This window comes from Mustela nigripes, chromosome 1, assembly GCF_022355385.1.
Source record: "Mustela nigripes isolate SB6536 chromosome 1, MUSNIG.SB6536, whole genome shotgun sequence".
Taxonomy (NCBI): Eukaryota; Metazoa; Chordata; class Mammalia; order Carnivora; family Mustelidae; genus Mustela; species Mustela nigripes.
The window spans coordinates 250,263,171-250,335,259 of record NC_081557.1 but is presented as its reverse complement, the minus strand read 5'-3'; positions in this window follow the sequence as shown (position 1 = coordinate 250,335,259).

The window sequence follows — 72,089 nt, the reverse complement described above, 5'->3', positions numbered from 1 at the left end:
AAACGTGTGGGACACCTGGGTGGCTCAGTGGGCTAAGCGTCTGCCTTTGGCTCAGGTCATGATATCAGGGTCCTAGAATCGAGCCCCGCATTGGGCTCTCTGATTAGTGGGGACCCTACTCCCCCCTGCCTCACCCATCTACCTCTCTGCCTACTTGTGATCTCTGTCTGTCAAATAAACAAATAAAATCTTAGAAACAAACAAACAGGGGTTCCTGGGTGGCTCAGTGGGTTCAGGCCTCTGCCTTTGGCTCAGGTCATGATCCCAGGGTCCTGGGATCGAGCCCCACATGGGGCTCTCTGCTCAGCGGGGAGCCTGCTTCCTCCTCTCTCCCTGCCTGCCTCTCTGCCTACTTGTGATCTCTGTCTATCAAATAAATAAAATATTTAAAACAAACAAAAAACAACAACTTTTGGACAAAATACATCGAGACAAGAAGAGTCTCATGGACATTGGGGAGGGTATGTGATTTGGTGAGTGCTGTGAAGTGTGTAAACCTGGTGATTCACAGACCTGTACCCCTGGGGATAAAAATATATGTTTATAAAATAAAAAATTAAAATAAAAAAAAATGACACTAAAAAAAAAAAAAAAAAAAAAAAAAAAAAAGAATCTCATGTATTCAATTGAATGTTTGGAAATTAGAAGATCTTGAACTTCTTGTTCAAATAGTCCTCTAGATAACAGCATCCATCAGAAAATAATACTTTGACCATTTCATATTTAATCTTCCTCTCCGGTTCATTTCTGCTCTATTCTTCCATGGATCCTTAGCACCCAGCACAGTGCCTTACAATGGATAAACATGCCATATTCCTTTTATCCATGAATTAAAAAAAAAAAAAAAAAAAAACAGCAAAAAAAAACACATAACTGCCTTCCTAACCTCTTCTTCCTCTTTTCTCAATAGGTCACTGATTCCTTAGCTAAGAGTTAGGACTCTGATGCTGCATATATGCTCTGAACATGTTTTGATAGTAGAATCCTGAATTGGGAAAAGAACTAGAATATAACAGAAAATACGGTGTGCTTCCAGGGAGATCAGATTAACTATTTTTCTCTCTTTATGTAGAAATGTCCATCTGATGGCCATGAAAATACAGATTTTCTCTGGGAGCAGAGAGATGGTTGGGTAGACTATGTATCATAAACACTTAAACTCTTAAATATTAAAATAGAGGGCTTGTCCTCAAGGACACATTGGAATACTTAATCATTCTGCCTAAATGGGTGAATAAGCGCTGTGCACACTTTACAGTAATAACCAGAGAATAGTGTAATTCACACATTGATTCAAACAATAAATCCTATGGTAATAGAATGTGTATTATTTAAATTGCCTGAGTCTACACTGCTGATCTTAGACTGTGTAGACTACCACAGCTTGTTTTTTTTTTTAACGGAATGATATAGTTTCTATAAAATGTTAGAGGATAGAAGTCATATCTGATACATCTTAAGTGTATTCTTGTCACTTAACACTATAACTGAAGCATTCATGATTAAAGTATATGTTGTTCACAGATGAGTGAAGGAATGAATGAGCCATTTCCATAAACAGGTTAGAAATAGCAGGTTAGAAATTGTGACATAATGAAGTTTAAATATACCTAAATAATGGGTGTTGCTTTTAGGATACATAGTCTGAGAGGAAAAATGTTTGTTTTTGTTCAGGGTCTGGCTGAACAAATTGTTAGATATATTTCTAAACAAAACACGCTAGTTAGTTCACTCATTAAGTGTCTTAATTAGAAATACATTAAAATTAAATCCTGGAACAAGTACAAATTCACCATATTTTACTAATTTTCTCCTATTGTGCAATTATGAACTTTAAATATTACATTCATATATTTTGCTAGACTGTAGAAATACTGCTAGAATAACATGAGAACTAATCAAATATTTTTTATTATTTTTCTCTGTACTCAAATACAGAGAAAATAGAGTACATAGCACTTCCAATGAACTGGAAATCTACCCACAATAATTATTTTTGGTGGAATTTTACTCAATTAAATTTTTTTATGGAAGCCTGTATTGGCATAGCAAGAAAAATTTAGCTGTGTATTTCTTTACCTAGACATTTTGATTGTACTATTTTAGTTTAGAAAATAATCTAAGTGGGTGCCTGGGTAGCTCAGTGGGTTAAAGCCTCTGCCTTCGGCTCAGGTCATGATCTCAGGGTCCTCTGCTCGACAGGGAGCCTGCTTCCTCCTCTCTCTCTCTCTTCCTACCTCTCTGCCTGCCTCTCTGCCTACTTATGATCTGTCTGTCAAATAAATAAATAAAAATCTTTAAAAAAATAAAAAAAAATAATATTCTAAGTGAAGAACTATATAGTTCCACTAATAAGATTTGCTACATTTTTAATGCTCCCAAATTTAATGGTTCATCAAGGGAGAATTACATAAAGAAATTTAAAAATGTGCCCATTTAATAGAATGCTTCACATTTATTTTAAAAAATTGATCTCCATATGCTGCCATAGAAGGATGTCCAAGGTATAATTGTTAAATGACATGAAAATGTATTAGAGTTATATAGCATTTTATTTTTGTAAGGTAATTAAAAATCATCTATAATTTTCCATTTGAAAAAGTAAACAATAGTTTTATATTTTACTTTATATATAAAAAGGAATGTTTTCCTTTCAGAAAATATATATATATTCTAACAGCAACATCAAACCTAAAGGCATAGGTATGTAGAAGCTTTGTTATATCAACCATTTCAAGATGACTTTTGATAAATACTCTAAATATCTTTTTTTTCCTAAATTTGGTTGTATTGTTCAGGAAGAGTTATTAACTGTAAAGATTCAATTTATTAATAGAAGTGCATGTGTTGTTTGTTCTAGGGACCATGAATAAAATTTAAAAACAAATGTAATCCATAGACATGAATTTGTTCCTACATGTAATAGGCAGTATTCATTAGGACTCCTGTATCAGAATTTTTTTTTTTTTTGAGAGAGGGAGGGGTGTGGTGAAGTGGGAAGTGGGGGTGGGAGTAGGGGCAGAGGGAGGTAGAGAAACCTAAGAAGACCCCTTGCCCAGCACAGAGCCCAATGCTGGACTCCATCTCCATCTTCAGATCACAACCTGACCTGAAATCAAGAGCCAGGCACTTGACTGACTGAGCCAACCAGGTGCATGTGTGTAACTTTCTAACTTCTGGGGTCTCCTTCCCTGTTTCCCAGGGGAGGGGATTCTAAAGCACAACATTACTAGCTCCTCCTTCCTCCTCCCCTTTGTAGCCTCCCTTAACTCATTCCCTTTCAAAAGATGAGTGACTTATTTGGCCACTGAGTTTGAGAGCAGAAACTTACACGAATAGATGGCTTGTTATTTCTTCTCTTTTCTCATAGGTAGAGGTAATATACCTATGATTGGGGAGTGGTATATTAAATGCTGGGGTTTGTTATCAAGAAAGCAACTGACCTGTAGATAATTGGCTTTATCAGCAACAAAGTTTGGTTTCACATCTTCTTTGCTCTTTCAGTCATAGTTCTCATTTAGTTCAAACTTGAGATGGGAGAGATGGATATTATGTATGGTTTCCCTATGCCATGACAGTCGTCTGATGGAATTCCAGATATTGAAAATATAGCTCAAAATCCCCCCCCCCCAAATCATGTTATGTTCTGTTTTTGCCAGTTTTGTCTGATTATAAAACAAAAAAATATAAGGGGTGCCTGGGTGGCTCAGTGAGTTAAAATAAAAAAACACATCAATTGAAATTTGAATAATTAAAATTTTTATAAATTAAATAGAAGACATATAATAAAATTAAAAGATTATAAGAATTATATAGCTTATTTTAACACTTACAAGCAAATATAGCTAACATTCTGTCATAGTATATTGGGTTCTTAATGACTCTTTAAAACATTTATGATTATCTAAAAATATGTTATATATTTTTGTTGTCAATTAACAACTATGGTATTAACATTTTCCTTGTTCATAAGGTGCTTATAACAAGCTTAATTTTAATCATTCCATTATCAGTGGTGTAGATGCATCACATTGTTTTCTTTTAAATACCCCTTGTATTGAGGATTTATTTTTAATTTCTCACCATTGTATGTAGTGTTGTTAAAAATATCCTCATGCCAAAATCACTGTTTCCATTTCTTTCCTATAGACCTCATACAAGGAAATTTCCAAATGCAAATTTACATAAAAAACTCAATTTTCAAAAAACAAAAAATAAGGAATTTAAATTTTCACTGAAGTGAAAAATTTACAGGTTTTTTTAAGAAGCTTTTTTTTTTATAAAAAAAGTAATAAATGGTCATTGTAGAAAAATTGGAAAAATATAAAACCACTGAGACTGTCCAGCAAATCTATATTAAGATATAAAAGTTTTGTGTTCCTTTTAGTTTTAATATCAATGTGAGCTTCCTGCCTAACTTTCCTATAGACAAATAGAGATAAAGTGCAACCCTTTAAATGAGGTAACTGCAATTTCCTGATTGCTGTTTCTTCAAGATCAGTTAGTGGGACATGCATACATATTTCACATTGAATCCTTTAGAGTGTTCATCTTAGAAACTAACAGAAGTATGTCTGAAGTTGTGCTACTTCAAAGGGAAAATCTGGGTCCAAAATAACAGTTGCAAAAACAGTTTCTGTGGTTTTATAATCTTTTGCTCCCTAATTCAGATATCTCAGAGAATTCATGGAGTTTCCAGACCACTGTTGAGCATCCCTCTGAGTCAGACACCTAGGGTATGTCCAGGAGCACGTATGGCATGTATGGTTCTCCTCAGTCTGGCATGTTGGGTGATATCCCTCAGCATTGCTGTCACACAAAGCATTAGCTATTTGCTAATATATTCAACCATCACCATGTTTCATATTTATTAAGTACTTTCAAATTAAACATTTCAAAGATCTCTTGATTCTTCCTCCCTCTATGAATGTATTTCTTAAATAACACTTTCCACCCCAGGGAGAGATACTACTATCCATCCAGTTGCAAATGTCAAATCCAAGAGATCATTCTTAATTTCTGTGGTTTTCTCACTCTTGACATTCCAAACCACATCATATCTTGTTTTTCCCCAAAACATATTCTACATATTTCCACTTCTCTCCAGTTTCTCTGCTATGTCCCTGGTCTAAGTCTCAACCATATCTCCCTTAGACTTCTGGAATAGCGCCTATCTGGCCTTTCATTTCTACTTCTCCAGAAAACTCTTCTGCACTGAAGCTCTAGGGATCTTTTGAAATTATAGATCATGTCAAGTAACTGTGCCCTCCTCAAAATCCTTCCATGTCTCCCCATTGCAAGGATATTAAACTTTCTATATCTAAACTGCAAGGCCCTGTATGAGTGAAACCTTGCCTGAATTTCTGATTGCATTTCATAATGCTGGTGAATTAAGCCTTCCCATTCTGCTTTGCTCAGATCCTTGAATAGCTGACTCCTTGACAATTTAAATTAAAAAAGCATCCTTTTAACATATCTGTACAAGGATTTCCTTCCTACTTGATGATGCTTTATAACATAGTAATTTCATAATTATCTTAAGTAGAATAGCAAATAATATTTTTTGAAAATTTTATGAAGAGCAAATTTTCTGAGTATTTTTTTGTGAATAACTCACTTGCATTAAAAAATGAAAAATAAATTGCCCATATTAAAAGTTTCGGGAGAAAAGCTTTCCTCACAAGTATTATAGATATAAATTCCATATGTCCGGGCACTTAGTCTTTTAGAGAAACATGAATTTTTTTCTTTTATTGAAAAAACCCTGTATTTTTCATTTTTGATTGAAGATTTCTAAGGTAGTTCCTAATTATTAAGTTTCTAAAATGGCATGTTCTGATAATTCATAATACCAGAAAGTCTTCTTAGTATATTTTGCTGACTTTGTTTTTATCTATTCCTGAGAAGTAGCTAAAAGAAATAGGACATTGAGTTCCCTCCAGTTCTGCTGCTTCAGATCTATCAACTTCTTCCTCATCAGTTTACTTTTTTTATTGCTTTTTTTTCTCTGTGTTTCAAAGGTTTGATTGGGAATCATCAGATATTGGTTTTCTGTTATGGTTTTTTGTTTGTTTGTTTGTTTGTTTTTGTTATTCCTAATGCAATCTACTTCAACTTTCCATATCTTTGTTTTCACACACACACATGCACACACACTATATCAAACTATACATATGCATGTGTATGCATTTCTCCTTAACTTCATCCTTTTTGAAAAAATTTTTGCTACTTGCTGTTTTTATTTAAATTCAATTAACATATAATGTATTATTAGTTTCAGAGGTAGAGGACAGTTATTCATCAGTCTTCTATAACACCCAGTGCTCATTACATCATGTGCCCTCCTTAATGTCCATCATGCAGTTAACCACATATTCCCACTCCCCTCTACTCCGGCAACCCTCAGTTTCTTTCTTAGTCACTTATGGTTTATTTCCCTTCTGATTTTTCCCTCTCTTATCCTATGGTCCTCTGTTTTGTTTCTTAAATTCCACATGAGTGAGATCATAGGATAATTGTCTTTCTCTGATTGACTTATTTCAGTTAGCACAATACCCTCCAGTTCCGTCCATGTCATTGCAAATGGCAAGATTTCATTTTTTTTGATGGCTTAGCAATATTCCAATGTGTGTGTGTGTGTGTGTGTGTGTGTGGTGTCTATACCATCTCTTCTTTATCCATTCATCTGTCAATGGACATCGGTTCTTTTCATAGTTTGTCTATTATGCAATATTGATTCTATGAACATTGGGGTGCAGGTACCTCTTAGGACCACTATATTTGTATCTTTGGGGTAAATCCCTAGTAGTGCAATTGCTGGGTCATAGGGTAGCTCTATTTCCAACTTTTTGAGGAACTTCCATATTGTTTTCCAGAGTGGCTGCAGCAGCTTGCATTCCCATGAAGAGTGTAGGAGGGTATCCCTTTCTCTACATCCTCACCAACATCTGTCATTTCCTGAGTTGTTCATTTTAGCCATTCTGACTGGTGTGAGGTGGTATCTCACAGTGGTTTTGATTAGCATTTCCCTGATGCTGAGTGATGTTGAGCATCTTTTCATGTGTCTGTTGGCCATTTGTTTGTCTTCTTTGGAGAAATGTCTGTTCATGTCTTCTGCCCATTTCTTAATTGGATTACTTCTTCATTGGGTGTTGAGTTTGATAAGTTCTTCCCCTTTTTTAAAGATTTTATTTATTTATTTGAGAGAAAGAGGTGGTGAGAGAGAGTACAAGTAGGCAGGAGAAGGAGAAGCAAGCTCCCCATTAAGCAGGGAGCCTGATGTGGAACTCAATCCCAGGTCCCTGGGATTATGACCTGAGCAGAAGGCAGATACTTAACTGATTGAGCCATCCAGGTGCCTGGAGTTTGATTAGTTCTTTATAGATTTTGGATACTAGCCCTTTATCTGATATGTCATTTGCAAATACCTTCTCCCATTTTGTCACTTGTTTTTTGGTTTTATTGACTGTTTTCTTTGCTATGCAAAAGATTTTTATTTTGATGAAGTCCCAATAGCACATTTTTGCCTTTGTTTCCCTTGCCTGTGGAGACGTATCTAGCAAGAAGTTGCTGTAGCCCAGGTGGAAGAGGTTACCGCTGTGTTCTCCTCTAGGATTTTGGTGGACTCCTGTCTCACATTTAAGTCTTTCATCCATTTTGAGTCCATTTTTGTGTATAGTATAAGAAAATGGTCCAGTTTCATTCTTCTTCATGTGGCTATCCAATTTTCCCAACACCATTTGTTGAAGAGACTTTTTTCCATTGGATAGTCTTTCCTGCTTTGTCAAAGATTAATTGACCATTGAGTTGAAAATCTATTTCTGGGTTCTCTATTCTGTTCCATTGATCTATGTGTTTGTTTTTGTGCCACTACCATACTGTGATGATGATTACAGCTTTGTAATCTAACTTGAAGTCTGGAATTGTGGTACCACCAGCTTTGGTTTTCTTTTTCAGCATCTCTTTGGATATTTGGGGTCTTTTCTGGTTCCATACAAATTTTAGGACTATTTGTTCCACCTCTGTGGAAAAAAAAAATAGTTGATGGTGGTTTGATAAGGGTTGCATTGAATGTGTAGATTGCTCTAGGTAGCATAGACATTTTAACAATATTTATTCTTCTAATCCAAGAGCATGGAATATTTTTCCATCTCTTTGTGTCTTTTTCAGTTTCTTCCATAAGAATTCTGTAGTTTTAGAATACAGCTCCTTTACCTCTTTGGTTAGGTTTATTCCTTGGTATCCTATAGTTTTTGGCATAATTGTAAATGGGATCAACTCCTTAATTTCTCTTTCTTCTGTCTCACTGTTAGTGTATAGAAATGCAACTGATTTATGTGCATTGATTTTATATCCTGCCACTTTGTTGAAATCTTGTATGAGTTCTAGCAATTTGCGGGGAGAGTCCATTGGCTTTTCCATATAGAGTTACATGTCATCTGTGGAGAGTGAGAGTTTGAATTCTTTGCTGATTCGGATGCCTTTTATTTCTTTGTGTTTTCTGATTGCTGGGGATAGAACTTCTGGTAATATTTTGAGTGAAAGTGGTGATAGTGGACATCCCTGCTGTGTTCCTAACCTTAAAGTAAAAGCTCTCAGATTTTCCTCATTTAGAATGATATTCACTGTGGGCTTTTCATAGACGGTTTTTATGATATTGAAATATGTACCCTCTATCCTACATTGTGAAGAGTTTTTTTTTTTTCAAGATTGTATTTATTTATTTGATAGACAGAGATCACAAGTAGGCAGAGAGGCAGGCAGAGAGAGAGGAGGAAGCAGTCTCCCTGCTGAGCAGAGAGCCCGATCCCAGGACCCTGGGATCACAACCCGAGTCGAAAGCAGAGGCTTTAACCCACTGAGTCACCCAGGTGCCCCATACTGTGAAGAGTTTTAATCAAGAATGAGTGCTATACTTTATCAAATGCTTTTTCTGTGTCTATTATGAGGATCGTATGGTTCTCATCCTTTCTTTTATTAATGTTGTATATCACATTGATTTGTGGAGGTTGAACCACCTCTGCAGCCCACTTGGTCACAGTGAGTAATCCTTTTAATGTACTGTTGGATCCTATTGACTATTATCTTGGTGAGAATTTTTGCATCCATGTTCATCATGGATAATGGTCTATAATTCTCCTTTTTGGTGGGGTCTTTGTCTTGTTTGGGGATCAAACCAGGTAATGTTGGCTCGTAGAAAGAGTTTGGAAGTTTTCTTTCCATTTCTATTTTTTGAAACAGGTTCAGAAGGATAGGTATTAATTCTTTAAATGTTCAATAGAATTCCTTCGTGGAAGGCATCCAGCCCTAGACTCTTGTTTGTTGTGAGATTTTTGATTATTGCTTCAATTTCCTTGCTGGTTATGTATCTGTTCAGGTTTTTTATTTCTTCTTACTTCAGTTTTGGTAATGTGTAGGTCTCAAGGAATGAATCAGTCTGTTTCTTCCAGATAGCCTAATTTGTTGACACATAGTTGCTCATAATATGTTCTTATAACTATTTGTATTTCTTCACTATTTATTGTGATTTCTCCTCTTTCATTCATGATTTTATTTATCTGGGTCCTTTCTCTTTTCTTTTTGATAAGCCTGGCCAGGGTTTATCAATCTTATTAGTTCTTTCAAAGAATCAGTTCCTAGTTTCCTTGATTTGTTCTACTTTTCCATTGGTTTCTATTTCATTGATTTCTCCTCTAAATCTTCATTAATTCTCTTTTCCTGCTGGGTTTAGGCTTAATTTTCTGTTCTCTCTCCAGCTCCCCTTTTTTATTTTATTTTATTTTATTTTATTTTATTTTATTTATTTATTTGGGAGAGGATGAGAGTAAGAGAGCACAAGCATTGGGAAGAGCAGCAGAGGAAGAGGAAGAAACAGACTCCTTACTGAGGAGAGACCCTGATGTAGGGCTCAATCCCAGGACTCAGAGATCATGACCTGAGCCAAAGGCAGACACTTAACCAACTGAGCCACCTGGTTGCCCCTCTCTAGCTTCTTTAGGTATAAGTTTAGGTTGTATATTGGAGACCTTTCTTGTTTCTTGAGAAAGGCTTGTATTGTTATATACTTCCCTGTTAGGACCACCTTTGCTGCCTCCCAAAAGTTTTAAACAGCATATTTTCATTTTCATTTGTTTCCATGATTTTTTAAAAATTTTCTTTAATTTCCTTGTTCACCCATTTATTCTTTAGTAGGATGCTCTTTAACCTCCATGCATTTGAATTGTTTCCAAATTTCTTCCTGTGATTGAGTTCTAGTTTCAAAACATTGCAGCCTGAAAAAGTGAAGGGAGTGATCCAAATCTTTTGGTACCAGTTGAAACCTTACTTGTGACCCAGTATGTGATCTATTCTGGAGAATGTTCCATGTGCACTTGAGAAAAATGTTATTCTATTGCTTTAAGATGGAATGCTCTGAATAGTTCTGTGAAGTCCATCTGGTCCAGTGTGTCATTCAAAGCCCTTGTTTCCTTATTGATTTCCGCTTCAATGATTTGTCCATTGCAGTGAATGGGGTGTTAAAGCCCCCTACTATTTTCTATTATATCTATTTCTACTATGCATTTCTTTAATTTTATTATTAATCGGTTTATAAAACTGGGTGCTCCCATGTTAGGGGCATAAATATTTACAATTGTTAGATCTTCTTGTAGCATAGACCCTATAATTATGATATAGTGTCCTGCCTCATCTTTTAGTACAGTCTTTGGTTTAAAATCTAATTTGTATGATAGATTTGATTGCTATTACAGCTTTCTTTTGATGTCCATTTGCATGATAAATGGTGTTTCACGCCCTCACTTTCAATCTGGAGGTGTCTTTGGGTCTAAAATGAGTCTGTTGCAGACAGCATATTGATGGGCCTTGCTTTTTTATCCAGTCTGATAACCTCTGTCCTTTGTTTGGGACATTTAGCCCATTTACATTCTGAGTAACTATTGAAAGAGATGAACTTATTGCCAGTGTATTATCTATAAAGTCCCTATTTCTGCATATTGTCTGTGTTCCTTTCTGGTCTGTTACTTTTGGGCCCTCGCTTCACTTAAAGGATCCCTTCCAATATTTCTTGCAGGGCTTGTTTGATGATCACAGATTCTTTTAGTTTCTTTTTGTCCTGGAAGCTTTTTTTTTTTTTTTTTTTTTTTAAGATTTTTATTTATTTGAGGGAACACAAGTGAGAGGGAAAGAGAGGGAGAAAGCAAGAGAGGAAGAGAGAAAGCACAAGCTGGGGAGAGAGGCTGATGGAGAGGGAGAAGCAGACTCCACACTTAGCAAGGAACTCAATGTGGGGCTTGATCCCTGGACCCTGGGATCATGACCTGAGCTGAAGACAGACCCTTAATCAATTGAGCCACCTAGGTGCCTCTGTTTTGTAAGCTTTTCTTCTCTCCTTCTATTTTGAATATTCATTCTTGAAGGATAAAATGTTCTTCACTGCATATTTTTCTCATCTAGTACCCTGAATATATCATGACAATCCTTTCTGACCTGCCAGGTCTCTATGGATAGGTTAGCTTCCCTCATAGGTTATAGACCTCTTTTTTTTTTTTTTTTTAAGATTTTATTTATTTATTTGGCAGCCAGATCACAAGTAGGCAGAGAGGCAGACAGGGGAGGGAGGGAAAGCAGGCTCCCTGCTGAGAAGAGACTCTGATGTGGGGTTCAATACCAGGACACTGAGACCATGACCTGAGCTGAAGGCAAAGGCTTTAACCCTCTGAGCCAACCAGGTGCCCCAGGTTATGGACCTCTTCCTGAGCTGCTTCTCTTTGTCTCTGAGAACTTCAAGTTTCACTATTATGTCTCAGTGTTGACCTATTTTTATTGATTTGGAGGGAGGTTCTCTGTGCCTCCTGGACTTGAATGCCTGTTTTCTTCCCCAGATTAGGGAAATTATTTGCTATAGTTTGCTCCAGTATAGCTTCTGTACCCCTACTCCCTCTCTCTATTTCCTCTTCTTATGGGATACCAATTGTTCTAATACTGGTTTGCTTTATGATTATCAAATTCTCCCTTCATGATCCAGTAGTTGTTTAACTCTCTTTTCCTCAGCTTCTTCATTCTCCATCATTTTGTCTTCTATATCACTAATTCTGTCTTCTGCCTCATTTATGCTAGCAGTTTGAGCCTCCATTTTTGGTTGCATCTCATTAATAGCTTTCTTAAAATGTTGACTTGATTAGATTTTAATTACTTTATTTATTTGTTTTCAGAAAGAGATTTTCCAGTGTCTTGTATGCTTTTTACAAGCCGGCTAGTATCTTTCTATCTAATCATTATTCTGAACTGTAGTTCCAACATCTTATATTCATGCTGATTAGGCCCCTGGCAGTCAATACTGCCTCTTATTCTCTTTTTCAAGAAGACTTTTTTCCCATAATTTCATTCTGTCCAGAGAACAATAGATAAATAAGAGAATAAAACACTAAAATGGCAACAAGGACCCCAGAGAAATATACACTAAATGAATTAGAAGAGATCTGAATCTGAAAAAATAAGTAATTAAACTAATTAATTAATTAATTAAAGAGAGAGAATATAATCACACAGGTGGACAGAACAGAGCAACACACTGGATTCTGTTTGTATTTGGTCTGTGTTTTAGAAAACTAGATCCCAAAATTTTATTGAAGAAAACGTATATATGTACTAAAAATAAAATAAAATACAATAAAAAGATAGAATTAATCCATAAAAACTAAAATTAAAAATATTTTTTAAAAAAGAGTGCATAATGTAAGAAATTGGTTGAAAAAGGAAAGAAAAAAAATAAAATTCAAAGACTAAATTATCATGGGGTGAAAAACATGAATTCTGTATATATTTTCCCTTAGCCACTACTTCTGTATGATTGGTAAATTTTATCTAGGCTGAATGTTCTTTCTGATCTTCAGGGGAGGGGCCTGTTGCTTTGGCTCTCAAGTGTCTTTGCCCCTGACATGATTGCACCACCCTCGCCAGAGGGCCAGGCTAACTGTATTTCTCCAGGCTAACTGGAGAAATACACTCCAGATCACTCTCTGTAGCTTTTGTTCCCTAAAGGCTTTCCTTGCTGCTTTAGAGGATGATATTGAAAATGACAGCCTTCCAGGCACCTGAGTGGCTCAGTCCACTAAGCATCATGATCCCAGGGATCTGGAATCGAGTCCGATATTGGGCTCTCTGCTTGGCTAGGAGTCTGCTTCTCCCTTTACCCCTCCCTCACTCCTTGTGCTCTCTTTCTCTCGTGTTCTCTCTTGTGTTCTCTCTCATGCTCTCTCTATGTTGTGCTCTCTTTCAACTAAATAAATAAAATCTTTAAAAAAAAAAAAAAAAGAAAGAAAGAAAAAAGAAAATGATGGCCTCGATCTGCAGCCCTAGTACCCAGGGCTGGGTACTAGTACCCGGGGGCCCCTTACACCTCTGTACACTCTCAGGGAAAAGCGATCAATCACTCTTATCTCCCTAGTCTCTGGCCATAATCTGTGCTCACCCAGCCTGGGATCAACGGTTTCTATCTCAGGCATATATCCCCATTTTAAGTCTCTAAACCCTGCAGATCCCTGTGGTTTGCACCAGAGTCAATCCTCCCTGGGGAGAAAAGTGGTGGGTCTTGCAGGGGGTTCTATCACAAGCTGGACCCCTGCTCAGAGAGCAGTTGCCCATCGAAGCCATGGTTCACAGTCTATTGCAATCCCCAGATGGGAGCACACTTCTGGGATCATTGATTGCAGTCAGCCTCCCTGCTCCAATGCCTGGGAGCTCTGTTACACTCAGGCACCCTCAGTCTTCCTGTGACCTTAGAGATCCTGAGACCAAACTATCCCACCTAGGATTCCACCCTTCCCGCCACCTGAGGTGGTTTAGGCAGGGATGTCTGTCACAGGAGAGATCAAAATTCTAAAAGTTCTGATTTTGTGCTCCTCTGCTCTATCACTTGGCGGTAGCTGGCTGGCAGAGGCTACCTTCCCCCACAGTCTATCTTCCCATATATCAGCTTGAATTCACTTCTCTGCACCTCCTACCTTGCAGAAAGCGGTTCCTTTCCTATTTATAGAGTTGCAACAATTCTTTCCTTAAATCTCGGTTGAGTTGACACGTGTTCAGAATGATTCAATAACTATCCAGATGAATTCCTGGGACCAGACGAAACTAAGGTTTCCTACTCCTCTACCATCTTGGACTCCCCTTTTTCTAACATTTTTTGTTTTTGTTTTTGTTTGTTTGTGTTTGGTGGAGGGAGCTGATAAATTGAATTTAAGTGGTTGTTTTAAAAGGCAGCTGCTATGCTGCTTGTTACTAAAACTCTATTACACTAAATACTAAGGTCCCATTAGTTTCTAATAATTGTGTTATAAGAATATTCTTATGGTCAAATCTTAAAATACTTCCTATTATATACCTTTTTAAGGAATTTTATATATAAAAGGCTCCTTAAAGATTCATAGTAAAGAAACACATTAATTTTGTTTAGTCTTTTATTTTTCAAACTCATACATATTCACCTTCAATTTTGATAGTGATGTCCGCTAGAAAGTCTTTCACAGATATATCATACAGCAGCTTGCCTTACTTAACACTAACTCAAATCTGTTGTCAATGTATATGAGAAATAAAAATATTACTTTTTAAACTCCATTGATATTAGAGTTTTGGATATCATTTAGGTTTTACAAATTAGATGGAGAAGTCTTTAGCCACATGGAGTAAGAAAGGTTCCCAATTGAGATTTTTACTTCCAGGTAGAGTTACTTATGGCAAGAGAGGCAGGAAACAGATATATTTACTAATGAGAATCCTTACAAAGGGGCCACGGTCCTGGAAATCGCAGCTTTGGTAGCAATTTCCTGTCATTCCCAACCTATGGAGTAGCGGAGGTGGCAGGCACATTGGTCTCTGGGTCTATGGTTTGTTTCAGAAAATAACTCTTAGAAATTCAGATTGAAAAGTGTCAATTTATTCCTTTAAAAGACCCTTTGAACTCATTATCTCTTAATAAACCTAATTCTATTTAAAGCCTCTGGAAATAATCCTGTTATTTGTAAGTTACTACTTTTTTATGTTTAGTAATTGTTACCACAAAGGCAATGAAGGCAACAACACAGTTTCTAAAGAAATTGGGAATCCAGAATGGTTAACTGACTGAATTGGGGTTTAAGAGAGCAAAGAAACTATCACCATTAGAGAATGAAAAACTGGTAAAACAAGTACAGATAAGAACACACTTATTTCATGACAGCATACCATTGCTGGGGTATGGTACCCTTGCTATAAACCACCAGGGAAGGAATGGTTTAAAACAGCACTATCAAGTCTCTTTTATGGAAATTAATTGATAGGTATACATAGAGACTCTAATGTGATCGAGACATTTTGGTGTATTCAAATTAATCTGTATATCCCCAAACTTCTAAATTCCATGAGATTCTTCTGACAGCAGAGGCTGCCTCTTCACAAATGCAGTGAAGTAATTCATGCCCTGAAAAACTTGTAATGACATCATTTGCACTATTTACATTGACAATCTCTTCATGCCCCATTCTCTCATCTTTCCCTAATTACCTCTAGATTTATAACTATATTAAATTGTAGCTTGCATGGAAAATTGTATGCAATTTGAACTCAAAAGGAGAAGACTTACATACCAAAATAATTACTAGATCTAAATTAATTTATGTCAGTGTAAATCTTGAGCCTGTGTGTGGAAGTAGATTCAGAATGCTCTATGAGAGAAGAGTTTTATATTTAACTGAAATTGGCTTCATCAGTAAGGGCATACCAATTCTTTATCAAAGGTGCCAACTCCCAGTTGTTTGACCAACATCTGGACTCAATGTTGGTCAATGTTAAATTCAGTTGAGTTGGTGGAAATTGTCTGGTATAATGTTGGGAAATTGTTTGTTATAATGTCCTGAAGGTCACACATGGATTTTTGGTTCATATAATCTGATTGGTAAAAGGTGAGAAGCAGAGCAGATCCTCTTGTAATAGTGCCAATACCCTGGCAGGCACACTAATGGAATTTACTGGCTGAAGAGTCCTTATCTTGAGATACTTTTAGCAGGATGTAGCTGATGTATTTAGGATCACTTAAGTTAGCACCTGGAATCTATTAATCTTGGAAATCTTTCAGGAATGGCTCCATGAAAAACATCACTTATACTCTGTACCTGTTGGGAGTACAAATTGAAGTCATTTCATAACCAAAATAGCTTCTTTTAGAGTAACACACATCACTAAGGGACATCCCATGTTAAATCAGGGCCAAGGAGCATCCTAACATGAAAAGCAAGATCTAAAGAGGGGTTTTGGTAATCCAGATTTCTACAGCTTTCCTCTGGGTTTCACCATTACCTGCAACCTTAAAGGAATTACCACCATTTGATACAGGATAAGACCGTTGATTTTCATTTGGTACTCTGGTACTTCGTATTACCTCCACACCATTGACCCATACTGGGATCTGTGAGTAACAGCCATTTGGAAGGGAGTCTGGAAGATGTAGTTTGAATTCTGAATGGCCTGATAGTTCACTAAAACATAGAGGATTCACTAATAAGGAAGAAGAGAAGCCTATATATTGAGGGAGTTCACTGTCTCCAACACAGAAGATAGAGAGAGGGAAATCAAAGATATTTTTAGGGGCTTCTGAAGAAGGATAATCTTGGTAGATCAGAGTGACTTGTTAGACTGATGGCTTTTGGATGGTAGATGGACTCTGAGCCTAAATTTGAGTGTCTTGGCTGTGATCTCCCTTCTTCCTTTGTTCTCTTCTTCCTTGGTTTTCTTCAGTCACCATCAGGGCATTGCTTCCATATAACTAAGACTTTGTTCATTGGCCACAATTGATATACCTCTGTGTGTAGCACTTTAGCCATTTGTTTTCAGTCATATTTCTGAAAACTGAAAGGTAGTTTTGAATAAAAATTTACCTCTGTGGAATCCAAAATAACAAAACAAATGAATAAATAAAATAATACAAAACAAACTCTTAGAGAGAAAATGCTATTGGTTACCAGACGGGAAAGGCACTGGGGGGCGGTGGGCAAAAATGGATAAAAGGAGGCCCACAATATAGTGATGGATAATAACTGGGCTTGAGGCGATGACTTTGTAGTATTATACAGATACAGAATTTTAAAGCTGTCCACCTAAAACTTCTATTAAAAAAAGAAATTCTCGGGGCGCCTGGGTGGCTCAGTGGGTTAAGCCTCTGCCTTTGGCTCAGGTCATGATCCCAGGGGCCTGGGATCGAGTCCCGCATCGAGCTCTCTGCTCAGCAGGGAGCCTGCTTCTCCTCATCTCTCTCTCTGTCTGTCTCTCTGCCTATTTGTGATCTCTCTGTCAAATAAATAAATAAAATCTTAAAAAAAAAAAAAAAAAAGAAAGAAAGAAATTCTCATTATGCCCTGAATGGCTTTTGGTTTTGCTAATACAGATTTTCAAAAATTTCGACTCCTATTATATAATGTCTACTTTTAATACAAGTTAGGTTTCAGAAAAAGTTTATTCAAATCCTTTATTTTCACCATAGCTTTTAGTGTACCTTAAGGTAGTTTGGTTAGATTTTAAGCTCCATTTATAAATTTGATTCAATGAAAGAAAAAATAATGCATGACAAAGCTCTCTAAAGTGTTGATATAAATCTCTGTGTAAGAACATTTGGTAAGCATGCTTATAATACTAATTTATCCATTTATTAAAACTTATCTTTTAAGGGCTTTTATATTTTCTATCAAGCCAAGATGAAGAACCTTTTATAATTGTCAAATTTTCCTTGTCACATTACATTTGTCATAAAACTTCTGTGTCAAATCCCAAACCACACCAATCTTAAATTCTTAAACATCTAGAGAATGAATGAGGTGACTTACCAGGGTTTGTACAGGTGTGATAACAAAGCCTGGAGGAAATACATTTACCTAACAATACAAGAAAGAAACTAGACCCCAAGAAAAATGTCTTCAGGAACCAAACAATGAACTGTATTAAGATATAAGATAATAAAATAAGTTTATAGTCAATTAAAAACAATCACTATGTGGTGTACATGAAACTAAAGTAACATTGTGTCAATTATACTTCAACTAAAAGAAAGAAAATAGAAGCCAACCTAAAGACATTAAAAACATATGAATAAACAATAGATACTGTCCACAAGCTACTAGTCTATAATCTTTAATCTCACCATCAAGATTTGGGTAAAGGAACGTGAGCCATTGTGTTCACTTTAAGTAAAACATGGAATCACAGAGCAAATGGGGGAAGACGCTGTTTGACTAAGGTCTGCACTGGAACAGCGAGAAGGCCACAGCATCAGCAGACACTGCAGGCAGGCAGACCATGCTCAGACCCCACATCAATGCTTACAACATCAGGATCTGGCATCTTTCCTGGCAGAGATCCCTTTGGGTATTGTTAGAACACTGCGTGCTGGCAGTAAATTTGGTGGCACCTGTGGCCAAACAATTTCCTTTGTTGTTCATAGTATCAGAACTGATCATTGATGATGGTAATAGAAAAGATGAACATGCCTTTCTTTGTGTACACACTTTCCAAGACTTACATGTATTGACACTAAATTCTGTGACCTTAACGCTCTCACTCCAAATCACATATGGTACGTGTTGAGTTAAGATTCAAACTCAAAATCTGTGTTTCTAAACACTAAGCTATGCTGATGGACAGTGTATAATTAAGGAAACATGATAGAGATTTATAGAGAATTCCAGAAGGATTTGGAAATGTTAAGGTTTATCAGGAGTGAGGATTAGCATAGAGAGGAGGTGGCATCACCAGAAAAACCATGTGGGGCATTTGATGGGACCTTATTTTCACTCCTATTGTAGTTCTTGGGAAACCTAGAATTTATCTATTTTTTTATCTATTTATTTATCTACTTTGTTAATATTTTATCTAATCCATTTTGTCAAATGGATTTGCTTAAGTAACTCAGAGATGAAATGTATGCCTCTGAATGGGATCTTGGCCAAATTTCAATTATGAATTTCAGATATTTCCCTTTGTTTTTTGCAACATATCCATAGGAAAGACGTAAAAGGAGCGAGGTTAACATAGATATACTTTTCAACAGTTTGCAGTTTAAAATTCTCAAAAGTAAATACACTTTCTGAAAACTGAAACAATATTTATGTAAATAATATTGCATCTGGACACAAGTACAATTTTTTTTTTCACAGTGCTAGCAGATGACAATCAAGTCCATCAGATATTAGCTGCATGGGAATTATGTTATAATTGTAAAGAATCCCAGATTCCAGATTCTGTAATTAATCTGTTGTTTTAAAAATACTCAAATTTATAGACCACATGTTAGACTTATGCTGAAGTTTTAATTGCCCAATCACAAATATTAAACTGAGTTTCCATCCTCATTAAAAACTTTCAAAGTCTCAGCTCCTAGAGAAGTGGTATTTAAACTTAAAAATCACATATCTCTTACTAATTATTAACCACTACTCCCAGTATAAATGTTAAAGCAAATTGTAATTATAAGCAATTATCCTTACATGCTATACATTTTGTAAGCATAGTTAGAATCCTCAAAATATAGATCTTTAAAAAATAGAGAGGAGATAATTTTTTTATCTTGCTAATCACAAGAACTTCAGAGCACTCTTAAATCAGAAAATGAACTACAGACAGTAGTTTTTAATGAATAAAGAGTTTTTAATGAATAAAAATATTCATTCTTAAATATAATGGATATAAATCCCTATTTTTGATAATCTGATTTTTTAATATTTTTTTATAAACATAAAATATATTCTTATCTTACAGGTTTGTGAATCACCAGGTTTACACACTTCACAGCACTCACCTTAGCACATATACCCTCCCCAATGTCCATAACCCCACCCCCCTCTCCCAAACCCCCTCCCCCCAGCAACCCTCAGTTTGTTTTGTGAGATAAAGATACAAACATAGTGATCCAAAGGGGCACGTGCACCCGAATGTTTATACCAGCAATGTCTACAATAGCCAAACTATGGAAAGAACCTAGATAATTTGATTTTTTTTGTCCCGAATGTTGTCAACCTCTTACCAAATATGATAAAAGCATCATGCTTTGTCTCATGGTACAGCAGATAAAGAGCTTTAATTATGTGTTAATTATCATATTTGTTTTGTAGTTGTTGTTGTTATTTATGATTTTGAATCATTGGTCCTTTTTTTTAAAGATTTATTTATTTATTTGTTTGTTTGTTTGTTTGTTTATTTGACAGAGATCACAAGTAAGCAGAGAGGCAGGCAGAGAGAGAGGAGGAGGAAGCAGGCTCCCTGCTGAGCAGAGAACCCCTTGCCAGGGCTCCATCCCAGAATCCTGGGATTATGACCTGAGCCAAAGGCAGACGCTTCAACCCACTGAGCCACCCAGGTACCCCTGGTGCTATTTTTAATAGGCTGTTTCTTTACATGAATGTTTTAAGGTCATTATCCAGTTTTGAGATTTACTCAGTTCAAATGAGCTAATAGAATCCATAAATCATGTTATCCTGTTATATGTACACTGCACTTATTCAGAATACATTGAAAAAGAAGAAACTACTGAGTGCTATTTTCACCTACTGCCTCTGGAACTTCACTCTTTCTCAGGGGTAACATCCTATTAGGTACCTTACATATGACCTTCTGATGTACAACATCGAGAAGGTGTCAGTCTTGACACCTTTCGTTTAATATATTATATATATAATAATGTAATAATATTATTATATATATAATATAAGTATATTACATATAATATAATATATTATATTACATATTGAAACAGCTAAGTTTTAATATTAAACTTAATAAAGCATAGATCTGTTTATATTTTTAAATTAAAATGTATTAAAGTATGCATTTCTCATTTTAGATAACTGCTATTTAGATCATTAGAGTGCAATAATTTTTAGTTATCAGTAATGCACACCAGAAAGACAATAAAAAGTAAACATTTTATATTTTAAATATCACTTTGAATTATGTTGAAACGGTATTTTCAGTAAGCTATGTGGTCCAATCACTCTGAGCAGTTTTTTCAGGTCTTCTGCCTAAATAAAAAACAAATAATTAACAACATATATTGTGCTTTTAAAAATTTTTGGAAGTCAGACATTAAGTATCAACAGAGTGTAAAAAAGATTTATGAAAGCGGTGTCCTTTCTAATCATATTTTTATTATAAATTTTATTTACTTTGAAACAAATAGGTTTTACATGTTACTTTTATAGCATTCAATTCCCACTCTCCGTGTTTAATGTAAGATATATAATGGAGGGTTTCGTTTGTTGTTTTGTAAACCAAGAGTCAAGTAGCTAACATATTCATTAAATATTGTCCGCTTGCCTACTATGAAAAACACAACTTGTTTTGAGAGGTAATGTAAATCAGTAAATCAGTAAAACTGATGTAAATCAGTCAAACTATCCATGGCAGTTTTTTTTTTTCCTTTTTATCTTTTGACTCTCTTCAGCCATTTTTCGCACCTCATAACCCCTGCCTCTGGTACCCACCACGCATGGTGTTGTTGTCATTTTATTTGTTGTTTTAGGTACTATTAGAGAGATTATATGATATTGGTCTTTTTCTGTCTAACTTATTTCACTTAGCATAATGTCCTCGAGGTCCATCCATATTCTTGCAAATGACAAATTTCATTGTTTATATAGCTAACAATATTTCACTGCATGTGTGTGTATCTGCAATTTCCTTACCCATTCATCCATCGATGGGCACTTAGGTTGTGTCCATTTCTTGGCTATTACAAATAACGCTGCAATGAACATAAGAGTGCAGATAAATTTTTAACATGTGTTTTTGTTTTCTTTGGATAAATACCCACAAGTGGAATTGCTGGATCACATGGTAGTTCTATTGTTATTTATTTATTTATTTTTAAAGATTTTATTTATTTATTTGACAGACAGAGATCACAAGTAGGCAGAGAGGCAGGCAGAGAGAGAGAGGAGAAGCAGGCTCCCTGCTGAGCAGAGAGCCTGATGTGGGGTTCGATCCCAGGACTGTGGGATTATAACCTGAGCCAAAGGCAGAGGCTTTAACCCATTGAGCCACCCAGGCGCCCCTTATTTTTTTTTTTTAAAGGAAATTTCATACTTGTTTCCTCAGCGGCTGCCCCAACTTACATTCCCACCAACAGTAAAAAAGGTTATCTTTTCTCCACATCCTCACCAACACTTGTTTCTTCTTGCTTATTCATTCTTATTTTTGTATTACTTATACTACGTATGAGGTAATAGCTCACTGTGGTTTTCGCTTGCATTTCCCAAATATTTAGTAATGTTGAGGGTCTTTTCAATGTACCTGTTGGTCTTCTGTATTGCATCTTTGGAAAAATGTCTATTCTGACTTTCTACTCATTTTGTAATTGGATTGTGTTTTGCTGTTGAGTCATATGACTTGCTTATATATTTTGGCTACTAGTCCATTATCAGATACATGATTTGTAAATATTTTCTAACATTCTATACACTGCTCTGTTGTTGATGATTTCATTCACGATGTAGAGCTTTTTTAGTATGATGTAGTCTCACTTATTCTTGCTTTTGTTGATTTTGCTTTCGGTGCCAAAAAAATAACCACAAACATGTATGTCAGTGAAAGACCAAAAGAACCCCCCTGGCTAGAAGTGCATTTTTATCCTGTTAACCAGCTAGTTTCACTTCTGTACAAACGTTTGCTTTTTCAGGCGCGCTAACTGGCCGGTTCTGCTTCTGTAAGACTGCTTTGCTTGTTTCGCGGGTGGGCCCCCTGAACCAATCTGCTGGCGCCAGGTGTGCCTGAGCAAACTGTCAGCCAATTGTGGGGCTGAGCTGATTGGTTGACAGTTTGAACAGACATACTTGGCCAGCCCCACCCTACCGGAAACTTGTTTGTATCAGTCTATAAAAACCCTGTACCAACCCAGCTCTAGACCTCTTGGCGTTATAGGCAACCAGCGGTGCAGAGGTCCAGGTTTGAACCTGCAATAAACGACCCTTGCTGCTTGGCTTTGACTCACGTCTCTGGTGGTCTTTTAAGGTGGGAGTAATACTCTGGTGGCATTTCATCAGGGAGTTTACCACCTATGTTTTCTCCTAGAAATTTTATGGTTTCAGGTTTTATGATCAAGTCTTTAATCCAGTCTGAGTTAATTATTGTGTTTGGAATAAGATAGTGGTTGGATTTCATTCTTTTGCTATGGCTGTCCAATTTTACCAACACCATTTATTAAAGAGACTGTCCTTTACCCATTGTATATTTTTGACTCCTTGGTTATAAATTAATTGACCACATATGCATGGATTTGTTTCTGGGCTCTCCATTTAGTGCCAATGACCTACACGTCTATTTTTATACAAATACCATACTGTGTTGTTTTATTTTATTTTTAAGATTTATTTATGTTAGAGAGAATGCACAAGTGGGGAGAGGAGCAGAGGGAGAGAATCTTTTGAGCAGATTCCCTGCTAAGCATGGAGCTTAATGCAGGGCTCAATCCCAGGACCCATGAGATCATGACCTGAGCCAAAGCCAAGAGTCAGATGCTTAACCATCTAAGTCACCCAGGCACCCCTACCTGCTTTGATTAGTATGACTTTATAATATAGTTTGAAATCAGAGAATGTGATGCCTCCAGTTTTGTTCTTCTTTTTCAAGATTGTTTTTGCTCTTTAGGGTGTTTTTGTGATTCTGTACAAATCTTAGGGTTTTTCTATTTCTTTTAAAAAATGTCATTGTAATTTTGAAAGAAATTGTATTGAATCCATACAGTTTTGGGTAGTCTAAACACTTTAACAATGTTGATGGTAACAAATCATGACCATAAGATGTTTCCACTTATTTGTGTCTTCTTCAGTCTCTTTCATTAAAGTCTGTAGTCTTCAATATACAGATTTTTCACCTCCTTTGTATAATTTATTTCTAGATATTTTATTTTTGATGCTATTGTAACAGGTAACTTCTTTATTTCTCTTTCTGATAGTTTGTTATTGGTGTATAGAAATTGATGGCGTGTCTGGGTGGCTCAGTTGGTTGAGTGTCCAACTTCTGATTTCAGGGCTGTGAGATAGAGCCCCAAGTTGTGCTCTGCACTCAGCAGGGAGTGTGCTGAAGATCGTCTCTCTCCCTCTCCCTGTCTCCATCTCCCCACTTGCATACTCTCTTTCTCTAAAAAATAAATAAATAAATCTTTAAAAATGCAGTCATTTTTGTGTATTGATTTTATATTCTGCAACTTTACTGAATTCGTTTATTAATTTTAACAGCTTTTTATATAATCTTTAGGGTATCTATATAGAATATCATGTCTTCTGCAAATAGTAACAGTTTTATTTCTTCCTTTCCAATTTGAATGCCCTTAATTTATTTTACTAGCCTAATTGCTCTAGCTAGAACTTTCAATACTATGGTGAATAAAGATGTCAAAACCGGGCAACTTTGTCTTGTTCCTGATCTTCGAGGAAAACTTCCTGATTTTCACCAGTGAGTATAATGTTGGTTGTGAGTTTGTTACATATGGCCTTAATTATGTTCCCTCTATACTCAGTTTGTTAAGAGTTTTTATCATAAGTGAGTGTTGAATTTTTTAAGTGTTTATAATGTATCTACTGAGATGAGATGATTATTATTTTTATTCTTCATTTTGTTGCTCTGGGTGTATCACATTGACTGATTTGAAGATTCTGAAATATCCTTGCATCCCCAAAATAAAATGCACTTTATTATGTTTTACATTCCTTTTAATGTATGGTTGAATTTAGTTTGATAATATTTTGTTATGGATTTTTGCATCCATGTTCATCAGGGATATTGGTAAGTATTTTTTTTTTTCCCCCTTGTGGTATCTTTATCTGGTTTTGGTATCAAGATAATGCTGGCTTAGTAAAATAAGTTTAGAAGAATTCCTCACTCTTTTATTTTTTGTACCAGTTGGAAAGGAACAGTTTAAATATTTGGTAGAGTTCATCAGTTAAAACATCTGGTACTGGACTTTTGTTTATTGTGAGGTTTTTAAGTACTGATTCAATCCCTTTATTAATAATTAATCTCGGGGTGCCTGGGTGGCTCAGTGGGTTAAAACCTCTGCGTTCAGCTCAGGTCATGATCTCAGGGTCCTGGGATCGAGTCCCGCATCGGGCTCTCTGCTCAGTGGGGAGCCTGCTTCCCCCTCTCTCTGTGCCTGCCTCCTACGTGTGATCTCTGTTTATCAAATAAATAAATAAAATCTTTAAAAAAATTAATCTGCTCAGATTTTCTACATCATCATGATTTAGTCTTGGTAGGTTTTTATGTTTCTAGGAATTTATCCATTTTGGTGGGTTGTCCAATTTGTTGCATGTGATTGTTCATAGCAATTTTTTATGATCCTTTGTATTTCTATATTTCTGGCATTAGTTTTATTTCCACTTTCATTCCAATTTTGAGTCCTCTTCCTTTTTATCTTGGTGATTCTACCTAATGACTTGCCAAAACAAACAAGCAAACAAAAAAATAGCTCTTAGCTTTATTAATCTTCTTTATTCTCATGCTTCTTTACTCTCATTGCTCTAATCTTTGTTACTTCTTTCCTTGTACGAACTTGAGACTTCATTTGTTCTTTTTCTATTTCTTGAGGTGTAAAGTTGCATTGTTTTCTTGAGACTTTTGTGGTTTCTTGAAGTATGCATTTATTGTTATGTTTTAAAGTCTGTTTGGTTTGATATGAGTATAAGTACCCCAGCTTTCTTTTGGTTTCCATTTGCATAGAATGTATCTTTCCATCTCTTCACTTTCCGTTTGTCTGTGAGTCTCCTGTAGGTAGTATGGAGATGTGGTGTGTGTGTGTGTGTGTGTGTTTTAAATCCATTCATCCACTGTATGTATTTTGGTTAGAGCATTTAGTCCTTTCACATTTAAAGTAATTATTAATAGTTATGTACTTACTGACATTTGATTAATTGGTTATTGGCTGTTTTTGTAGTTCCTCATTTCTGTCTTTTCTACTTTTGTGATTTGATGACTTTCTTTAGTGATATATTTCTTTCTCTTTCTTTTGTGTATTTAGTGTTTTTTTTCTTTCTATCTTTTTTCTTTTTTTTTTTTTGTGGTTACCATGGGGCTAACAAATCATTTATATCTATATCAGTCTATTTAAAATTGATAATAACTGTTGGGTCGGGGGTTCCGGGAATGCAGGAGGAACAAGAGAAATGGCCGCCATCTTCCAGTCCCCCCCACACCCCCTTCCTTAACCCTAGACTCTCCCGCCAAAAGGGTGTACGCCCAGGTCACATCTCCATAGGTAACCCAATACCTATGGGTGGGGTGGGAAACAGGAGTATAAGGAGCCCTCACCCCATACCTCCGATCACCAAATATGGATGTGAGTCCATGCCCTGCCTTGGCCCGATTAAAGATCCCTGCCAACTCCCTCCCAGTGTGACTTCCCCCATTCCCCTTTTTGGAGTGGAGGAACTTCGTGGGATTAAAGATCCCTGCCCACCTCTTCCCAGCGCAACTTTCCTGGCTCCCCTTCTCCCGAGCCCTGAAACTTCCCTGGAGAGTGCCTTTAATAAATCTTGCCTTGCGCCTACCTTGCCTGGTGTTGTGCTTACCTCGCCTGCAAAACCTTACAGTAACTAAATTTGTTAGCATTCTAAAGCTCAACATTTTTACTTTCACCCCTCACATGCACACATTTTATGTTTTTGATAACTTGTTTTACATCTTTTTATCTTGTATATCCCTTAACTAATTATTATAATAGTGTTTTTTTTAAACTACTTTTGTCTTTTAACTTTATATTAACCTTATAAATGATTAATATACTACCTTTACTATATATTTACCTCACCAGGGAGGTTATTTTTTTCCTGTCTTCTTATTATCATTTAGCACCCTTTCTTTTCTTTTTCTAATAAAGTCCCTTTCACATTTCTTGTAAGACCAGTATAGTGTTGATGAACTCCTTTAGCTTTTGCTTGTCTGGAAAAGTTTAGCCAACATCAATTCTAAATAATAACTTTGAAGATAGAGTATTTGTGGTTGGATATTTTTTCTTTGAACACTTTGAATATACTGTATCACTCCTTTGGTCTGCCAAGTATGAGTAGAAAAGTCTACTGATATTCTAATGAAGGTTCCATTGTATGTAATTAGTTGTTTTTCTTTTGTTGCTTTCAATATTCTTTCCTTGTCTTCAACTTGACATTGTGATTATAATGTGTGTTGGTAGGTTCTGTTTGGGTTTCTTATTATGAACTCTTGAGCTTTCTGAATCTGCATGTCGTTTCCTTTCCCTAGTTAGGAAAACTTTCAGCCATTATGTCTTCAAGCAAGATTTTCTCCCTTTCTTTTTGTCTTCTTCTTCTGGGACCCGCATAATGAACGTTAGTCCATTTGATTTTGTCCCACAAATCCCTTATGCTATGTTCACTTTTTTTTTTTCCTTTTTGCTGTTTTCATTGGATGAATTCTGCCTTTTCTTCTAGTTGACTAATCTGATTCTTCTAGTCGGCTGTTGAATCTTTCTAGTTTGTTTTTTAGTTTAGTTATTGTATTCTTTAGCTCTGTGACTTCTATTTGGTACTTTCTTATTTTTTTAATCTCTTTGTTGAAGTTCTCACTATGTTCATTTACTCTCTTCCCAGGTCAGTGGGCATCTTAAGGGCTATAACTCTGAACCCTTTATCAGGTAAACTAAATATCTCTGTTTCATCAAGTTTTTTTTCCCCCCCCTGAAGTTTTGTCTTGTCCTTTCAATTTTATAGTGAAAGAGTACCTAAAAGTATGGAAGTCATCTATAATGGTGATGAACTAATCTAAATTTTTTAAACACAAAATGAATTCTACTTGAATGGACTTCTGTTATTGAATATATTTACAGTATCCACATCTGATTTATATTTCCTGAATTCATCTGCATCTTCAAAGGTGGCACATTGTGAGCTATTTAACAATAAGGTTTTTGTTTCTTTGAAGGTATCACATTTTCAATTTTAAAAGCATCATGTTTAAAGTAGTTTTTATTTCAGTTTTATGGAGTAATGAAGGCACAGGGATTTTAAGGTGTCATTGATAAACTACTGAGACTCTTAACTAAATCACATTTTCCACTGGAACTTAAATGTAAATTCAAATAACAATTATTCTATGCAGTTTTCTGGGTCTACTAGTTCATAATAGTCATTGTATGGTAGTTAAAGATATCATAGTCATAGTACATTCCCACACATTCACTTGCCAATGCATTCATTTTCAAGCACTCTGTGCACAGTGATAAGAGGTGTTTCCTATCTCATATGCTAAGTGAGCTGCCCCTTTAGCAAAAGACTATGTTAGGGGAATTTGTTACAGGAGCTGAGTGCATCAAGATGTGAGTGGAGTGAAAATGGAGATGTGGTTTCTATCAATGCCTAATGTCCAATTAAAATAGAGTTCCTTCAGAAGAAAGGAGTTGTTATGCATCATTGACATTAAGATAGTTGACCTATTTTTGGAGAGAAATAATAGGTTTTAAAAATGCTATAGGCCTTAAGACATTGGTTTAACTGTTGTTTTATCTGATCCACTGCTCATGTCTCTTCTAAGTTTATTTATAGAGGTAGGGGCTTACCTTGTACTCTTTCTCAAAGAAATGAACTTCTGTTTAGAAAAGCAAGGGAAGGACATTTCTCAGTGGTAATACAAGGTTACAGTCTTAGACAGTTTGAGTGAAAAGATCAGGGCATCTATATAACTAAAATATAATAGGCAGTATCCTGGAAAATCTGTATTTAAGGCCTCCAATTCCAAAGGTTTTGAGCATGAGATTCTTTTTTTTTTTTTTTTTAAAGATTTTATTCATTTACTTGACAGACAGTTATCACAAGTAGGCAGAGAGGCCAGCAGAGAGAGAGGAGGAAGCAGGCTCCCTGCGGAGCAGAGAGCCCGATGTGGGGCTCGATCCCAGAACCCTGAGATCATGACCTGAGGTGAAGGCAGAGGCTTTAATCCACTGAGTGACCCAGGTGCCCCCAATTCCAAAGGTTTTGAAAGGCAGGTAGGAGAGGACTTAACATGAGGAAATGTTTCTACCAAGATATTTTTCTTAACAGGTGAAAATCTATTACTCATGGTCATCAGACTTCTGAATCACTTAGGATCTATTTATTTTCAAGAAATAGATACCTACTTAAAGTAGGCTAAATAAAAGAAGTTTACATTTTCACATATTAAATAGTCCACATATGGAAAGTTCTAGAGCCTATACAGCAGCTGAGCAAATTAGGCCTCTAGGTTCATTTTACTGATGCATTCATGGATTACTCCTTTGGGTTATCAAAAGTCTGCAGTAGCCTCTGAAGATTATTTCTTTATTATAATAACCTAAAAAGAAAGAGGGCAAGGATATTTATCCTTATGTATCTGTTTTATTTGGAAGAAAATGTTTCCTGGAAGCTCCCTATGGTGCTTCCTTTTATAATTGATGACAGAAGTTGAGTCATATATTCTTAAGCTAATTATTTGTGCGTTGGGATGGGGTTCCATAACATACTTATATTAAATATGATTCATTCTCTGGGACAGGCATATGATCAAAGAGACAAGGACCAAGTGAGCATTTGTTAATGGGTAGCTAATCAACATGGTCTAGTCGATCATTTTATTTATTTATTTATTATTTTAATCCCTGACTCTCATCCTGTATGCATTGGAAGTAACAAAAATTATTTCACAGGTTTCATTCATTGTTTCATTAAGCACAAATTGAGTTTGTGTGTGGGGTGCTACAAATACAAAAATTGTTTTGAAACCAAGCTAGAAAGCTCATCTTACTCAGCCTAAGATGGCAAGGCAAGATTTGAAAAACAATAACAACAAAATGTTTCCTTTATGAGGAGTCTAAATAGATATTGTCCATTTGAGAGTCAAGTGAGGAAGAAAAGCAAAATTAAAAAGGACACAACAACAAACAGCCAGTATTGCCTGTAGGAACTGTAAGTAGGTTCATGCTTCTGAAGAGTGTAGCTCAAGGCTAGTGGTTGCTGGATATAAGGTAGTATATTGCCTTTCTTAAAACTGACATTATAGAGTTATAAATTAATGAATTGTTATGAACTGAATATTTTTGTCCCATCTAAAATTCCTGTGTTACAACCCTAACCCTCAATGTGATGTATTTAAAGATAGAATCTTTGGAGATAATTATATTGAGATGAGGTCTTGAGGGTAGAGTTCTCAAGATGAGATTATGCCCTAAAAGAAAAGATCAGAGATGTCGCCCACCCTCACCCATCTTTTCCTACTCTCTCCTTACCATATGAGGACACATTAAGACTGCCACCTGTGAGCCAGAAACAGAGCTCGAATCAAGAATCAATGAGCCAAATGATCTTGGACTTCCCCACTACAGAACTGTGAGAAAGATATTTCTATGGTTTCTCACAGAACTGTGAGAAAGATATTTCTATTGTTTAAGCCACCCAGCGTATGGTATTTTGATATAACATCTGGAGCTCAAATGTGAATATATAAAAACCTTGGAATACTTGAATAACCTACATAAACTTTAAAGGAATCAGAAGCACAGCAGAGAAGTCAATTAGCATCAATCTCAGAACAAAGTCATAGACAAGAAGCAGAGCACAGAAGTCAATTAACCTCAACAAATGCCTTAAGGACAGAAGAATGAAGGGAATCTAATTGCTTATTATGAAAAGGAAAATAAGCCGCTTATGTAAATATTTAAGAACCCATCATGGCAAAGAACTCTGAGATCACTGCACTTCAGCAGTATTCCAGAGAAAGAGACAGACGCCATATCAGCCTCTAGGAAATTGCAGAGATGAAAAATAAGGAGACCACTTATACTTCTTCTGGTAGATATTATAGTGTGTTGGTTGTGCAGGGGGTGGAGTCACTGCTAAGAGATCTGCAAGGTGGTTACTTGTCTCAGGGGCAAGCTGAGTTTTGGTTAGAGCAATCAGCTTAGTGGCAGGTTCCAAGAAGCAGTGAAGGTTTGGGAAAATTTGCTAGGGAGCCAGATTAGGAACCAGTCTAGGGACAATATGGCTTTCTTTTTGAGAATTTTCTTTGGTGGCTATGCTGTAGGTCAGGCTAATCTGAGTGGAAGCTCTTAGATTTTACAACCCCTCTCAATTCCAGGTAACTGTGGAATCTTACATACTTGCAAGAAAGACACGTAGAACAAGTAAAGTTTACATGTAGAACAAGTAAAGCTCTGGTAGCCTCTCTTTATTCAAATATTGGGTATTTCTAATTTACTAAAAGGGAATAAAATATATTTATGCTTACTAAAATGTATTTAAACAAGATTATCTTTTTTGAATACTTTCTAAGAAAGATGGGGAATAAACCAAATCCTTGTCTATTACAGAACCCCAGGATGAATTTGAAGCACTTACTACAGATGGATGTGGCAGCATTTGGACAACATGTGTACTGTATTTGGACAACGTGCGTACTTCCTTAAATCCAGATTGAGTGGTATATGACCTGTGCAAACTGAGGCACATAAAATTTTTTCAAGAGGTTATTTGAATATGTATTGATTCAAAGTTAGGAGCACTCCAGAGTAAAGAGCTAAGGAAGCATTTTTTAAGAGAAGGAAGTAAACCATGAAACTATTTGACTCATTATAGTTTAAGCACTTGCTTTATTTTGGGAACCCTACTTGGATATTTGTAATTGGTTGCTCTTCAATTTCACATTCTTTTTTTTTTTTTTTTAAAGATTTTATTTATTTGACAGACAGGGATCACAAGTATGCAGAGAGGCTGGCAGAGAGAGAGGAGGAAGCAGGCTCTCTGCTCAGCAGAGAGCCCAATGCGATGCTATATAGGCCTGGAACCCAGGACCCTGAGATCATGACCAGAGCCTGGCAGAGGCTTTAACCCACTGAGCCACCCAGGCGCCCCCAATTTCACATTCTTGAATTCAAATGCATTGACTCTGGCTTAGATTTTGGTTTGCTTATATAAATTACCAAAACATTAGAAACACCTTACGGCAATGGCCCCTTTATTTAAATTACTTTAACAGTACAATGCTATCAATAACAAAACCAGAAATTTTGCAATTTACTTGCAAATATTCACAATTGTAATGTGAGGATTCCATTATTCAATTCATTTTATACAGAGGATATATTGCAAAACTTTCAAGAACTTTATAATCCATATATTAGTTTACTTACAGTGTGTTCCAAATATTTCATTTATAAATCACAAATTAATACCAACACCAAAGCAGTTTCATTCAAATGTAGACTATAGGTTGACACAAATGGTTTATTTTTATTGATTGTTATACATTTTATTCAGATACACTTGATATTTACTTTGTACTCTACTTTTTGTTAACTTTACCCATTTTTAAAAATGTGTTGTTTTATTTAACCCTTGATTTGAAGTTATATTTTAAAAATAATGGCATTAAATGCATTATGTGATGTAGGAAAGACCTTAGGGGCTGGAAGTCCATGGCCAAGAAAGAATTCTTGAAACGTCTTTGATGCAAAAGGTGGTTTTATAAAAGCATGTTGACAAGACCCATGCGCAGAAAGAGCTGCCCTGAGGCTGTAAGGAGTGGCCCATTATATGCTTTCAAGTTGAGAGAGCTTTAGGGATAGCCTAAGTCTCTAAGGAATTTGGAAGCAAAGTTTCCAGGACCTTGAGGGGACTAGCCATTGTTGGGAAAAGGTCATTTACTACTGTCTAATAAAACCCCAGTCATGAGCCCCTTCAGATATATATCAGAGGGTCACATGATTGGAGGATGATTGTAACATGTATCTTGTAGGGCAGAGACAAAGGAAGTTTCCAAAAGAATGTTTATATGTTAAAGTAGACTTACAGGATGGGGAGGGCAAGGGGCAGTTAGGCTAGAATTAATTGTCTTTTGCCCTTAGCAGAGTGTCAACATCAAGGCAATGGTGTCCCTAAATGAATGTCACTCTGCCTGTTTCAAGGACTTGTCAATGTAGGTAGTAAGGAAATTTAATAATTTCTCTTCTGCCTTTGTTTCCCACATCATTATGTAGTGAAGATAGATTATTGTAAACAATCACTTTGTAAAGTGCCTCTTAATATTTTTTAAAAAATTGTATTTTTCTAGCAGTTTTGTGTTCATAGCAAAATTGAGAAGAAGGTATTGATATTTCTTTAGCATTTCCTGTTTGCATTCTTGCATAGCTTCCCCCATTGTCAGTGACCCCCATCAGAACAGTACCATTGTCACAACTGATGAACACACATTGACACATCATTACCATGCCAAGTCCATAATTTACATTATGGTTCATTCCTGGTGTTGTTATTTGGGTTTGAACAAATGTATAAGCACATGTATTCACTAATAGAATATGAGACTGAATGATTTCACTGCCCTAAAAACCTCTTAATGAACTCTTGTTTTACAAAAGAAGATATGTTCATGCCTTTTGTTCTTACTAGTGTAATTCCAATTTACTGTGTTTTTGCTCTCTGAATATAAAGCAATTTAGAAAACTACTATGCCCTTCCAGAGTTTAAAGACAAATTTGGAAGACTTGTTGTCTAGCTCACTATTTCTGAAAGTATTTCTTCTCCAACATAAGCAGGTAAGTCCTGAAGAGGGAACAGATGGTGGTAGGGGCATAAACAGGGTATAACTGATTTGCATGGGACTATCTGAGCACATCACACCTTTGACCCTGTCTTGGAGAACAGGAGAAAGGAGTTCCAGAAAGCATTTTCTGTTTCCTGTCACAGCATTATTAATCATCTTTCAAGTCCTATAAATTAACTTCAGCTGGTTTCAAAAAGATAGTCTTTATCTTGTAACGTAGGCCATGTAAATGTCTCTAGATCAAAATCAGGCTCATAATCACTCTGTAAAACTGTAAAGTCTGGGTCTTTCCTCTGAAGGCCCTTTTCACTTGTCAAGGTGATAGGTGACCTGATTAATTAAAGTTAGGTCTTTAGGGTAAAAGCTTCTGACTTTATTCATTGCTGTAAGTCTTGATTTAATGGCTGTCAACCTTCAAAATATCAGTTTTCTAGATCTATAAAATTATATAAGTTAAAGATATATCTGGCAAAATATTAAAGCTGGTGAAAATTATATGTGAGTGACTTATAATTAGATATATTTTGAAATGCAGAATAAGAATCTGATTATTAGTGTAAATAGTTTTCTTCTGTCAGCTTCGGTTATGTCAAAAGAAGTTTTTGGATCTCAATACAAATTAAAATTAGAAACATGGAAAATGTCTTTTTTCAAACAAAGGGATAAATGTTTCTTTTTTTTTTTCTTCTAAAAAATGAAAACAATATAATGTTGCATCATGTTTTAACTGATGGGTCACAAAGATTCAAAAATGTTTAGAAAAAAAATTAAGTTTTAAAACTTTATGCACATTTTCAGGCTTTCTTCCAATATCTGAGGGTAAAAGTCATATTATGTTTATCTAATAATCCCTAAGAATGGAGGAATAAACAGATTTTTCTGACAGGATTTGTAGGGTTAGCTGAGTTTTGCAGGAATTACACAACATGGAAACCTCTTAAACTGTTTTGTTTTTACTATTTTTATAGAAGTGTTTGTAATAAAATAAAACAGGCAGCTTCTGTTGAAGAAAACACATCATTATCAAGCTCTTTATCCATGATATCATTTGTTCATTGGTTTCTGCCAGTGTATTAGTTTCCTAGGTAAATATTTGGTACCTACTTTCTCTCTTCAGACTTTGTGTATTTATTATGTAGACATGAACAAGGCCTACCTGCAGAGTGCTACTGAACACTGCCTAAAGAAAGTGTGAAATTTTAATTATCATAATACTTTCTGAATTTTGACTTTTAAACAGAATTTAGTTAATAAGCTATTATATGTATCCATCACTGGTTCATGTCCCACAAAGCTAAAACACAGCTTTTCCAGACAGAATCCAGAACTATTTTGTTATAGCTGAAATAATCACCCTTTAAATTGCCAGTTAAATAGATTATTACGTCAGAAGAGATATGTGGTTGAGAAATGTATCAACAAATGTGTTGAGCTAACACAAACTGTAACTAAGGACTGAATCTTAAGTATCAGCTACATAGTCTCTGTCTTTCTTGCAGTCAGTTAATTCCCTGCGATTCTGCAGAACTGTGCTAGCTTCTTTTCCAGGGCATACATAGTGAACGACTGAATGAAAAAGATATGAACACATGAGTAAATAAATTAACATTAGTATAAAAAAAAATGAAACCTCAGGTCATGATCCCAGGGTCCTGGAATCGGGCTCGCTGCTCATGGAGAGTCTGCTTTTGCCTCTCCCTCTGCCCTTCTCATCTGCCTCTGCTTTCTGTCTCTCTCTCTCTCTCTCAAATAACTAACTAAAATCTTTTTTAAAAAATTGAAATCTAATTTATTGTAAATGACTATTCAAGTGTACAATAATATATTTGTAGTGATAATTTTTCAAAAAGGTTGCATAAGTAGTAAAATGTGTATGTATGCTTATTTTTTAATCCTCAATTGTGTGATGGAAAAGGAGCTAATATTTATTGAATGCCTTGTTAGGTTTCTTGGATGGAAAGTAGATAGATCTAATTAATCAACCTAAAAGCAGGGAGGAGGGAAGGAGGAATGGGAGTTTGTTAACTATAAGAATACTATTAATCAAATTTTATTAATTAAAGTTTGAATTTTAACCATAGAAACCTATCTAGCTTGTACAGTCAATAAACCTGGAAATCAGCTTCTTGACATACTTGCTTTGGACTTTTTAAAAAAGTGATTTCTAATATTTTGTGTATTAGAGTGAGAAGGCAGCATTCATTCCCTTATCTATTTCTTGTTAAATAATTGAAAACATGAATGTGTTTTTCCTTCTCTTTAAAGTGTCTGAATCGGAAATATACTGATTCTTAAAATTAGCCCAGAACTGATGTCTCAAATTAAGTTCTATTTAGTAAACTCCATAATTCTTATAATGAAGGATAATGCAATATTCCTTCACCCATTAGGTAAAATATTCTCATGGGCTTATATTCTGCCATTAAAGGGTTACATTAGAAGTTCGCTAGTGGGAAGCTTAGTGGATGCATGGGGGGCAGTAGATAGATGCTGAGGAACTTCTGTTGCCAAATTTTTGATCCCTATAGCTCTTCATGAAATAATGAAAAGTAACTGTCAAAATGTATTGAGCATAATCCAAAGACACTTTTATTTATAAACCGATCATTTTAATACATTGATATAATGTAACAAATACATATTTATGGGCTTTGGTCCTAGACCACTGAATTTCAAATGCTGCCTTTCCTACTTGTGTGGTATTTGTTCGTAAGTAAATTACTTTAATTTCTCTGAAATAATCTCAATTTATATATAAGATAAGGAAAATCATACTTAAGTCTTAAAGTCCTCATGAGACTTACTTGAGAAAAATGTGTAAAGTGCCTTCTACAGTGCCCAGGTCTCAGTAAATATCCTGTGAGTTGTGTATTTGTACATATACACATTAATGTCTACAGATGTTAAACCATTGGCCCAAATCATGTTGTTGATATGTTAAGCTTTTAACTCATGTCAGATAATAGTCTTCTTCTGCCTCTGTAGGTGATTTTTCACTACTTTCTATAGGTTTCTCTAATTTATGAACTTGAAAATTAATAAACTTGAAGATTGCATTTAGGTAAGTCATCCATCTCTGCAACAGGAATTTTTCTAGCCATTTTAGATTATCACAGGTTATATAAGCATAAGTTTTTTTTTTTTTTAAAGATTTATTTTATTTATTTGACAGACAGAGATCACAAGTAGGCAGAGAGGCAGGCAGAGAGAGAGAGGAGAAAGCAGGCTCCCTGCTGAGCAGAGAACCCGATGCAGGGCTCGATCCCAGGATCCTGGGATCATGACCCGAGCCGAAGACAGAGGCTTCAACCCACTGAGCCACCCAGGTGCCCCAAGCATAAGTTTTACTTTTGAAAATAATGAGGAAGATTTTCAGCAGTATACATGTTCTAGCAGTTTTTTGTATGTTCCAGTACTTGAATTTTCTTTTTCAGATCCTTAAATTATTATTGACCAAGTAGGAAGGTAATTATCACATGTAATCATGTCTTCTTAGAAGGAGCACTTTAAAACGTTTCTTTTAAAGAAATAAGTGCAATTTTAAACTCCCAGATTACTTCATTCTTTGTCTCTGTTACTTCTATTTGATGGGGTAGGGGAGAGTTCTATTTTCTCTTGTTAGAGTATTTTTTTCAGTATTTCCTGGGAAGGAAATGTGGTTGGAGCTTAGGATAGAAGAAGGGTATAGAAGCTATGCTAAGTGCCCAATTATGAACACCATTAGGAACAAAAGTAAAAGAAGAAAGGAAACATCTGTGTTGATTTTTACACAATTCAAAAGTCTCTATAATGAAATAAAGTAATTAATAACTTATATCTTCCATTCCAAGTTGTAATTCTGAAGAGCTATTGAATTATACTTCTCTTAATCAGAAGTAAGACATATAGTTAAATAGATAAAATTTTTTTTGTCTGATATTAAAAAAAGATTGGTTTCTAATAAATGTGAGGAATTAAAGGATTGAATTACCATATCAACAGTGAGAGAAAAATAAAAGATAATATGGCCTACCTATTATTATGAGATGGAAATTGCTTTTATATGCAGCTTAACTCAACTCAACTGATCTCATTTACTAAAGCAATAGTTAACTTAATTTACATTAGGTTAGATAAGAGACCTAGATGGTAAAAATACAGAGAATGGAATTATAATCTATTATCAAGGGACTTCTAAAAATATTAAGTTGGACAATGAAGGACTTTTTAAATTTCATCTTTAACATTTATACTACATATGAAATTATGAATAGATATATCTCAACAAAAGAATAAAAACAGATGAAAGGATTAAAACCTTAAATAATACTTTTTGAACTAATAATTGTAGATAAATGATTTACAGTAATAATTTTTATTATATGTGTATAATATACAATTGTAGACAAAAGATTTATAGTAGATAAATGATTTACCAGGGAATAATAAGTCCACAGATCTTTTAATATGTCAATGTTACCAACAATGTGCTAAACATTCTTAAAAATTTGCAAATTCCTGACTGATCTTGTTTGGTTGATAAAACTTACTGCCTCTATTATTATTACTATCTGCATTCCTTTCTAATTCCATGTATAAATATAACACCTAGTTTCTTTTTACTACAGAGAATACACAAAACATTTGTAGTAGTAGGAACATGATTATTCATCATATAGAAATGTTAATTCTATCAATTTTCTATGTGCTTGAAACATCATTAGGTAGAAAGCAAGCTTGATAAATGGGACCATGAGAATAGCTGGTTTTATATAGAAGTAATTTTGCTCTCCAGACTACACTCTGCCCCTTCTTTACTAAAGAATCTGTTGAAGAACCGTTGGGTTTATCCCTATGAACATAGAGCATAGGGATATGAGCTATCTGAACATGGCATAAACTGACACTTCTCTCAAATTTCCCATTTACCCTAAGACGGAAAATCATATTTGTATTATTAAAAGTAATAGTTAGCAGTGGTTATAGGTATGAGATTATTAATGAAATATGCATACATTTATAAAATTATTTAGATGCTAGGTTGGATTTGTATGAAATCTTGCCTCAGACTTTGGGAAATAGGTATATCCTTCCTCTGTGCCTCACCATATATTAATATTAAAGTTTTGAGAATCCCACAGGAAGCTTAATTAGCAATATTGCTCCCTTTTATATAACTCTCTAAAGGGAGTGCACCTGGTGTAACCTCCTTTCCACCCCATGCTATGCTGGAGAGAGGGACGCTGGTGGCAGTGGTATATAAAAGGGCAAAAGAAAATGAATTATACATGAAAATGTTTTTGCCAGAAAAGATGAATCATTCAAAGTCATCTTTATAATTCTTTTAAAATTTGATAAATTTAGATATGGCAGCATCAGTCTTTCTCTATTTTATTCCAATATTGAAATATATTTGCTCAATTAAAATAATAAACTATTCAAATATTTTCCTCTTAAGGCTGAGCTAAAGTAAAACCCAATGATAGAATGTTATTTTTCTTATCTTTTAGCTCTTGCTGTTTAATTTGTTTATTCATACAAAAGAATGAAGAAATCAGATATCTGTATTATTTTGGGAGGTCTACCTACATTAATTTTACTTACCAAAAAACTTAAGATTTTGCCTTCATCATTTATGTTGACTAATAACTTTCCAATTATTTTAAATAAATTGCAACCAAAATTTAGAACACTGAAAAAAAGTGTAATGCCATTATAGCACAGTTAGGTTAACTTACAAAGTAGATCTTCAAAGGTGAAAACATTTCTAAAATCTAACTGATAATAACAGAGAGAAAACATATTTTAACCACAAAATTTATATTATCTCAAGATTCTCTATAACAAGTTATTGTATGTATAAATATATATATATATTTTAATTTTGTTAATTGCTACTTATTTAATATGATGGTTTGTTAAGATGTAATTTTTATTATATGCGCACAATATACAAAGTAGATTTCTGTTCCACAGTTTTCTCATTTACTAAGCAATGTGTTTACTAAGATGCCATGCAGTAGCAAAATTGTATTTGTGTTGCATAGCAAAAGCAATTTGTTTCGAACTTTGAACTTTCAAACTAATTTATATTAGCAATCCCAGTGGTTTCAGATGTTTTATGTGTACCAGAGTGAACTTCCAAAAGGCTTACTAATTAATTCTATGAATTGGATTAAAAACTTAAATTATATTTAGAATTAATGCAACTGATTTTCTCTATGAAGAATATAATGTTAACAGTATGAATATTCTTTGTAAACTTCAGCTGCAATGAAGCCAACCAATTAACATCTATCGCCTCACTTGCATGCATGCAAACACACACAAAAAAATGAGCAGGATTATTTCAGAAACATTATTTAAGTGAAAAGTCTTGTTTCTTGTAGAGATACATATGAAGATAACTTCTACAGTTGTACTTGTTATCATGTTTTAACATACTCTTATGTAACTGATTGGATGAAGCCCACCTCCTTTACTGAATTACTCAAATTCTACTCATTGAAATATTAAATCTCATCCAAAAAGTACCTTCAGAACAACACTCAGACCACTTTTTGACAAAATATCTGGGCACCTTGGCCTAACCAAGTTGATACATAAAATTAACCTTCACAAGGCCACTGAATGAAGTTGGACTGCTACAACAAATATAGAATGTATTTCCAGAAGAGTACATTGTATTCATTTTTTCAGATGACTGCTTCCTTCAGTCAGGAAAGTAGTTTTTGCTTGAGGAAATGGGAGGCATGGATCTTATTCTATTGTTTTGAGTAAGCATTGGCAAACTAGGTCCTGAGGGCCAAATCTCATCAGCCACCTCTTTTGTACATAAAGTTTTATTGGAACACAGTCACACCCATTAGCGTAAGCATTGTCTACAGCTGTTCTCATGCTACAGAGGTCAGTAGTTGTCACAGAGACTGTGTTACCCAGAGCCTAAAATATTCACATTTTTATATACAGAGAATGTTTGCCAATATCTGGCCTAGAGTCAAAACTTCCATGTATTGTCTGAACTTCCTAGAATTTAAAAATATTAAAAAAATAATAATAATACAAAAATCCAATAAGAGAAGTAAAGCTAGTTGATTTAAAGAAATTTTTGTCATGCATTTACTTTGTCAAATAGTGAGAAATTACTTCAGTTGGTGTAGAGTTATATCGTCAGTAATTTTGAGGTAATTATAATATGAGATAGAGTGAAATAGGTATGAGAATGACTTGGTACCTTTAGAAATTACAGTTGAGGTTTTCAAGGGAGTACTTTTGTATTTGAGGTGTTACCGCTTGTTGCAAGAAGTTTACTAAATATTAAAAAAGCCACAGTTACAGCTCTCAAGACTTATAAAATATATCCTTGGAACAAACCACTGAATTAAGCAAACTACGTGGGTTTTAAAGTGTGACCAGATAGGCTGTTAGGAAATTAACTCTCAACCAGTTTTCCAGTTGGAGGCAACTTACGATTTTTAATCGCAAACTCACCACATCCCACTATATTTTGCATAGAGAATAATGTATTCAATAATTTTGGCTTCAAAGGCTAATGTGGTCATGAAAATTCAGTGTTTGTAGCCACTCAAACTAATTGTTCCATTGAAAATATAATGAAGAAGCCATAAAGGAATTTCATAGATTTTTCAAAGTGCTGGAGCAATAAATGATCCCTCATGGTTCCTCTTTGAAACATTATTTTCTGTGCTTCACAGCTCTTACTAACAGAATGAGAAATATTCGGATGTATTTATGCATCAAAGGAATATGGACATTCCTGGCCAAGGCACAGATGGTGAGAATTAAAGTTCATTCCCAGGGACAAGATTCAATATATGAATACAGAGAAGCTAATAAATGATTTAAAAGGGTGAAATTAACTGTAGAGTGTGAAATCTTTCTAAGAAACATGTGAAGCTCTAAAATACTACCTGGTGATTGTCTAAATGCATTTCATATATTTTTTTAAGAACAGATTACATTTATTTTTAAGGCATAGAATTGTTAATGCTGGTGTTTGTGCCATCTGGAAAGTGATAGACAAAATACTTATGTCAATGTGGATCAGGAAAAAACAGAATTACATTAAAATAAAAGGTTATGTTATATTTAGTATTTTAGCTAACCTGTTGTTAAAGACAAATATTAACACCCTTCACCAAATCAATTCCATTCAATTAGAAGCATCTCGTCTGTGTTTGGGTCGTTAGCATTTTGGTGGCCATATTTCGGCAAAAGCTTGATTTTTTAAATTCTGTTTTCTGATTATTTCCAAAGGTAAATTGTTAATTTTTATATGGAATAACATATCATTTATACTTTATTTTTAACATGTCCTTTATAAGTATATGTTACTCACAAAGCTAGACATTTGAGACATTGGTTTTGTAAAGGAAGAATAATACTTGGGGAAGACAGAGTTCTAGGGTGATCCCCATGAATAAGGCCATTGAATAATCCTGGCACTTAATGTGATCAGACCTCTGACTATATAGGCTATCACTCCCATGATTGTTATGTTATATGACACAAAAAATAATGAGACATTTTTAGAGAATGGAGGAAAGTTAATTAACTAAGAAAATAACTGAATTTTCTGAATGCATAAGAAAAAAATAGAAAATACAGTATAGAATCCATAACTTGTTTTTATCAAATTACTTAACTTAGCTATAATTTACAAGATAAATTGTCAAGACCACCTTTTAGTGAAAGAATTGAAGGTAAATTCTGAAAATACATCATCAAAACTTTTTCTGTATTTTGAGTAAAACTTTAAAGAGAATACCCTATACTGGCTTAATAGCTCTAGATTTTTTTTTTCTGCTGCTATTAACATGTTCTCTTAGATTGGTTTCTCCCATAAGTGATGATAAAATGAAATGTAGAAACTGTTTAGCTATAGAGTATCTGCTGCTGCATCATTGTGATGAACACAACTTTAATTAGATAAGTTAATAGCTAAGCAGCAAGCACATTGCTTAAAACTGTAAATATTCATATGCATACTCTTCATACAAGGGTGCAGATATACCTTTACTATGGATAATTTTGTGGCATTTTATTTATATTGCAGATGATCAAATAGTTGCAAGCATTATAACCATTTCTATGTTTATTGCTTATGTTTTTAATATACATTTTTATATTTATTGAAATACAATTTTTAAAAAGATTTTATTTATTTATTAGAGAGAGAGAGTGAGAGAGAGAGAGCACAAGCAGGGCAAGTGGCAGAGGAAGAGAGAGAAGCAGATTCCCTGCTGAACAGTGAGTCCCAATCAGGACAATCCCAGGACCCTGAGATCATGACTTGAGTCAAGGCAGTGGCTTAACCCACTGAGCCACCCAGGTGCCCCAAAATACAATTTCAATAGTAAAAACTGGAAGTTATAATTTGATTTTAGTTTTTTCAATTTCATTTTCTAGTTCTTGGTTTGAGGTGTGCATGTGTGTGTGCATGTGTGCGTATATGTGTGTGTTTTACAGAAGAATCAATCCATGATGGATAGGTTGAGAGAATCCAGTTCTTCTTCATGGATGGTTTGTAAATCAGTATGCAAGATTTTAAGGACACAGTTTTTTCAAGTTATATACAGAGTATTTCTTTAAGAAGTCATATCCAGGGGCGCCTGGGTGGCTCGGTGGGTTAAAGCCTCTGCCTTCGGCTCAGGTCATGATCCCAGGGTCCTGGGATCGAGCCCCGTATCGGGCTCTCTGCTAGGCAGGGAGCCTGCTTCCTCCTCTCTGCCTACTTCTCTGCTTACTTATGATTTCTCTCTGTGTCAAATAAATAAATAAAATCTTTAAAAAAAAAAAAAAAAGAAGTCATATCCAGATATAACCCCTTAATACTGGGCTGACTCAAAGGACTGAGATAAGGTTGAGTTGTTAATAGGGGTCATTCATAGATTTAGTTGTGAAAAGCAGGTAAGAATGGAGTTACGAGTTATGTTTAATGTGTATTAAAAATAAGTCCAAAAGAAAACAACTCAAGAGTACTGAAAAGCTAGAGAAATAAATATCTTAAAATACACTCAAAGGTTATTTCGAATAAAATGTCAAAGGCTATCCAAAGAAACACTGACTTGCACAGGATATTCTCTGTTGAGCTCCCCTCTTAAGGGGCCATGTCTAGCGTTTGCAAGAGAGATTCATAGCCTTGCCTAAATACCAAAAGAGGCATAATGATATAAATGCAGAATGTTCAGTTACCTTTACTTGGCTTTTGGAAAAAATCAGTGAAAATATCAAGTCAATTTGAAGATCACTAAAGCACTGGTTCCTTGGGGAAAAAAGATGTTGGTGGAAAATTCTTGGTGATTCTTACCACCATGAGACTCCCGTAGCCCTCTCAGAATAGACATGAAGGTAGCAGGAAAAGAGGTGCTGATTCAGTTGCTAGACATTAAAGATGTACACTCTTAGAATGTCCTGAAAATCTAAGTCTTTACTGTTAGTCTTTTTTTTTTTTTAAAGATTTTTATTTATTTATTTGACAGAGAGAAATTACAAGTATACTGAGAGGCAGGCAGAGAGAGAAGGAAGCAGGCTCCCTGCCGAGCAGAGAGCCTGATGCAGGACTCGATCCCAGGACCCTGAGATCATGACCTGAGCCGAAGGCAGCGGCTTAACCCACTGAGCCACCCAGGCGCCCCTAGAGAGTCATTTTAACAGAGAAAACAGGCAGTCTCAAAGGACACTGCAAAATTTTCCAAACAGGAATCATGAGGACACCCCAATAAAATGGGAGGTCAGGGATTAGAACTAAAGTTTGTGCTGTATGATAAGGATTAATAGCTAACATGAGCTTTAGAAGTTAAAAAAAAAAAAAAAAAGAAAAAGAAAAAAAAAACTGGTTAGAAATTTGACTGCAGATATGACATTATGGACCTACAACAGTTGTTCTAGGTTGAGGTGTTAAGGTTGAGGTGTTAATAGGGGTCATTCATGGATTTAGGGGTGTTAATAGGTTGTTCTAGGAATTCCCTACTGAACTCACTTTGACCATCAATTCATGGCTGAATGAAGGGCAGTCCAGCCTGTGCAAGATCACAAGTAGTTTCTTTGCATGTGAAGTCTTTAGGGTGAAAAGCAGGAATCACAATCAAATATGCCAAGTAGCAAATCAGGATGGAAAATTCCAAAGATGACTCCAACCAAAGGAAATACATGGCCAAAAAGAGTCAAAAGAATGGACTAGTAGGCAATAAGAGAAAGTGGAGAAATCATAATATTAATAAGAAAATAGCAGTAGCAACAGTAAGACCTAGCATAAATTAGTTATACCTACTAGGCCAAGTCCTAGGCACTTTCAGTATATTCATTTAATACTTTCCACACAATTATGAGATGAACCTTGTTATTACCATTTTTTTTTTTTTTACATATGTAGAGACAAATACAGCAAGGAACAAACTTGTTCATATTCAAGTAGAGAGAAGTTGTTTAGGAGATATGTTTATTATAGTTATGCTTAGGAAGTATGCAAGACTCATTTAAAGGATGAACAATGAAGCAGGTAGACCAGATATTTGAATTTAAGTTGTAAAAATGTTTGAACAGCATGCTAAGTAGTTTGGATTTTATTTATATTTCTCTGCTCAGTATTTCTATAACTCCTTTAATATGAAAAAAAGAATGGCTTAATGATTAGACTTTTTAAAAGTGCATTAGCTACCATGAGGGTTCATGATCCCTACTCGAACATGCTCATGCAGAGTTTGGAAGACTGTCAAGGATTTCTCTAGAGGGGATCCCTACACTGGGTGACATAGTCTAATACCTTCCAAGAGAGAAATTTTAAGAACTCACTCTGAGTCAAAGTACTTATGTCTTTCCAACAAATAGCCAATTCTCTGCTTAAATACAGGACTGACTACAAATTTTTAAAATCCCACCCTGTGTTATAACATAGCATGGTATGTGGGCTTTTACTAAAAATTTAGATGAAAATCATCTACTCAGCTACCCCCTAACCTTCCGTGTATTTTGACTTTGCTTAAAGGAACATTTGATTAATAATTAAACTGAACTCCAATTACATGTGTGTGAAAGAGATGTGATAAACTACAATTTAACTTTCATTTTCTAATCCAGCCAGCCTTACTGGTTGTTAAAAATTGATATATAAATTGAAAACTTCTTATCTTTAGTTGTCAAAGTGCCTTGGCATCCATTTTCAAAACGTTGACGTTCATGGAGATAGTAACCAGATGGATGAAACAAATTTTTGTCTTTTGGATTATAAAGAGACTTAATACAGGGAGGTAGTTGGACATTGAGTCTAGTTTTGAGCTTTCTGTGGCTGAAGCATGATGTAGCTTTATTTAATAGGAAATTATGAACAATTTCAGGGAGCATTAGAAAGATTTTAGAGAGGGAATTACGGATTTGCAGTACATCTATGTATAGATGGTAATTAGGAGAGCAGGAGTCAGCTTTCCTAGAAAAAGAATGCAGAATGAGTTGGGGCCGTGGGAGGGAACATTAGCTAGAGGGCACAGTGGGAAAGGAATTAGTGTAGAGCCCTTCCTCAGCTGGAGAGGGGGAGAGGTGTTTGAGGTGTGCCACGGAATCCTGGGAGTTACAATGTAAAGGGATTTGTCCCATAGACTTACCTGGTCATAGACTTACGTCATTTGAAGTTAAGCAGGCCAGGTTAAATCATGGTTTTACCTTTCCAATATACTCTGTTTTAGACCACTTAATCTGGCAGCAATCCACGGCCTTTGTCTGAGCAATCCGCTCTCTACACATCGTCCCTTCCCCGTTCCCCGTCTTACCACTTTACACACGCACCATCTGTTCTCCTTTAGAATACTGTTAAATGTAACTTAGATTTTATAATTGGTCTCCCTTAAACACTCTAGAATCTTCCCATCTCACTCTTCATAAAGCCTGAAGTTCTTGGTGTACAAACTACAAGGTCTGCTCCCCTCCTTCCCTATACACCTTAAGGACCTAGACTTCTACTACTTTTTTTTTTTTTTAATTTTGATCTCTCATACAGTATTAGTTACACTGCCTTCCTTTGCTGTACCATCCACTACAAATATAGGCCTGCCTCAGTGACTTGCATTCTTCCATTAATGTACTTTCCCAGATGTCTGCATTACTCTCTCCTCCTTTCTATTAGGTTTTGCCTCAGGTCTTATATAATAAATAGCAGCCCCATCAGTTTCACTCCCTGGAACAGCTGCTTAGTTTATTTCTCCTTAGAAATAGAAACACTGTTGCACAAGATGGTAAAGAAGTGTGGTCAAAACACACAGCTAGTTAGAAGTGGAGGCAGGGCTACAATCCAAGAGGCCTTTCTGAAATAGCTGTATAACATTATACGCCCGCTCGAAGTCTCAATTCCTTTGCCTGTAAAATGGGAGTGTGTATAAAATTATCTAGTTCATGATGTTGCTGTAACTGTCTACTATCAAAATCATGATCAATTAACATGTTAATATTAGTTCATCAATTTACCACTCAGACCTGATTTTTCATCTTTAATAGTAATTTTTTCTTTTTGTACCAATAGCATGGAATTAAGAACATTGTCTCTGGAACCAGAATAGCAGGGTGAAAATCCAGGCTCCAGCATGATATGGGATAGAGTTCATTTACTTCTGGACCTAGAAAACTCTAGCCTTATCCCTGGGGATGCCCACATATCTGAATGTGACTATTGACTAATATAAGGGCAATGGGATTTATGGTGTGCTGTTTAAAATCTAAAACCCCACTGGTGACACGCAGAGCTTCTGTGTTTACTGATGGTTTTCACCTGACCTAAGTACTTAATCTGCCTGGTTTGACTAGCTGATCAGAAGGGCAGAAAAAGACCTGACTGAAACTCCTGCCCTCCGGAGCAAGAATTCAGAACATAGATCTGTGTGGTTTAATCCAGAAAAACAAAAATGTCCATGTCTGCATAAGGACCCTGGTGAGATTTTGCCTAGATGACTCTCATTCTCAATGCTTGCCTACACTCTCTCTCATTCCATAGTTTTAAATAAAAGCTTTGCTGTGGATATGCTCTGTGGAGCATGACAAGTCCTTTCAAATACATAAATTTATGAAATTTTTGCAAACGATAATTACCTGTGTGTTGTTGAACAAGTTAAATTGTTTTTCTGGGCCTTAGTTTCTCCTCTACTGACCAAGGGAATCAACAGTTTCTCATATATAGAAATTATGAAAGTGTAACTTAAATATATCTGTTAATTGCTCAGAAAAGTGTATGATATATAGTGAGAAATAATAGTTGTGACTTTTGTACATTTTGATTATTTAAAAGCGAACCTTTCTGCATTAGTTTGAATATGTGCTGAGAATAAAGAATATTCAAGGTCGAACTTGCAGTGTAATATTGAAACTTCCAAAAGAACATTTGAATGTCATCATCTGATTGGATATTTTTGCTAAAGCTTAAAAATGTGAAGTATCATATATGCATAACTAAAATTCCAAACTTATAACAATATATCATATTTCCTACACAAAATGGACAGTGTGGGAAATGGAAAATAACCAATTATAAAAATGTCAATTGATAAATGATTTTTTGGAAGCAATGTCTCCTTACAAATGTAATAAAAATGAGCAATTGTAAAATAACAAGTTGTTGAACTACCTCTCAGACTTTTACTTATTCAGAGCCTGCCCACTCGCTAACCAACTATAACTTAAGAGTATGCATTAACCTCTCTGTGGTGCATAATGTGACTCAATTTACTCCTTTATAAAAATAGGAAAAATAAGAGTGTTATTTTCACAATTATGCTGAGAATTGAAGGAGATAGTTTCTGTAATACATTAAATGTTAAATCAATACTGTATTTTTTCATTTAAGATTAGTGATCAGATAATTCTAGAATAATATAATTAAAAATGTGATTTTTCTTAAAGTTATCCATTTATATTTTGAATAAAGATACAGTGAGAAAATACCCATTCTATACCATATTCTATACCGTATTTATTCTATACCATTCTATACCGTGTTTCAATTGTTTCCAATTGTTTCCAATGCTTATTATGGACCAGATAGTCTGCTAGCTTATGGGCATATAGTATTGAAAAACAGAATCACAGTCCCTTTTAAGAAACCAATTAATCAATAACTTAAAGTTAATTATTATGATATAATATAATAATATAATATAATATAATATAATAATAATAATTCTCGTATCTGGAAACATACACAACTATCTGAGCAATGCACGAAATAAGCTCAGAGAAATCCTACTTTGAGAACTGAAGGAATTTAATCCTGTGAACTCCGGAGCAAAGAGTTTGTAGAAATGACTAGAAATTTAATATAGGTTTATTTCACAGTTTGAATGGAGTTCCCAAATGTCTGAAGCATCCATTGATAGCTAATAGTTTCATAGCTCAACAAGGAACTAACTGAGAGTGTCTAAATATAACACATAAATAACTCAAGTTTTATGTCATTAAAAAACGTGTATAATATCCCACGTTTTATCTTACCATTTCCATTATGTCTAAAGAACTTCTGTTAGAAATTATTTTAGGGCGCCTGGGTGGCTCAGTGGGTTAAGCCTCTGCCTTCAGCTCAGGTCATGATCTCAGGGTCCTGGGATCAAGTCCCTCATCGGGCTCTCTGCTCAGCAGGGAGCCTGCTTCCCCCTCTCTCTCTGCCTGCCTCTCTGCCTAATTGTGATTTCTCTCTCTGTGTGTCAAATAAATAAATAAAAATCTTAAAAGAATAAATTATTTTAAAGCAGTTTTGCTGGAAATAAATTTTCTTAGTTTTTCTTTACATGCCATTGTTGTCATTTTTCCTTTATTCCTGAAGGATATTTTCACTAAATATAGAATTATGGTTTGATTATTCTTTTAGCATTTCAAGAATGTTGTTACTTCCTCTAACTCCTGGCTTCTGATGAGAAATGCTGTCATTCAAGTTGTTGCTACCCTATAGTCTATGTATCATGGGTCCCTCTTTTGCTCTCAAGATTTTTCTTTATCTTTGGCTTTTGGAAATTTGATTACCATGAGTATGTGTCTGGTTATTGATGTCTTTGGGCTTATCCTACTTCTAGTTTACTGACCTTCATGTATCTGCACATTTACAACTTTAACATTTGGAAAGTTTTCAGTCATTATTTCTTCAAATATTTTCATCTGATTAGTTTTCCTCTTTTCTTTCCTTTTTCACAATTTTAGATCTTTTGTTTTTGTTGCTCCATAAGTCATATGGAGCATGTTTTCTTATTGTTATTTGAAAGAGAGAGAAAGGAAAAGGGGGTGGAGGGAGGGGGAGAGAGAGAATCTTAAGCAGGCTCCAGCCCAGCACAGAGCCCAATGTGGTGCTCAATGTCATGACCCTGATATGATGACCAGATCTGAAATCAAGAGTTGGACATCTAATTAACTGAGCCACACAGACACCCCTATGGAATACATTTAATTCATTTGTTTTTTAATCCATTTTTACAGTTCAGATTAGATAAATTTTTATTGATTTATCTTCAAGTTTGCTGATTTTTGTTTTCCTTTTGTCATCTCCATTTTGCTATTGAGCTCTCCAGTAAGGATTTTATCTGCTTTTGTTTTGGTTTTGTATTTTTCAGTTCTAAAATATCTTCTAAATTCTTCTAAAGTTCTTCTAAAGATATAATTAGAAAATACAGGAATCCTCCCTTTTTTGCTGATCTTTTTTTTTCTTTTTTTCAAATTAAATCTAAGAGTGTTAGTAATTGCTTATTGGAGCATTTTAAAGAATGTGGCTTTAAAATACTTATAAGATTATTCCAACAGCTGCACCATGTTGGTGTTGGCATCTGTTGATTATCTGTTCTCATTTAAAATGAGATTTTTTTGGTTCCTCTTATGATGATTAATTTTACGTTGTACCTTGGCAGTTTAACTATTGCGATGAGACCCTGGTTCATATTTAACTGAACTACTTTAGCAGGCAGTCAATCTGACTGGGTTTTAGAATGCCATGTGTTCAGGTTTTATGGGCTCTGGTTCACATGGAAATTTGATTTTCAAAGTTTTGTCTCATGGAGTACTGTGTGCCAACTGGAAGTCAGTTTGAAAACTGGGCAGTATTCCATAGCATTGATCAAAGCATTTGTTGTGCTATAACCCATGGCTTATAACCCAGTCTCTTCGTAGAAAACAAACAAACAACAATAACAATATAAGAGCATGTAAAAACTAGTAAAATCTGAATGATGTCTACAGTTTAATAGTATTGTACTAATTTCATTTTCCTGTTTTTATAAAAATAGAGTTTAAGGGAACACTGTACTATTGTTGCAACTTCTTAGGGAGTCTAAGAATTAAAATAAAATGTGTAAAAATAAGTAAGACAATAGAAAAATTATGTCTGTGTGTATATATATATATACTTTTAATAAATAGAGATCATCTGATAATAGATAATCGTGAGGGATGGTGTTGGGGAAAAATAGTTTTTTCATGTAAAAATTATATAAATTTTATTGGTTCTTTTATTAACCTTCAGTTGAGATATAATTATGAAAAATTACCCTGGCTTTGGTGTACAGTACTGTGAATTTTAATAAATGCACAGTCATAATCAACAGCATAATCAAAATATAGAATATTTCATAATTCTCAAAGGTTACCTTATTACTCTTAGTAGTTAATCCCTTGTGTCCATTCTAAATCCTGGAAAGCACTGATCTATTTACTGTCCCAACATGCATGTGTTTTCTAGAATGTCACTGAAATGCAATCATGGGTCATGTAATTTTTGAACCTGGCTTTGTTCACCTAGGATAATCCATTTAAGATCATCTACATTGTTTTATGTATCAATAATTTGTTCCTTTTTACTGCTTGGTAGTATTCTATTATGTGGCCGTATCTCTCTCTCTCTCTTTTTTTTTTTCTTTCTTTTTTTGCCTATTTACAACTTGCTGAACAATTTGTTTCCTGTTTTGGGTGGCCATGAATAAACCTGATACAAATATTTATCTGTAAGTTTCTGTGTAAGCAGATGAGTTCATTTCTCTTGGATAAATACCTAATAGTGAGGTTACTGAGTTATAAGGTAAAACTCTTTCACTGTATAAGAAATTGCCAACCTCTGGGTTGTCTGGGTGGCTCATTCAGTTAAGCGTCTGCCTTTGGCTTAGGTCATGATCCCAGAGTCCTGGAATTGAGTCCTACATCCTACATCAGACTCCTTGCTCAGCAGGAAACCTGCTTCTCCTTCTGCCCGATGCTCCTTCTGTGCTCTCCCTCTCTCTCTGACAAATAAATTTTAAAAATCTTTAAAAAAATTGTTTTGATTTCCATTTCCTTCATGACTAATGATGCTGAGTATCTTTTCAGTGCTTATTATCATCGATGTATATTTTTTGGAGATGTGTCCATTCAAACCCCTACCCATATTTAAATTTGATTATTTCTTATAATTGAGTGTTGATAATTCTTGATATATATAGAATATATGTCATTTTTATATGCTATCTATATATGTGCTGTGCAAATATTTTCTCCTATTTTGTGTCTGATTTCATTCTCTTAACTCTCTTCCAAACAGCAGTTTTAGATTTGACAAAGTCAAATTTACACATTTTATTCTATGTATGTTTCCTGATTTGTGTGTATTGTCTTTAAAACAAACAAAAAAAGACTAACCTGACTGTAAAGATTTTCCAATGTTACCATTCAGAAATTTTGTAATTTTAGGTTTTACATTAGATTTGTGATCCAATTTAAATTGGGTTTTCTATATGGCTTACCATGGTACCTCTGTTAGATCTGGACAAGTGAAGTTCTTGTCCCACTTAGAGGCTCTGCACCACTGCACCATCCCTCCACATTTTAGAGCTCCCCTCAAAATGTTCAAAGTACCACTTAGGTGCCTGAGACAACCCACAGGAACCTTAGTCAGTATTTCTCCCTTTTGGGGTACTGTCCAATCATATAACCCACCAATTAGGTCAACCAGATTCCTTCCCTGAGAAACTCTGGCACTTGTGACAATAAGGTAATTCTGGGATGGGCCTCAATTCCAAAAGGACCGTTAGTAAGTGAATCACTTCCTGGCTGGCACAGTATTTCTTTCACAGGATTGTCTTAAAATGATTTGTCAATTAACATGCTGTTGACATGTTGATTTGGACTGCCCCAAATCACTTATGCAGGCAAAGGCCCTGACAGCCCCCCTCAAAAAAAAAAAAATAAAACACACACACACCCCGCCAGTTCCCTGTATATCCACAGAGCAGACTTGTACATGACAGAGGTCAAGACCTGTAATTGTTCCAGCACTGTTAAAAAGTCTATCAATTTTCTATTGAATTATTTTTCTTGGGAATTAATGGAATATAAAAAGTGGATTTATTTCTGATATCCTTACTCTGTCCCATCAATCTATGAATCAATCTGTCCTTTTAATAACACCATGCTATCTTCTTTGTTATAAATTTGTAAGTCCTCTAATTATGTGGATGTTTATTCCAATTCTATTTTGTTTTTGTTTTTGGTATTCTAGTTCCTCTGCTTGCCAATACAAACTTTAGACTCAGATGGTCTATTTTTATTTAAAAATTGTCAATTTATATTAAAAAGTATTGGCATTTTATTGCAAATGCATTTAATATATAACTAAATTAATTGCATTTAACTTATACCTTAATTAGATGAATAATTGATATCTTTACAATATTGAGAAATACAATCCATGAAAAAAGAATGTTGCCCCAGTTACTTAGGTCCTTTTAACTAACCATATGAATGTTTTATCATTTAAGTGAAGAGGTACTGTACATATATTTAGTGTTTCATATTTTCTTGCAATTTTGCTGTAACTTTTAAAATATCTAATTTTCTTTTTTTTAAAGATTTTATTTATTTATTTGACAGAGATCACAAGTAGGCAGAGAGGCAGGCAGAGAGAGAGAGGGGGAAGCAGGCTCCTCGCTGAGCAGAGAGCCCAATACAGGGCTCAATCCCAGGACCCTGAGATCATGACCTGAGCTGAAGGCAGAGGCTTAACCCACTGAGCCACCCAGGTGCCCCTAAAATATCTAATTTTCAATTGTTCTTTACTACTATAAAAAAGTGATTGCATTCTATAAATTAATCTTATTTTTAACATCCTTGATAATCTAGTTGTAAATGCTTGTAATAGCTTTTGTTGTAATAGTTTTTTTTTTTTTTTTTTTAAGATTTTATTCATTTATTTGACACAGAGGGATACAGCGAGAGAGGGAACACAAGCAGGGGAAATGGGAGAGGGAGAAGCAGGCTCTCCTTGAGCAGGGAGTTCCATGCAGGATTCAGTTCCAGGACTCTGGGATCATGACCTGAGCCCAGGGGAGGTGCTTAACTGACTGAGCTAACCAGGCACAGTTGTAATAGCTTTTTTATAGCTTCTTTAAGATGTTTTACATAAAATATTGTGAATTTTCATAGAAATTTGTGAATAAGAATAATTTTTATCTCTTTTTTCACTCTGTATCAATTTTAAGAATTTTTATTTAATTCCATTTGCTAGGACTTTTAGTTCAATATTTAATAAAGAGTGGTCTTTGCTTTGTTCCCAATATTCAAGGAAACATTTGGTGTTTTACCATGGAGGTTCCTGTTAGTAGTAGATTTTTCAAGGATACTTTTTATCATGTTGAGAAAGTTCAAATTAATTCACACTTTTTTTATAGTCCATTAAATCATAAATTTATGTTGAACTTCATCAAATGCTTTTTCTGTATTATTTGAAATAATTTTACTGTTTTTCAGTTTGTAGTTATAGACTACATATAGACATTGATTTTCAGATGTTAAAAGCCTTAAATTTCCAGAATAAACTCCTCTTGATCATCATGTATTATCTGCTCTTTTTCTGGTGCTCTGCATTTCCTCCATGCAGCCTTGTACAAGGTATAGGTCAAGACTGATGTTTTATCTGGATTTGATAATTTTTTCCATAACCTTAGCATGATTATAAAAATATTTTTATTGAATTTTTAAAAATTTATGTTCATGAAGAATATTGTTTTATAGTCTTATCATAATTTCTTTGTTTGTTTTGAGCTCAAGATAATTTTTTCTCAAAAAATCAATTGTGGGGACGCCTGGGTGGCTCAGTTGGTTAAAACATCTGCCTTCAGCTCAGGTCATGACCCCAGTGTCCTGGGATCGAGTCCCACATGGGGCTCTTTGCTCGGCAGGGAGCCTGCTTCTCCCTCTGCCTCTGCCTGCCATTCTGTCTGCCTGTGCTCACTCTCTCTCCCTCTCTCTGACAAATAAATAAAATCTTTAAAAAAAAAAAATCAATTTGGATGTGTTCCTACTTCCTCTACTTTCCAGAACAGATGATATAAAATTGGCATTATTTCTTCCTTAAGTATTAAGTAGAATTAATTAGTGAAGTTATCTAGGCCTAGAGATTTGTCAGAAGGTTTTAAAATATAAATTCAATTCTTTAACAATCAAACAAATTAGGTTTTCTATTTTTTTCTTGAATTAATGTTTATAGCTTCTATAATTCTGTAATTCTATATTCTATAATTCTATAATTCAAAGAATTTATACACTTCATACATGTCAACATATTGGAAAAAATTTTTCTTATTATTACTTAGTTTCCTTTTAATATCTTCAGAATCTTTGGTGATAATCTGAATTTCATTCCTAATGCTGGTATAATTTGTTTCTTTTTTTCTTTTTTCTCTCTTGAAATAATATTAGATTTATGGAAGAATTGTAAGAGGGTAATCTTCACCCATCTTCCCCTAAAGTTAATTTTTTCCATAACCTTAGCATGATTATCAAAACTAAGAGATTAATATTGGTACATATTATTAACTGAAATTTTGACTCTATTTGGATTCATCCAAATCTGCTACTAATGTCTCTCTTTTTAAAAATTTGTATTTATTTTATTTTAAAGAGAGTGCATGAGTGAGGAAAGGGGCAATGGGAGAGGGAAAGAATCTCAAGCAGACTCCATGCTGAGCATGGAGCCTGACAAGGAGTTTGATTTCACAACCCTGAAGTCATGACCTGAGCCAAAATCAGGAGTCCAATGCTTAGCCAACTGAGCTACCTAGGCATCCCTCCACTAATGTCTATTTATGTAATTCCAGGATCTAACCCATAAGCCCATGCAGCATGCAATCGTCATGTCTCCTTGGTCTCGTCCAATCTATGGCAGTTTCTGAATCTTTCTTTGTTTTTCATGATCTTCACATATTGAGAAGTCCTGATCAGTGATTTATAGAATGTCCTTACATTTGACTTTGGTGTTTCTCATAATTAATTAGAAGTAATTTTTTTTTTTTTTTTTTTTTTTTTGGTCAAAAATACCACAAAAGTAGTGTGCCCTTGTTGGTCCATGATATCAGAGGTATATGTTGTCAATATGTATTACTGGTGATGTTTGGCCATTCCTATATCCTTGTGCCACAGAGGATGTCTTCTCTGTTAACTTGACCCACCCTCAGTGTTAAGCTATTGTTTTTTATTAGTCATTGCTCACTAGTAGGGATTTAGAGATAGTAGCCTGGTCTCAAAGATAGGGTTTTCTGTGTTGTTTTTTGTTTGTTTGTTTGTTTTTGTTTGTTTTGCTGTTGTTGTTGTTTTTCCCATCTCCCTAGGAGAGTGAAACTTTGTGCCTTTGGTGGGCCTTCCATAGAAGAGAGCTTGCTACTCTAGAAATTGGAGAACTTCAATGATACTGACATGGAATCCTGAGCTCAGGAATGTTTCTTGCCACTCCCAGGTTTGTAAAGTGTTTTCCTTCTGTTTCTCCCCCACTCACAATCAGACTTTACTTGTATCCTGGCTACAGCAGCATTTGCTGCTCCTTTCTCTAGCTAAGGCTTTTTCTCAGTGAGACAGAGTTCAGGCAAAGGGTGGAGTTCTGAACCTTTTCAACAGCAGCAGTAAAATCCTTCCTCCAAGCATTGAAGGACAGAGGTTTTCTTTGCATTCATTTAATACCACCAGCTTTTGTTGTAGCATCTAATGGAGATCTATAAAAGAGAGCCTGCAACTAATATTTCCACTTTTTTTCTGGGGTTCCAAAAGGTCCTATACTGTCACTCTAAACCATACTCTTCTTCGTCACAATTATTTATTTATTTGAAGATTTATTTAAAGATTGGATGATTGATTGATTGATTTGGAGAGCATAAGTGGGAGTGGCAGAGGGAGAGAATCTGAAGCAGACTCCGTGATGGGTACAGAGCCGGACGATTGTTTAAAATATTTGTCCAATTTATTCTTATTCATCTATGTCAGCCATGTCTTTTTCCCATGTTCTGTCACACATGAGCCAGTCTCTGGTATCCCTTCTTTCTTGGAGGGCTTTATCACTCCAATTTTATAGTTCTTCCAGGCTTTTCTTAGTTATAGATTGATTTTTTTAAACAGATTTCTATATTTGACGAGAAAGGTAACTCTGTATTCTCTTTAAAATTTATTTTAAATACGGTTATAATTGGAAAAATACAACCTAATTTTGATAATCTTAAATAAAATATATAGAGAACTTTGATTTTTCATTCTTACCCAATCTTTTGGTATAACAACTCAGATACCACAGATCTATATATCAAAGACAAGAAGTTGTCATGAGATGAATTTGGTAGAACACGTTGGAAGAAATTATCTGCAATCACAATACTTTCTTCCATATGCATGGTGCTCCAATAGCAGTAAGATTCTCGCCACTTCTTTTCCCATTAATCACTCCTCCCTAGAGTAACTATAGTGAGCCTAATAGAGATTTAGGAAGAAATAAATGGCAACCATAGCCCTGGCTATTCTCTTTATCTTAGAATCTACGTGCCAATAGAAATTGTGGATTTCCTCTGCTTCTCAGTGCTACAAACATCACTCGGTCAGACTATCTACATGGAGCCCACTTCTTTGGCCTAACATTATTAGTAAATCGGTGAATATAATTTCTTAATTGAGTTCAGTTAAGAGGCCCATTTGGAGTCCATACTAACTACATTTCCCAATCCAACTGGTCTCAAAAATAATGACCATATTCTATCTTTCACCTAACCAGTCATTCTTTGAATTCTTTTAATTTTTTAGAACCTCATCAGGGAAGGTCCAGGCCTAGGACTCAGTACCTGATATTACTATTTATGTACAAGTATTTCTGGAGTACCCTAGGAAACACCAATATCTTTTGCATGACCGGAGATAACTGTTGAATAGAACACAAAATATAATACAAAACATACCCAAGGAGATATTTTTTTGTGGAGCCGAGACATGTGGGTTTTGGCCTTACACTCTAAGATTTGAATAGAGTTTTGACTTTAATGATTTTTAGTGACATTTGGACTACAGGTTTTAAGCCTTGGCCTATGTGGCATTTTGCATTTGATGATGACTCCTGTTAATGGAAGTTTTGTCCACTGTCTTGAATAGCTATGTTTATAAAAGCAGAGAGGTAAGAAAAAGTACTTGAATCTTAGGGAAGATGTCGGATTCCTCAGGAATGTCAAAGGCAGATACATACAGGTGAATGGGTTTAAGTGAGTATAAGCCGAAAAGGAAAAAAACAAACAAACAAACATAAAATAAGGGAATGAGTGGCTTGTACAGGGGCTGAGAAAGCCTCTTAAATATATCACAGTGTTACGGGCATGTTAGTAAGTGGGCACAGATGAAGAGGGAGCATAATCCTAAAAACAGCAACAGTCATGGGAGACCTCTCCAACACTGGCCCTATAGGTGGCGAGATTGTAGTGACAGTCCCAAAGCCACCCTTGCAGGTTCAGGCAGTGTCATTTTGTAGTCTGTTGCTAGTTTGCAACACAGGTGCAGGATTTCCTGGGAATGTTTGGCTGAAGCAAAGATTTGATTGTAAAAAAAAATGGATATTTCTAGTCTTTTTAAGCATTTATGTGTTGAGCAATTTCTACTGCAGTTAAAACGTAAGGCATCTGAGTTTGCTTGTTCTATAGAGCACAGGGGAATTTCTAGCTTTAAATTGTTAGAGCTAGGCTTATGTAGACATGACTAAATACACTGAATCAAATTCCATTCTGCATTTGGGGCCGTAGAGGATTCTGTGGAGGGATATAGAGACTTGTCCACAAGCCCAAGAATGAAAAATACTCTACAAAAATATTAGAGTATATTTTAAGGCAAGAGAATGATAGTAAGTAGGTATGCAGATACTGCTTGTGCCCAGAGGAATTATTACTGAGCAATTTATAGAATTGAAAATCAAGGGAAAAAGTATTTTGAGGAGCTCATAACTGAAGTTTGGTTCATACAAGGCCACCCCACCCCCCAGTTTCTACGCCTCCATGGTGCAGGCTTCAAGTAGCAGCAGCTCTGGTTCTGAAATATGCTGAGTATGATTCTCCAGCTGAAACAAATGTGAGAAGCTTGCCTAGGAGGCAGATTTCATAGAATGGCTGGCTTCTAGATGTGGCAAATGTATTGTGACAAAATTGAGTTCTTGTTGGGACTTTTCCTAATTGAATGTTAATGAATTCATCATGGATTCCAGACAACTGGCACAGACTGCTTGGTGTTCCAGACTGCCTGTCTATTTCTGGGTTTTGACTAAAGCCAAAGACATACTTCTGTACTCCTTCCCTTGTATAGGAATGAAACTCTGTCTTGGACGTTAGCAAAGCTAAGTACTGGGTCCTGGAGTGTGTAGGATCAAGATGGATTTGTCACCCAAATTTGGTCGTTATGTGGTTAGTCCTCTAATGATCTTGTTTCTTAATATTTTGGTTTCTTTAAAATGTGAATGAGTCCATTGTATAAATGTATATTAATTTGTATATCTATTGACCAGTTGGTGAACATTTAAATTGTTTACAGTTTGAGATATACTGTTGAAAACAAAGAGCAACATTCGTCTTAAAAGGGGAAGATGACAGTGTATGTATGTTAATACTCCATTCATACAAAATTCTGGAAAATCAGAACTATAATATTAAAAAGCAGTTGAGTGGCTGTCAGAGTTCTGGGGTTGACTGAAGAGTGCTACAGGGAGATTTTGGAATGATGGAAATGTTGTATATCATCATTGTGGTCACATGACTATACATACTGAAAAATTCACTAAGTTGTACACCTAACCTTGGCGTTTAAGTATATAATTAGACACATTACAAACTTCATGTTGAAACAGTACAAGTCAGAGACTTTAAAGAAAATTTTCCATTACCAAACAAAACAACAGAGAATCTAGCCATGGAAAGAACATAAGCTTTGATATGGAATCTATGTGGGACTCCAAAGAAAAAGGAATTGGGGAGAATAGTTATAGATTACAGGTTTGGGCTTTGGACGTTTAAGAAACAAAATTATATTTTGAATTTAAATAAAAAAATTATTTTTAAATTTAAGAAACTAATATTTAATTTTAATTTCTCTCAGAGAATTGTTAGAGTATAATAATTTTGGTCAAATACTAATATTTAAGGTATCGTAAACTATACGGTTTCCTTTTTAAAATTTATTTATTTATTTATTTGTATGAATTAGTTGAGAGTCTATACTGGCCTCTTAGTTTTTTGGGTTTTTTTGTTTTGTTTTGTCTAGTTTTTAAACTCATACTGTCTGAAAGAGTTTGATAAGATTAGGATGAGTTCTTCCTTTAGAATTAAATGAGCCTTGATTGTTAAACACTTGTACACTAATATATTCCAAGGACCTCAAGTAAGGTTGGGATCAAAATTTTTGGATTAATCTATTCTTCTACTCAATTTAACCAAAAATGTTTTCCCTCCACATTTGTATTTAGGTACCATTATTTTAATTTGTTTTTATGTTCTCTTTTTTAAATTCTCAAGTTCAATAGTTTATTTTCGCTCTTCCTGTTTGATAATGAAAATAGTTAAGCCTCCAAATTTACCTTTAAATATAATTTAGGCCATATTCCATAGATTTTGAAAATGTCCTAGGCTCATTATAGTTATTTTCTAAACATGCCGCAATTATGCTTTTGCTTTACTGCATGTACTCTGAATCCCTTTTCATATAGCTTTGCACATTTTCCCCATTATTTTTGTTTAATTGCTTGTGATGTAGTTTCTACTATTTCTAATGCTCCTGAATTTATAGAGGTCTTCTTTGTCTTTCTTATGTTCTTGACTTAAATTGAAATATGTCTATTTACTTTTGAAAATATCTCTGTTTACTTTTTCTCTGTTTGCCTTGTCAGAGGAGACAAATACGTTTTTTGGTTTTTTTTTTTTGTTTTGTTTTGTTTTTTGCCCTTTCTTCTTGCTTTCTAGCATTATTGTTTTGTTTTGTTTTATGTATTTTGATACCATTTTTTAAAATTTTTAAGTGAATTTACTTTCTGGCATTAGTGTTATGTAAAATGTATGCATTTGAATTTTTCATCTTTTCCATTGTTCTACATTCATGCTTTTAAATCACTTGGTTTTAGGTATAAACCACTATAAACAATATACAGTTTAACATAATAACCCTATGTAGTTCTATTTAATTTTATAAGCCTGAATGTGAAGTTATTTCACTGATATATATTGATTTGGACTAAAATTTTGGTTTTATTTCCTCATCTTACTTGATTTTCTGGCTTTTAATATTTCCTGGCAATTGCCTTTGTTTACTAGCATGTACTTTATGATTAGTACTATTGTTTCATTTAGATTTCTTTGTGCTAGTCTGGATATTATACAATGCTTTCATCCTATTCACAGAACTTTACGTACAGGTTAATATCAGTCTTTATATTTCTTGACTTATCAACCTCAGATACCAAGCAGAATATTACCAATTCTTTTTTATTAAGATTTTATTTATTTATTTGACAGGGATCACAAGTAGGCAGAGAGGTAGGCAGAGAGAGAGAGGAAGAAGCAGGCTCTCTGCAGGGATGCAGAGCCTGATGCAGGACCCTGAGATCATGACATGAGCCGAAGGCAGAGGCCTTAACCCACTGAGCCACCCAGATGCCCCACCAATTCTTTATAAAAACTAAAATGAGGGTGCCTGGGTGGCTCAATTGGTCAAGCAACTGCCTTCGGCTCAGGATGATCCTGGAGTCCGGGGATCAAATCCTGCATCTGGCTCCCTGCTTAGTAGGGAGTCTGCTTCTCCCTTTGAGTTCTCCCCTCTCATGCTCTCTATCTCTCAAATAAATAAAATAAAATGAGTCTTAAAAAATAAAAACTAAAATGATGATTTACTTCTACCTTCTTCTACTACCTTTTCAAATCACTTCCATGTTTGAGATTTTCATCTCAGACATTTTGTACATAAATTGTCATAAGATTGTCATGAGGTTTCAGTTTACAACATAACTTCATATCTGTAATTATCTGTGTTAATTTAACACAATTGTATGTTTATAACTACCTTCAGTGCTACCACCAGCACTCTGATACAGTTCTGTTCTGATATTTGTAGTTTTTATTTCTGCTTATTGGTCAGTTGTCTAGAGGGTAACATGAAGTAGATTTTATTTGGAAACTATGTCGAGTCTATGCTTCCACAGAGAGGTTGGTTAGGGACTACTGTCAAAAATATTTAGATATTTGCTTGACTACTAGCATTTGTTTATTAATGTATCAAAATATTTGTTGTTAATCTATTGACTATTTCCTTTCAAATACATTTCCAGATGCTGAGTGTCCAGCAGTGCAGTGACAACCAAGACCTCAACCCTAATTGAGCTCCCATTGCATTGCGGATACAATAAACAGGTAAACAAATAAATACATAAGGTATACACAAAAAATATCAGCACACTGGGTAGGGGTATGAAGAGTATACTATGTAGGGAATATTAAGGCAAACCATTGATACAAAAATGCCACATAAGTGTTCACCTAAAAATTTATTGATTTAGAACAGTAATTGACCTGTAATCACATGATGGTAGGTTTACCAGGGGGCTGGTCGATATAGGCTGGGATTAGCTGGACAGGCTTTAAGCTGCAGTTTGGGCTCATGTCTGCCCCTTTATTATATTCTCTGGACCATTGAGTGGGGGATTGGAAGATGCCAGTGAGGGGCCTGAATACCAAGGCATAGATAAAATTCTACAGGGATGGAAGAAGCTTAAGAGAAACAACAGGAAACATGTCATATCTCTTGATGTTAAGCATAAATGTTGTACACTGCCTTTTTCTCACATACGCCTGTGGCCAAAGTGAGTCTCATGGTCAAATCCTTATCGAAGGAGCAGAGAAGAAAATTCTATCTCTGGGGGGAAGAACTACAAAGTCCCACGAACAAAGGCTCTGAACACGAAGAAGAATGGAGAATTGGGATCAATGTAAATTTTACCATAGTCAAATTCCTTTCAATCTCTCTCTCTCTCTCTCTCTCTATGTATATATATAGAGAGAGAGAGATAGTTGAAGATCCACATTTTCATTTACTTCATTGAAATTTTCTTCTTCTTGTTTTGAGTATTTCCTATTTCATTGCCTTTGTTCTTTTCAGGTAATCTAGAATACCACTCTTTCAGATCTCCTTGTCCTTAATTATTATGTTCTTTATATAAACTGGCTGGATTTATTTGCCATTTGTTTTTACATTACATATGATTTTCTTAAGCCTGTCCTCCATTAAACTGATTTGTCTTTCTACACTATTGATTCTCCCTTTTCTGCTGCATTTACACTTGATTGTATCCGATTGTGTTATTTCTCCTTAATTTATTTCCTTAGTTAGCCTGGCTCAATTTCATCATATTCCATTATCTTTTTTTTTTTTTTTAACATTCCCATCACTTTAATTATTGTGAAATGGTAGAGTGTTTTGTCTAAATGTGTGGCTATTCTTTTATTATTTAATTTTATTTTTTCAGTGTTCCAAGATTCATTGTTTATACACCACACCCAGTGCTCAATGTAATATGTGCTCTCCTTAATACCCACCACCAGCCTCACCCAACCCTTCACCCCTGCCCCTCCAAAACCCTCAGTTTGTTTCTCAGAGTCCATAGTCTCTCATGGTTCATCTCCCCTTCCGATTTCCCCCAAGTCATTCCTCCTCTTCTCCCAGTGTCCTCTGTGTCATTCCTTATACTCCACAGGTAAGTGAAACCCTATAATTGACTCTCTGCTTGACTCATTTAACTCAGCATAATCTCCTCTAGTCCCGTCCATGTTGATACAAAAGTTGGGTATTCGTCCTTTCTGATGGAGGCAAAATAACCCATTGTATATATGGACCATATCTTCTTTATCCATTTGTCTGTTGAAGGGCATCTTGGCTCTTTCCACATATTCCATGATCTTATCTTTCTTTCTTTCTTTTTTTTAAATGGAGCTCCTGGATGTTTTCTGTTTTGCTTTGTTTTTGTCGTTTGTAACTAAGAGAATGAATGTTACTCTTTTCTAAATATTTTCTTCCCAAATTTTCTTTGTCTATTGGCTTTTATGTGATATCTGTATTTTCTTCCCATTTAGTGCATTTTATTTGCATGTATCTCTTTCTTTTTCTTCTTTTGTTTGTATGAGGTCAACTCTATACAAACCCAATTCTTAATAGTTAATGGTGGCACAATGCATGGTGTTCTCAGGAGACCCCCTTCTCTTTGTTTTATATATACTCTTCCAAGTCTTAGACAAATTATAACCATATATGAATGTGTCCTGAAAGTATGTTTTGACTGAATTGCTTAGTTATATACTAAGTTGCCCACTTCACATGTTAATTATTCTCATGAAATTACTATTTAAATAAATAGATTTTTTTACATTCCATTTGAAGCCTACCTCTCCCTCTAGCTGTCCATATCATTAATTGGTAGCCTTGTCAACTCAGTCTTCAGGCATCCTCTTTTAATTGGGATTAAATAGTAGTTTATCTGGCAGATATCTAAGTTTGTAGTGTGACCATTTCCTAGCATTTAAGTATAGATGACTTTTTTTGTCTTTTGTTTTGTTCTGTTTTATAACCTCCTTTTGGTAAATTATGTTGTTTCCAAGGATTATGCTGCCTACTTTCCAGAAGTTTAGCTAGTTTTTAATTAATATGAAGACAGCTATCACTCAGATTAATTCCTATGGGAAAATCAAAACTTTTCTCAAATGGAAAACAATTAATAGCACTTTCTATAAATAATTACTCTAATTTTTCCAGAAATAATATAATTAGCTTTTTATAAATTTACAAAAAATAAGCTGCCTGTCAAAAACCTCATCTCTGTAAAGGATGCACACTAGTTTATCTTTGCTTGCTACAGCAATGTTATTAGGAGGCTCTAAGCTTGTATTAGAATGGCAAGACCAAAATAGCTGATTTCTGATAATTTTTATAGCTTATTTAAGTAGTCTAAATCTGGGGTGCCTGGGTGGCTCAGTGGCTTAAAGCCTCTGCCTTCAGCTCAGGTCATGATTCCAGGGTCCTGGGATGGAGCCCCACATCAGAGTCCCCCATGGAACTCTCTGCTCAGCAGGGAGCCTGCTTCCTTCTCTCTCTCTCTCTGCCTGCCTCTCTGCCTACTTGTGATCTCTGTCTGTCAAGTAAATAAAATCTTAAAAAAAATTTATCAAAATAGTCTAAATCTATACAATGTTGAAACTTATTTTGCTTATGAAGCTTGTATTAGTTTCCTGTGGCTGCTATTAACATCAATTGGGGACTTAAAACAACAGGGTTTTTTCTTTCACAAACCTGAAGTCAGAATTATGAAATCATCATCCCTGGGCTAGTACCGAGGTTTACATAGGGCTCCCTCTGGAGCCTGTACGGGAGGATCCAGCCCTGGTCTCTTCCAAACGTCTGGTGGCTGGGGCATTCATGGGGATGTTGCCATGCACTCACTACAAATTTCCAAACTTCAAAGCCAACATCTCCAATTCTTTACTCCATTTTCAAATCAGTTCTTCTGAGTGTGTGTGGTGGGTGGGGGGTTGGCAGGTGTGGTGTGGTGTGGTGTGGTGTGATATGATATGAAATCTTCCTATGATTCCCTGAAGGATACATATAAATGTATTTAGGATCCACCATTATATACCAGGTTGATCTCTTGTCTCAAGATCTTTAATTAATTACATCTTCAAATATCGTTTTATTAATTATTTTATTTTATTATTTTTTTTCCAAAAAGATTTTATCATGTACAGAGAAGAGGGGTTTGATTTCTTCTTGGCTGCTGCTTTCCTCCAGGCTGCCAGGATGTTGTTCAGCTCTTCTCTTCCTCTTGGCACAGATGTGTGTCTGCACCTGGTTCCTGATGAACTTAAGGGCCAGCTTATCCTTGGAAACATGAGCAGCTCCATAGCACACCACTCATATGTGACTGAGCTGCACACGGTGGGGTCCTTATATTCTTCTCTGAACTGTATCACTCTCTCACATTTTCAGGTTATTATTTATGAATGTACTTTCTAATTTGAACCAATTTTTTTTTTAAGATTTTATTTATTTGTCAGAGAGAGAGAGGGAGCAAGAGCGAGCACAGGCAGACAGAATGGCAGGCAGAGGCAGAGGGAGAAGCAGGCTCCCTGCTGAGCAAGGAGCCCGATGTGGGACTCCATCCCAGGACGCTGGGATCATGACCTGAGCCGAAGGCAGCTGCTTAACCAAGTGAGCCACCCAGGCGTCCCATATTTTTTCTTTTTATTAACATATAATGTATTATTTGTTTCAGGGGCGCAGGTCTTTGAATCATCAGTCTTACACATTTCACAGCACTCACCATAACACACACCCTCCCCAATGTCTATCACCTAGCCACCCTATCCCTTCCACCCTAACTTGAAACAATTTTCAAAAAGGTTTAGCTTAGCCTATTTTATTTCATAAAATATGCAAGCATCACTGCTTTTATTTCACATGGAAATAATTTATATTATATATGATAATATCATACTGCATGCCAAATGTTATAAACATTGCCATTTTATATATATATATATATTTCCTACTCATATAATTTTCTTTATAAATAATTTTTTATCTTTATTTATAGTAACATTATGAGTATGTATATATGTGTGTGTGTATTTATTTTTAAGCTACTCAAATGGGCTTGAATACAGAGCAATGTAGCTTGTACCTAATGAGAATTTTTAAAAATAAAAGCAAAAAGCAAAAAAAAAAAAAAAAAATCCATCGCTGTCACCAAAGAGCACACTTCTTTTAAAAAAAAATTTATTGAGCTAGAATTACATGTAATATTATATTAGCCCAAGATGAACAACATGATTTTATATATATATATAGCAGAATGATTGCCACAAATAAATCTAATTAACAATCACCTCATATAATTACAAATTTTTCTTGTTATGAGAACATTTAAGATCTACTCTCTTAGCAACTTCAAATATACAATAAAATATTGTTAAGAATAGCCACCATGTTGTATATCACATCCCTAGGACCTATATCTTGTAATAGGAAGTTGTAACCTTTTATCTAAAAACAAAACAAAACAAATCAGTAAAACCCAGCAACAACAACAACAAAAAAACATGAACTCATTGATAAGAGAACAGATTGATAGTTGTCAGAGACTAGGGGTAGATGGTGGCAGAAATGGGTAACAGTAGTCAAAAGGTAAAAGAATACATTTCTCACATAGAGTTTTTGTTGCTGATATTATTTTAGAGACTTGGAATCACTTAATATTAGCATTTGGAAATGTTAACATTTTAGCTTAAACATTAGCAAATTTCGTGACTGAATCATGAATGTGTAGATAAGGTTAGGGTCCTGCAACAGAGAAAACAAAGAAAAAGGGTTTATATATTTGCAAAATCTATATTCCCTTGTATCAAGTCCGTAACTGCCTTTGATTCTTAGGTCTGTGCATTTTTACCAGTCTTCACTATTCGGGTCCAAATCTCTATTTTCCATTCATTATTTAGCACTAACCTAACCAATGAACTGAAGACACAGTGAAAACACTGAACCTAAGAGTACATTTGCCAACTTCTACCTCTTAGCACCATGTTAAAAATAACCTGTTTTTGTGTTTGTTTTTTGGCTATAATGATGACAAAGTTGTATGAAACATAATAAATTCCAAACTACTTCCTGTGAAAAGCAGAAATGCTTCTTCTTGCTCTGCTGGCAACCAGGACAGTGTTCCCAACCATGTACAAATAATGCTTATGGAATTCAGGAAGTGATGGAGCAATCCCATTCTGTGAGCCAGACTGAATTGTGGCGTGGACAAGACCGCAACACAGTCACATTGCTACCAGCGATGACAACTGCCCCTTCCGCAATGACAACCCTAGACATGCATTTAATCACAGAACTCCTCCCACTTCTGGACACTGTGCCATCAAGAAGTAGCTCCTGCTGCCTTAGAAACTTCTGATAACCTCCAACCCAAGCACACATCCTGTCGGAAGCCTACAAGCCCCTCCACCTGTTACTCTGTCATCGTGATGTCCCATGCTTGTTCTGTCCTATGCCCTGCCTTGCTGCAGCAAGTTCACTAAACTTCATTGTCATCATCATTACCTATCAGTGTGTTTCTTGTGGCATTTGAGCAGTGGGCTTTCACAGTGATCCATCAAAAATTGAACATTTTTTTTTCAAAAGTAGGTTGCCAATAACTTCATTTTCATTGAAACTTATCCACAGCAAAATTTCGTATCACATTTCAAATACCCTTGCATTGTCATTTGTGTTGTTCATACATATTCACATATTTCAGTTCTGCTTCTTATCTACTTCCATCAAAGCAGAGGACAGTACTTCATTTTTATATCTCCTTTGAAGTTAGGCATGTATCTACCTTTTGCTCAGGTTAATGAAATGACTCTCTAATGAGAGTCAATTGTGCACAGAAACTTTCAAAAATTAATTGTACTTCACCACTTACTTTCCCTGCCTTCTGTCCAGTTTTGAAAGCATATATTCATACGAACCCCCTCACTCCACAACCCTGAGGGACCACAATGAAAAGAAAAGCTCTTGCTCTTCCTGACCCACACTAGATATGGAGCATAAATAAAAATAAGCTGTGAACATGTTCGGCAGCCGATAAATATTTGAAATCACCAGGCCACCTAATTTATCTTGACTGATACCATGCACAACTGAATTTGTGAATAATTTTTGGTTGTGATATTATAACATGAAATTCCTAGATAATTCAGAACTTGTCATTCATAACTGAATTTCACTATTATGTCAATGACAAGTACCTCTATTTATATTGCAACTTCTTCTTGATGGTTCAGAAACTCATGTATTGGTCAAAGGTTTGACTGTTTTTCCATGCATTTTGTCCAGTCACTTCCACAAATGTCAGAGTCATATTTACTAATAATTGGTTAATGTTTATTTTTAAGCTTCAGTATAATTTTAATTTGAAATTTATTTTAAATTATTATAGTTGTAAATGAGCAAAAACAATTACAATTAAGAAAAGTAGCTGTTTTTAAATTTCTGTTTAGTCTATATAATTAATAACAGCTTGAGAGAATATGCATGTGCATTTATGTTGTATATGTGTATGGATTATAGAAATTTATACTTGAATTAATTGATTTGGTAGCATTGTAGAAGATACATTAGTGGAAAACTCTGATGGAAATCTCTGCCCTCATATAGCTTACATTGATAGTAGAGAAAAGCATAAAGAAAAAAAGTAAAAATACAGTAAAATTAAAGAAGAGGGGACCAGAAATTGAAGGTACTACAATTTTAGTTGATATCATCAAGAATGCAAAACCAAAAGGTGACGTTCGAGTAAAGGTCTGAAGGAGGTGACTGAGTAAGTCTTTGTAATCACTTTTATTCTTGAATACTATGCAGAGGCATTAGAGTATTTTGCAAGAGAGGGATGACAATCTGATTTATGCTCTATCAGCTTTGCATTGGCTGCTCAATGGGTAATATTTGAGCAGACTGGTAGAAAATATATTAATGGATACATAATATAAAAGTATTCCCTTGGACAGCTAACCCCAACATTTAACCTGCCTTTTTTCATTAAGTTAAACACTTGAGTAACTCATCATATATTCCAATCAATAGCCAAGACTTGCTGGAGACCAAATATTTGAAAGAGACATCCTATTTTAAATTATTAATTATCCTTGGCTCACTAATCTTTATTGCTTTAATAAAATAAGTCATCAGAAAACATTGAATTGATCCATACTATCCCCTGAAATGTTCTTTGCAAGTTGAGAACATAATGCTATGCTCTTAATTTTACTGAGTATAGAAAAATCATCCATTTGCATAAAATTTATGAATTTTTTGAAAAATCATAACTAAACATTTATAAAGTAGGGTAGAGAAAGGATAGAAAACAACAAATCCACAGTGTATGCGTGTATGCTAAATTGTGAAGGAAAAAACAAAAAAGATAAATAGGAAAGAATGCCATGAGAAAATAAGGATGGGGGTTGAAATTTTAGATAGAGAGGCGAGGAGAGGCTATATTTAGAGAATGACTTTTGAGTGAAAACCTGAGGGAAATGAGATGGCTGCCATGTACATATAAGTGGAAAGAGAAGTCTGACAGAGAAAATGGTAAAGGCCCTCAAAGAAGAACCTTCTTGGAATGCTCAAGAAGAATCAAGAAGTCAGTGAGTTGGAGTTAAAGGAGAGGGAAGGGAGATAAGAGACATAGGACTTTGAGAAACAAACTGAGGGTTTTGGAGGGGAGGAGCGTGGGGGGATGGGTGAGCCTGGTGGTGGGTATTATAGAGGGCACGTATTGCATGGAGCACTGGGTGTGGTGCATAAAAAATGAATCTTGGAACACTGAAAAAATAAAATTAAAAAAATAATAAATAAAAAGCACAAGAATCATCCTGATTAGAAAGTGAGTGGGGCAAGTCATGTTAGAATTTATAAGAGTTTGGCTTTCACTATTAACGGAAACTCAGTGGTTTGAGACAAATGAGCGACATGACCTGCTCTGTACCTAGACAAGATCTTTGTGGCTGATCTGTGAAGAATAGATAGAGATGAAGATGACTTAGCTATCATAGCAATCTATTTTTTAATTGAGATATGATTGATTTAAATATTGTGTAATCTTAAGGGATATAACACATAGATTTGATACATTTATATGTTACAATATGACTCCACCCTAGAATTAGTTACTACCTCCATCATGTCCCAAAATGATCATTTCTGCTCTGTGATGGGAATCTTTAAGATGTGGTTTCTTAGAAACTTTCAAGTACATGATACAGAGCTGTTAACTCTAATCACAATGCTCTGCCTTAGATCCCCAGAACTTATTCATCTTCTATTTTTAACTTACTCATCTTCTAACTTCATGTTTGTGCCCTTTGACCAATATCTAAGATGAAACAAATAAATGACTAGTTTTGACAACTGAATTACAAATAGGATTTTGACTGATGCTATTTCAAAATTTCTTCTCTGTTCCGAAAAACAGCTGACAGACTGTTTCAAACCAAAGCCAATATTTCAGAAGTTGCAGGCTGGCAATCTAAAGAACAGATTTAGCCTGTAGATTTATTTTGTTTGGCGTGGAACTGTTTTTAGCCAACATTTAAAAATTGGGAAAATTCATATAAAATATGGTCTTCCAGATTATCTTCAAATGTCAGACACACTGGCAACAGTAGGCCCAGCATCCACAACAGGACCTGGTTAGTGTGTTCCTGATTTACACAAGACCATGCACTTTTCAATTTCCATAATCCCTTCCCAAACTTAAGTGTAGTAGCTCTTATGCCAAGACTGACGGTAACCAGCATTATGTCATTACATTTTTCCTGTTGTTTTTCTTATGATGTAGAAATATTCTTCTACACAATTATCTCTCTAAATGGTGACAAAATAAAAGATATGGAGAAGGTGGTTTGTCTTGATTTTTGTTTTCTCAGTTTATGAATATTTAAGCTTGTGATCTCTATAGATATTTTACAAAATTTAATTATCTTGTATAGGCAAATAATTAAGGGAACATATTCAATTGAGTTAATCTTTGATATTAGGGGGAAAAAATCACACAAACATTCTATCACTAACAAAGGCCACATTCTAATGTGTCCTTCTTTACGTCCTGAAACTGGTAATGAGAATTATTATGGGTCTGGAGGTCTTTTCACTTGCTAGAACTATTACACTTCATGGCTCTGCCTTAAGTCAAATGTTCATTTGCATTCCCACTCTTCATTGAATTATATACATATTTACATAAATTCTAATTGTGTATACTACTTCTTTTTTGCCTTTAGAAAGAAAAATGTTCATAAAGATTAGTACATTCTGAAAGAATATACTGCTTTGATCTCTTATAACATAACATTATAAGGTATGATATTAAATTACATATGGAGAATACATGTGTGTATATGTCTACTTACTGAATACATTTGAATCCTGTGCTATAAGGAATTCAAAAAAATGTGAAGAATTATTAGTCCTTAAATATCATACTTCTCTGGATTAGTTTTATGTTCATGAGGGAGAACAGGGCATAATGGCTATTGCATATTTAGGAGACGGATAATTGGCATTTAGATGATTGAAGGATGGGAGAGGAATTTCATTAAATACATTATAGCACATTATTACCACATAAAGTGATAAAGAACAAGAGTTCTGGCTCTCAAGGGAGGTAGATGTGGGTTCAAACCCCAGACTTGGCC